This window comes from Lytechinus pictus, chromosome 9, assembly GCF_037042905.1.
Source record: "Lytechinus pictus isolate F3 Inbred chromosome 9, Lp3.0, whole genome shotgun sequence".
In the NCBI taxonomy this organism is placed as follows: Eukaryota; Metazoa; Echinodermata; class Echinoidea; order Temnopleuroida; family Toxopneustidae; genus Lytechinus; species Lytechinus pictus.
The window spans coordinates 4,124,562-4,196,650 of record NC_087253.1 but is presented as its reverse complement, the minus strand read 5'-3'; the positions used below and the strand labels follow the sequence as shown (position 1 = coordinate 4,196,650).

The 72,089-nt window shown below is 37.0% G+C and overlaps 1 protein-coding gene across 1 annotated transcript; it reads left to right on the top strand.

Moving 5' to 3' along the window:
* Positions 1 to 25,757: 25,757 nt before the first annotated feature.
* On the top strand, positions 25,758 to 53,771 carry LOC129268417 (glycogen [starch] synthase-like). Its single transcript, XM_064104517.1, has 14 exons — positions 25,758 to 26,206; positions 28,799 to 28,980; positions 29,457 to 29,648; positions 30,456 to 30,647; positions 32,645 to 32,789; positions 33,300 to 33,417; positions 34,212 to 34,332; positions 36,924 to 37,090; positions 40,547 to 40,739; positions 41,982 to 42,108; positions 43,095 to 43,252; positions 44,921 to 45,022; positions 45,810 to 45,893; positions 47,476 to 53,771. Exons 1-14 carry the CDS (start codon positions 25,936 to 25,938, stop codon positions 47,584 to 47,586), a joined length of 2,163 nt encoding a protein of 720 aa, XP_063960587.1. The 5' UTR covers positions 25,758 to 25,935; the 3' UTR covers positions 47,587 to 53,771.
* Positions 53,772 to 72,089: the final 18,318 nt, after the last annotated feature.

Genomic DNA, 72,089 nt, shown 5'->3' with positions numbered 1-72,089 from the left:
TAATAAAATCTGGGGGCCGTCTTACAAAGAGTTGCGATTGATCCGATCAATCGTAAATATGGAAAGCCAGCAAAGTCAACATATAAAATGCATGTTTATACCAAAAAAAATTCTAGATATGAATGCATATCCATAAATTCATTGATTTCTTGACAATTTGGTGTGTTTTCCTTTGTTTACAAGTTTCCTGTAAAAAAATTATGACACTGATGGATATCCATAGACTTACGGTTGATTGGATCAATCGTAACTATAAAAAGACAGGGCCCAGATATGCAGGGCTCTGTGCCTTCTGAAAAGACTACCTACAAATTATATTTGGGGCAAATAGTCACAGCTGAATGATATGCGCCGCATAAACTAAAACAAAGACAATTAATTTTTTAATGCATACTCAAAGCTGTTCTTGACAAAAAGAATATGGGTGACTGTTTGACTGCCATGAACTAAACTGAACAATGACAATTTTAGATTTCAAACAATAGTATATATAGTCCTTATAGTCCCTACAGTACATGTAATTTACAAGCCTGTCCTTTATTTTGTGTTCATGATCCATACTCATTGTACAGTAGGCCTACATGTACGTTGTCATTTGACAGTTTAACACTGTCATGTATAGGCCTACATGTATGCATGCATTCTGTGATGAGTGGACATAAACAATTGTTGCCCTGTTGTGTGTCTGCACGGTAGACTACACAGAATCAAGTAAGCTTGGTTTATGGGTCTTGTGGCTTAGACTACCACAGTACTGCCATGCGCAGTCTAGGGGGTCTGGTGAATTAGCCTACCACAGCACAGTCAGCAATCCACACAAAAAGTAAAAACAATAGGCATATATGTGCATGTACAGTATATATTTTGTATTGAGTAATTCAAACATGCTACACTGTACATAGGTCTGTATGAGCAGACTAGGATGTTTACAAATTACAATGTACCTGAAATAATGTACACAGGTATGATTTTATCATTATAAGGTCTGGCAAATGAGACTAATATTAATCAACAAACACTACATGAATACTAGGGTATCAATCTCCTTGTATGTAAATAATGTAGATTTAGTACGGGGTCTGTATGAGGAGACTACGATGTCTACCTGACACAATAGAGAGGATCCAGGGGTATGTACATATACAGAAGGAAAGGGCATTGTGTATGGGGAAGAACAATAGACATTCTAATCACTATTCACCATAACGGGAAGTAATTAAATAGTTTCCAAGGCTCTCTATACAATAAACATACTACATAGGCCTACAATACGCTTCACATAGTCCTACATGTAGAGACTCTGGGTCGACCATGAACTATGCCTTCTCATAAAATCTTGCGTGCAAGAAGGGTAGCACTTTTAAAATGCAACGCAACTGGATTGTCCACTGTTAGAACGAGACATCTGCTTGCAAATCTAATAATTATAATTATGATAAATAAGAATTATCATGAAATATAATTATATTCATAATGAATTATAATTATAATTGTAATAATAGTGGAGTAATAATTGTGGAGCGTTGTGGCCCAGTGGATTAGTCTTCTGACTTTGAAACAGAGGGTTGTGGGTTCGAATCCCAGCCATGGCGTAATATACTTCAGCAAGAAATATATCCACTTTGTGCTGCACTCAACCCAGATGAGGTGAATGGGTACCCGGCAGGATTAATTCCTTGAATGCATTAGCGCTGAAAGGCAGCTCGAGCTAAAGCCGGGCTAATAATAATAACAACGCGCCTCGGAATAGAATATTTCTAGATAGATGGTGCTATATAAATGCCTATTATTATTAATACAAGTTAGAATGAGACATCATAGTATACATGTAGGTGTTGTAACACTTTCTTTCAAGTTGCATTGTATTCTAAGGTTACATGTAAGCCGCAAGGTTTGAAAAACTGCCTCTATCTAGCTTTCTTCTAGTATATAACATTAGCTAGGCCTAGTGATTTATGAAAGCAGTCATTGAGCACGTAGGCCTGTAATTTTTCAAGAAAGTGTATTTAAATGTTTAGAGTTAAGTAAAGATTTGATAATGTAAACTACAGGAATATCAGTTCATAATTTTAATTTTTGATTTTTGTACACCATCAGTTGAACCTTAGTTTACAAATGTATTGATTGGATATCACTATATGAAAGTGACAAGTCCATACAAGGATAACATACATGTACATGTATGTAATTTCAGTTCAAGAAATAATTTACATCACATCAAAACAAATTGTCAGTCATTTTTATTTCGATCGTAACGTGGGGCCAAAATAAATCTTCATGAAATATATCATACCCTAATACATTCCACTAGAAAAAGTTTCAGGACATCCAACATAGAGCCTACATCTTATTGACCAACAATTTGGGGTGCCAATTTGAGAAAAGTTACCTTCAACTCTCCCCCCCCCCCCCCTTTTTGTGAAATAATTATTGCTTAACTGAAGTCTTAAGTGAACATTCAGGATTTCCATAGTTCGCAGCCTATGGCTATGCCTACATAGTACATGTAAATAACACCAAGTAGAATCAACTCTACATCTTTTGATATTTATGAATTTATTTATAACTTTAACATAACCAACATGACCACAATTCAACAATCGACAACATATTTCAGTCTCACTCTGGCCAAGGCAAGGCAAGAAAAGTTTGTAATTTAGACTGAATTTGAGATAACCAAACGAATGACATCTCATTTGTAATGCCAAACATCTGTCTAGCTGGTCTCACAAAAATATTATATGGGACTCCAGCCTAGGCACTCCCACACATAACTCCCAAACAATGGCCTTTATCATGCCAACATAATAATACACATACCCTCGCCACGTTCGAAGCGCCGGTCAAAGGCAAAAACAGCCGAGCGCTACCCGGTAGCGTTCGCACACCACTCCGTCAGCCCCGCTAAATATGGACATAAACATAACACATGCCACACAAGCACTCAACAGAGAGCTAGCTGCGCTACGCTCGTAACAATTCCCCGTGTGTGTCGGCTTACGTCTTATATGCGAAAATCAGACCCAGTTTTTACTTACCAAATTAATATTTTAGTCCTAATTTTGATCTTTCTCCCTCTGGAAGCGGCATTCCCGTGGTTTAGCTTTCTCGAAACAGACGGTGAATAACGCCCTTCGCCTCCGGGAATACACTCGAGGCGGGACAAAAGCGAGTTAACAATGCCCCGAAACAACAATGGGCTTTGTTCCTGCCGCCCAGCACACAGATTCAATGCACCATTCACAAAATGCATCAATGCAGTGCTAGCGGTGATGAATGAACTAGCAGCTGATGAATCCCTCTCAAAAACCCGTCGAATCTGGAAGAATAATTAACCATGGAAGACAATGACTTGCTGCTCTATTACTTGAAAACTACCCCCAGCCCGTTCTCTTTCTCCATCCAAAAGTCTTTCTCGTCTGAGATTGCGCCCCTCCGAGCCGGTTTATCCTTGCTACAACAATGTGATGTTGTTTCTCACTCCGCTCCGGCCATCTTGAAATTCCTCTAATGTCAAATTTGGAGTTGGTATGATTAGCATAAAATGCTCCGCTATTCTTTTTCGTTTAGCGGCGGGCCTTGCCCCATTCATAACAGTGCTAGCGAGGATGTATTATAATTTGGTTCGAAGACAACAGACGTTTGGGTGGATCCCTCCTTTTCCGTCCTGGTTTTCCGTCTCCGGTCTTCTTTAGGGGTAGATTTTTTTTCTTCCTCTTTTCTATTTCTCCATCTGTTTTACCTGTTTGACGATTGCTATTTGTTTTCTTCAAGGCCATGTATTCCGTATAACTTTTCATATACCCCGGTATATATATATCCCGGATATATATATATATATATATACCATTGTAGCAAGAAATTAAAACGTATAGGCCTGTAAATTGTAATTATGGTCATTGGTTTGTTGTTTTGATTGTTTGTTTCTCAATTCTTTCTCTTGTCTTATCGTTTTAGGTCCGGGTATTTTATCTCCTTTCTTAAATAGTGGTATGATTTCATATATTAATAAACTGTGAAAATAGTAACATGCATTCATCTGTAATAAAACATTTATTAATAAACGACAAGAAATGTTGACTTGTTTTGTTTTTTAACAGAAGCCAAGTGTGCAGTGGCATTACCTCCCACCCCCCCCCCCCCCCCTAACGGCCTAAGTCGGTGATGTGTTCCATTTTTTTCTTCATAGCCATTCACTTTTCAGATCGTAGAACTCAACTCGGTACACAGTAAAAACGCTGTTTAAGATTTTATACAACGCTATTTACTATATATATATGAACCTTACAGTATTTGTTTAACCATTTAAACAATCATGTTTAATTTTTTGAAAATTAGATATTGAAAATTAAACTTAGTTGCTTAAGATTTAAACAGTTGTTTAAACTGTTTAAACAATTGCTGTAAGGTTCATATAGTAAACAGCGTTGTATAATTTTTTTTTACTGTGTAGGGCCTATATCTTATATATTTTCACAACAGCGAGCCGCTTTATAATTTTCTTGCCTCCACCCCCCCCCCTCCACCAATGGTGCGCCTTGTATGAATATTTTTCATTAAAAAGAATATCATTATGGTTTTCTTTCTTTTCTTCCCTTCCCCCCCCCCTCCCTCTCTCTATCCCAGTGGCATTATGAGCCAAATATTTTGAGAGGGCCAAACTTGGCATGTCGGGCAAATTTTATGGAAGGTTGCGAGCGAGTGAAAGCGACATCCTGAAATCCAATTTTGTGATAGATTTCAACATAATAGTAAAATTATGTCGTAATTTACTATTCTCTCTTTCATTTTCTTTCCCTTTTTTTCTTGTTCGTAACAATCTTTTAGGCGGGGCAAGTGCCCCACAGCCCCCCCCCCCCCCCCCGAATCTGTATACGCCACTGTTCTATCTCTCCCTCTGTCCCTATTCTATCTTTCCTCCCTCTTATACCCTCAGGAATTGATAGCAAACGATTTCGTTGTGTTTGATATGTATTTCACACCTGTTCAAATAAGCAATATTTTTTGTTTAGACAGACTCCTCTGTTTTTAGCATGAAACTCATATTAGTCCTTCACTAAAAACAAACTTCCTTATGTACTATTTCTGAACGCCCCCCCCCCCCCCCCTCCGCCCCGAAGCCATGTTATTCCGAAGGTTCGATATTCCGATTCAGTCGCGGATCATTCGGAACATTGAAATTAAATCTGATGCACTTACCAATTCCTCACAAAATTAATTATATGTTATACAGTTGACAATTAGATGGAAATATTTGGGTTACACTTCGTAATTCCGAAGGTTCGTATTTCCGAAGGTTCTTTATTCCGAAGGTTCGTAATTCCGAAACACGTAAATTGCCTATACCTCGATGTTCGTTAATCCGAAAACGTAAAAGGGTTCGTTAATCCGAACATTTGTGGCGTTATTCCGAAGGTTCGTTATTCCGAAGGTTCGATAATCCGAAAACGAAATAAGGTTCGATGTTCCGAAGGTTCGTCAATCCGAAAACGAAGTAAGGTTCGTTGTTCCGAAGGTTCGTTGATCCGAAAACGAAATAAGGTTCGTTGTTCCGAAGGTTCGTAAGTCCGAAAACGAAATAAGGTTCGTTAATCATTAGTTTTAGGATCAACGAACCTTCGGAATTACGAACCTCATTTCGTTTTCGGATTAAAGAACCTTCGGAATGACGAACCTCACTTCGTTTTCGGACTAACGAACCTTCGGAATTACGAACCTCATTTCTTTTTCGGACTAACGAACCTTCGGAATTACGAACCTTCGGAAATACGAACCTTCGGAAATACGAACCTTCGGAATAACGAACCTTTGGAATATCCGAACCTTCGGAATAACGAACCTTTGGAATTACGAACCTTCGGAAATACGAACCTTCGGAATAACGAACCTTCAGAATATCCGAACCTTCGGAATAACGAACCTTCGGAATTACGAATGTATATATGCGAATATGGTACCTGATTATTATAATTATTTTATGAATAATTACTCCGTTTCAAATGACATTCAGTAGGTTTTGACGGCATGTAGTATTTTTTGTATTTATTTTGTTTCGTTTTGTTTAATTTACGATTTTGTTCATTGTTAAAAAACAAATGTTCTTTATCAATGTATCTCTTAATTCTCTGTTTGATCATTAAAGTTTGTTTAAAAAAATTTGATTTTCTTTGATTGTAATCTCTTATGTTTGGAACTTTGGATATGGAATTAATACAATACACTTGAAACTTAAAACTTGATGAATCCGCCTCACAACCCACCACCCCCAGGAGCAAACCTTCCTTGATGGGATCCGTATTATTATTTTATTTATTTATTTATTGTTTGTTTGTTTTTTGGGGGGGTTGTTTTTGTTTTCCTCCTTCTTTCCTTCTTTCTTCTGCGTATGCGTCATTTATGGGGCGGGGGCTGAGTGTGTGATTTTTTAATGTTTCATTTGTTTTTTGTGTTTTTTTTTCTTCCTATAACTTTCTCAAATTATTTTCATTTAATGACACTATAAATGAAAAAATAATGTAATTTTCAACTTGAGATTTATCTACATTTATAGTGTGTTTGCGTTTTTTTTTAAAATATAATTCATTTCATAGATATTTTTAGGAGATTCTCTTCTGTATTATTATACTCCCTTTGTGAATATTAACTGTCAAACAAATGTATATATATATTGACTCTAAGTTTACTTTTGGAATAATCAAGTTAAAGTGTTTATGTATGAATTATGGATAACTAAATTATGTTAATGATTTCATGTTAAACATTGTTTTCACATGTTGTATATGATGAGGAAGAAATAAAATATGATTTCAAAACTAAAAAATAAAACTGTCCGAAAACAATTATAAGGTTATATTGAATTCCGGAGGTTTCATTACTCTGAAAGCGAAATAAGATCCGGTATTCTAAAATGAGATAAAACGATCTTTAATTCATTATCGGACTATCAAACCTTCGAAATACAAACATAAATGTTCAGATTAGCGAACCCCTTTTAATTTTCTTCAGTTTGCGCGTTTCGGTAAAACGAGCGTATATTGTTCTGATGGAATTAATTGAAAAAAAGGCATCGATTGATATTATTAATCAATCAAGGCATTATATAACATTCCAGTCTTGTTCCCCATTTTCTTATATAAAAGTTGATTATTCGTGAAAATTTCAATTTTATATTTGAGGATATTTAGCGCACTCTCTTAGTAATGTTACATTTCCTTTTGAAAAAAGTTATTTTGAACACTTATCTTTTAGTGATTTCAAAGGAAAATATTTACAAACAAATACTATATATTGAAATTTTCAGCCCATTCCACGCTTACACACAAATAAAAAATACAAAGAGGAAGTTATTTTTATTATATCTGAACCCGGACCATTGATCATCATCATCATCATCATCATCATCGTCGTCATCATCATCATCATCCCCTTCATCATCATCATCATCATCATCATCATCGCCATCATCATCATCGTCGTCGTCATCATCATCATCATCATCACCACCATCATCATCGTCGTCGTCGTCATCATCATCATCATCACCACCACCACCATCATCATCGTCGTCGTCATCATCATCATCACCACCACCATCATCGTCGTCGTCATCATCATCATCATCATCACCACCGCCATCGTCGTCATCGTCATCATCATCACCACCACCATCATCGTCGTCGTCATCATCATCATCACCATCATCGTCGTCGTCATCGTCATCATCATCATCACCACCGCCATCGTCGTCATCGTCATCATCATCATCACCACCACCATCATCATCGTCGTCGTCATCATCATCACCACCACCATCATCGTCGTCGTCGTCATCATCATCATCACCACCACCGCCATCGTCGTCGTCATCATCATCATCATCATCATCAATCATCATCACCATCATCATCATCATCGCCATCATTATCGTGGTGCGCTAGTGCCCTTTGGTAAGGCATTTATCCTCATTACCAGGTCCCTCGGAGAGGACCTTAAGCCGTCGGTCCTCTGGTTGCTTGCTCACAGGCATTTGTGCTTTCTTAGCAGCCAGGTAAAAACCTCGGTATAACATCCTCATCATCATCAATCATCATCATCATCATCGCCATCATCAATCATCATCATCATCATCATCATCATCATCATTAGCATCATTATCATCATTATCATCATTATCATCATCATCACCACCACCACCATCATCGTCGTCGTCATCATCATCATCATCATCATCATCAATCATCATCATCATCATCATCACCACCACCACCATCATCGTCGTCGTCATCATCATCATCATCATCATCATCATCGTATGTTTTGTATTTTATTTCAATTTGTATATAATATGTACAATGTATAATTATTATGTTTGTTATATGTATATGAAGTAATGAAAATAAAAAAATCATTGAAAGAAAAAAAAAATCCTCATCATCATCATCACCACCATCACCACCATCATCATCATCATCATCACCATCATCATCTTCATCATCACTCTCATCACCATTCTACTCCTCCTCCTCCGCATCATCATCACCACCAACGCCAACATCACACCACCACCACCACCACCATCATCATCAATAAGTTCATTATCGTCACTAGCACAATCATCATCGTCGTCATCATCTTCATCATCATCATTATCATCATCATCATCATTTTCAGGATTTTCCACTTTTATAAAATCATAATTGTTTCATTTTATCATGAATGTGTAAATGATGTGCATGCATGTCTCCTTTATGATGAAATAAGTTGCAGCAAGAAATAACTAATGCACTTAATCAGTTGTCAATCCAATTGTTCTAGTTCTTGGTAGAAAATTTTTGAATAAACATAATTTCATATAAAATAACAAAATATCAAGTGGGGATATGACGTCATCAGCAACCTAATGAATATTCATGAAGACATGCCTAGAACTGTTTCACCAGAATAATGAAAATATTTAAAATTAAATAACTAACCCTTATCCGATTTTGATCAAATTTTCAGCATATTGCTCTGTGAATTTTAATCTATTAATTGAGATATCAATATCGACAGCCTGGAGCATCCCTTTAAAAGCGAATGTTGTGGGTATAATCGCGCAAGAGTAATAGTTTGAAAACCCATTTTACTTCGAATGATGGATGCCCGTCGTATAGCAACAAAGGGAGTCTATTGTGGTGAGAAAATCCAAATCTATTCTATTCTCTTCTCGTTTCCATGCAAACCAAGAACTATTATCATGTTCTGACGTCCCATAAAATACCATGCCCGCGTTCAGGATCCATGCTTCAGTCACATCAGCCCAACCCACTCCAAACCGATCGATTGTTTGTCATTGAAAACAACGTAATAGTTTTGATCGGTGTGTAATCGTGTCAGATTGTGTGACTGCCCCATCACTGAATCATATTGAAAATCTTCTCATGTTTCTCAGTGATACCGAAAGCGGATTTCAAGTCATGCATGATCTCACTTCATACCTCATTATAATTATGTCTATTGTAATACATGTCCCACATTGCGATGGCGCAGCCGGGAATTTTCAACAAGGGAGTCGTAATTTGGGGCGGCGCTAGGGGATTTGTTATAAGGGGCGACCCAAAAAATAATGACGGCATTTCCTTCTCTCAATTAAACACTTTTAATAACTGGATTGATATAGACTGCATAAAGCTCTCTTATGGTGCATACTTTTCTCTCTCTTTTTTTTAATTCCTTTTTCCTCCACATTTTCTTTCCGTTTCTCCTCGTTTTCCATGACTTGGAAAATCACAGCCCTGCAGCCCCGCCCCTGGTGGCATGTCGAGGGAGCGAAGCAAGTGACTGGTAAAGGAATGTATAGCTATAGCCTCCCTAACGTCAGATGAAGATATACCTTCCTTTTATCAGTCACTTGCTTCGCTCCCTCGACGATTCCAAGACATTTGCTCCGGCGACAATTGCTCCGCTCTAAATTCCACACACTGATCGAATGACCAACTTAAACCCTGGGTTCGGTTAAGCACTATACCCTGCCCTTAACCTAACATTAAACCTAACATAACTCTATTGCAACCCTATAACCCTATACATCTTAAGGCCATCGCACATGCACCTTACGACTGTTCGCGATCCGATTTTGGAACAAATCGCATTTTGCTCATTTTCTGAAAATGTGAATGGAACATATCATTTTATTCTAGGTTTAGATTAATTGAAAGAATACTAATATAACCATTTTGAAAGATTGCAAACTTTTATTTTTGAGTAAAGGCCAAATTAGTTTCAAATCGTAGTCAATCGTACTACTGCTATGACGTCATTACGATTAGATATTAAATTCGCTTTTATTCTAAGAAGGATGATAGCATAGTCACAGATTTGATCATAGGTATTCGTACGATGATTTAAGATATTCCAAGTCTCAATATTAGCATCAAATTCTACTACATTTTATTCTGAAATCGGGTCGCAGACCAGTCGTAAGGTGTGCGGTCGCCTAGCTTAGACGAAGTTAATCTCGTAGCAATTGTCGCCGGAGCAAATGACGTGTCACCTTCTGCACAGTGTAACCATGGTAAAGATTGTGTTGTAGTTTGGTCAAAGGGAGAAAAGAATAGGAACGGGGATAAGAATGGGGGCGTAAGCGAGGCGCGGCATCTCTGGAAACATGCGAGAGAGCGTAGTGACCGGGCCCCGTTGTACAAAGAGTTACGATTGATCCAATCAATCGCAACTATGGGAAGCCAGCAAAGTCAACATATGAAATGCATGTTTGTTAAAAAAAAATTCTAGATATGAATGCATATCCATAAATTGATTGATTTCTTGACAATTTGGGGTGTTCTCCTTTGATAACGAAGGACATTTTGCAAATTTTCCTGTAGAAAAAAATGTGACTCTGATGGATTTCCATAGAGTTACGATTGATCGGATCAATCGTAACTCTTTGTACAACGGGGCCCGGGTCAGAATTTGTTTTCTGTTTTAACCAGTAAAACCTCGGGTGGGGGCCCGGGGGGGGGGGTAACTTTAAACATGCATGCTACAATACATTGCAATGGATTTGTGCTCAAAGAAGCGTGCTGTGTTCAAGTAGGAAAGCTTGCTGCTTATATGTCAATAAAACTTAGCATTTTGAATACCGAACACATTTTATTTGAAAAAAAAATGAGAAGACATCCCAGCAATGTGGCACACTGCAAAAACTCTGGTGTTGATTTAACACCAGCCCGGAATCTATATATGTCCACACCAGAGAAGTGTTAAACAGCACCAGTTTCGGTCTAACACCAGACAGGTGTTTATACAACACCAATTATTATTAAAACAGCATCGGTTTGATTCCAAACTGGTGTTGTTTCAATACATCTCTGGTGTAGACATATATAGATTCCGGGCTGGTGTTAAATCAACACCGGAGTTTTTGCAGTGCACTTGCATGCAAGGGAGCGTAATACGACTGTAGCGACCGAGCGGGATTTTTTTAAGTGAAAGTTATCTTTTGAAACCTATGATGTGCATCGCATACAATATCAGATTTTAATGAAGAGGCAGTGATGAATGAAATAACGAATTGGACTGATGTTTTTTTTTAAGCTGTGTATACGGGAGGGGGTAGATATTAACTTTCCTCTTGATTTTCGGTAGTCGACCGCGCGATCGCGCCTAAAATAGCCATGTAGTTTATGACATGTCACGTTATTAACCAATTATTGGAATAGTTTTTTTTTCCACGGAGTTATTCATGAAGTCTTCCATAATACTGAATTGTGCGCAAATCAGAGTTTTCTTATAAATTCATAAATAAAGCTCTAAATATTTGTTATTTTTGTCCATACTCTTTCAAAGAGTATGGACAAAAATAAAAAATATGTTTATAATAATCAAGAAATGGACTGATCTTGGTTGTGAAGTAGTTAGAGCTATTTGTTATATCAAGGAGGTTTCAAATGAGATGGAGTAACAGCAAATAAAATCTCTTTGAACAAGGTTAAAAACCGCCAGCAGAAAGTATGTCAGGCATGCACTTTGCTCAACATCTCTTGCATGGGTGTCGATCACGGGGGGATGGGGGGGATATATCCCCCCAATATTTCAAGTGGGGGGATGGCCTGTATTATCATCCCCCCCCCCCAATAATTTAGGGTAGAAAATTTATAATAATGATGATGAAAAAATGAAAAGTTTGATCATGATTATTATAGTATGCCATCAATCAGTTTGTTTCCCTCGCAATTGTGTATATTGTTATCAAATAAAAACATTCTTTTCCAGGACTTTTGAACAGATGGGTGGAGGTTCAAGATGAAAAAGAATGAAATGTTTATGTATATGATATTTTTTAACACATGACATAAAAGGACCCCGACGAAAAACAACTTTTGTTGATAGGGTGTTCCATCCCACCAGTGGTAATATGATCATATTTTTACAACTTTTTAATAAGTGAAATCAATTAATGGTTTCAGAAAGAATAATCATTCATTTCTCTCTAAAGCGTATCTTCGGATATGAACATCGGATGTTTTTTTCCATGTTATTGTTGTTATTGCTATGGACTTGAATAACTAAACTTGATTGATTTTTTCTTATTTTGGCAAAAAGAAATCTCTTTTGAGTTTGGAAAGGGATGACAGTTTTGCATTCTATATGAGCACACTCATGCGGTACGTAAATTTCATTTTAACACATATATTAGCTGATATAACACATTGATGGTTCAAGAAAATGTTGGAGAAATATCATAACATGACAGTTGAGTTTTGATTGTTTTTATGTTTGTTTTTGTTTTATGCACTTAAAGCATTTAAAACATGTTAAAATCCAGGGTTAAAATCGTCTAAGGAATGACGGTAAGCCCGATGGCGCACGAGAAGCCACACGGTTTGTAATTTGTGCTACACTGTAAAAAAAAAACATTGAATCAGTAGTTAACACTTAATGTATTTAAGTAGAATTTACAATTTGTAATTATTTTTCGTTGTTTTTAAGTAGTTTCAACTTGTCTTTTAATTTACTTGATTTACTTGATTTATTTGGGTTTAATATACATTTAAGAAAATTCACGTATTGATAGCTTGCTTTGATTGAGTAAATCTAACTCAATTAGGCAAAGATGATTATTACTTATAAAATCATGTTGAATGTACTTATATTTTCAATTAACGCCATATTTAAATAATGCATGAATATTCATTAGAGCAAGTAAATGTTTTTTTTTTTTAATAACTGTCATTTCTATTTGTGTTTGAAATTGTTTTGGATAAGGGTGTGCTAACTATTGTATTCTTTTGTTGAATCAAAGAAAAGGCAACATTAAATAGTCATTTAGCAGAAAATTATTCTCACTGTTTTATTTGTAAGAATGAAACGATCGCGTATAAATATCAATGTCAGTACCTACACATGTACAGGTAAGTGACAATTCACAAAGTCTAATATTTGGATAAAACATGTATAAAATGAAAATGATGCCACCAAAAGTGGGACGATGGGGGAGCGGACTTTCGAATCACGAAAGTCCATCCACTCCCCCATTTGATATTTTCAAATATTTTAGTGATTGTATTACTTAATTGAATTAAGTTATTGTAACTTAATTTTCTTGAGTAAAATGGAAGCAAAGAAAATAAGTAAATTTTACTTAAAACTGCCAAAGTCATAAATACTTGAAAAAATTAAGGCAATTTTTTGCCACAATTTTATTAAGTAATTTCTACTAATTTTTTTTTACAGTGTAGTCTTCATTTGTCCGAATCTGCATTTTATCATCATGCATTAAGAAGAAAAAAAGATATTGCCAGTCGGGTTAGATTTAAGAGAGAAGTTCTATACATCATGTTCAATAAACAGATCACTTTGTACATGGTCCAGACAATTTTGTCATTTTTTCTTTCGTATGAGTTTAGAATAGGCTTACTTGTAACACAAATTGAATTTTCAAAAAAAATATATAAGTACAGTACACTGCAACAATGAAAGAATTTCCAAGAACACAGTGGCGTAACTACGGGGGGGGGGGGGGGGCATGGGGGCACGTGCCCCCCAATCGGCTGGCCAAAAAAAAAATACGGGGAAGAGGAGAAAGGAATAGAAACGTAGTGGGAATGAAGAAATTATTGTTCATTATAATGTTATATTATAATAATATTATGTTATAATACATAAGAAACATTTTTTTTCATAACTTTATTTTGCTCAGGCCTAAATGTCTTCATTGTTCCCGGTACTCGCATTGTCTGTTAAAAGTTTTTAAGTCAATATACACCACATATATTTCCTCGCACTTCGACTTATTATTGTTTTATGTAGTGACATATGGTTCTTTTTCATGACTACTTAAAGTGATTGCCCTATTTTAAGGTGTTAATATAAAACATTTCCTGTCCGTGCTTACGTTCGCACTAGTAGATTGGTGAGATATGTCTGCTCTTCATTAATTCCTAAAAATCAGTCCTTAAAATGTCCCTTTTTCTGATCTGAATATCAAAAATTTTCAGCTCGCGCTTCGCGCTCGCATCATTTGTTTAGTGAAATACGTATCGTATGGTCTTAGTGAATTCTTACAAACAGGCCTTAGAATGCCTCTCTTCAGGTCTGAATATCCTAAATTTTCAGCTCGTGCTTCGCGCTCGCAATATTTGATGAGTGAGATGCGTATTATCATGATTACAATGACTACAAAAAGTGCTTCATGTGTTTAGTTGTAGCAAAATCAGCAAGCGCTTTGCACTCGCATTAGATGACTATGGTGAGATATATACTCTTAATGGATTCCTAAAATATAGTCCTTAACATGTCCTTGTTTGGGGTCAATATTTACAAAAATTTCAGCTCGCACTTCGCGCTCGCATTGTTTGTTTAGCGAGACAGGTATGTATCATGATTACAACAATTTGCTTATAATGTCCTTTTTTGGTCTGCATATCAAAAATTTTCAGCTCGAGCTTCGCGTTCGCATTATTTGAGCAGTGAGATACATATCCGTTTAATGGCACTGTCCTTAAAATGTCCCTATTAGGTCAGTATACCTGGCAACTGAGCGCGCTTCGCGCGCTCACTAAGTGACTCAAAAATTTTGCTGGTGCCCCCCCCAATGCCGTGACTCACGGTACGCCACTGCAAGAACACCATGCATATCAACCACTCCCAAATGTCCTAACTTGTGATTTTAGTGGGGGTGATGTTGAAAGATCCCCATCCACAAGAACATTTGTGTCAATCATCCCCCAACCAAGAATACCGATCGACACCCCTGATCTCTTGCAATTGTGTAGACAAAATTAATGATTCCCGCATGACTCCGCATACATAAAGGGAAATATGCTTTTGTGATGATAATTACTTTTTCGCCGCATCTTGGTCTGGTTATATGTGTAGTACATAATTCGGAGGCATGCGAAAATAAACTATGCAATGTCCTGAAATATGACTCAAATTTGCTCGACTGGGCATGTGCGGGCACTCATCTGGCATATACAAATGAATAACAATATTCCACCGACCACATTTGAAATTTTCATTCGCCGCAAACGATCGGAATAGTGTTAAAATCTGGTTTCAGAAAAGGTCAAATTCTTTCTTTTTTCACTAATTAAAGGTTAAGTGATATAAAATGGGCAAATATCTCGCCGTAATAGTGCTTGGTTATTGATGTTTTGTCATGCATTCAAATTTCAGTTTGTTTATTAATATGAAACATAAAAAATTGATACAAATGAATATTCGTAAAATTTCACCCCTCGGATTTCTTCATTGAAACTGGCGGCTTCGAAGGCGGACATAAAAAATGTCCTTATTGCCGTTCTTTCTTTTGTGCTTCTTTAGAAATGAACAGCTGCTTGAATAAATTTGTTGCCTGTTGGAACTCCAGTCATAGAATCTTCTTGGTTATATTAGCTCCAAGGTTATAGAACAAGGTTTCATGACAGAAGGCATCGGGGTGCAACTCCTTTCAAACGGACGGCATTAGAATGATGATGAATCTTATCAACGAGTACTATACAAAAGTATACAAGAGCATAAGAAGGAAGCAAGTTTAATAAAAAAAATCTTGTGTATGTTGCCGTAAAAACACAACAGATGTATTTCACTGTTTCTATATTCTTTTTTGTGTGTTATCGGGATTTTATATTTAAATTCGTTGACATTACTGGATCATTCTCTAAATTCTTTAGATTAAAATAGATAGTGATCAAGGACCAATCCGAAGTTGGATTGAAGCTTTCAATCTAATAGATTTAAAAGTCAATCTTATTCGATTTAAACTTTCAATCCAATTTTTTATTAGTCCTTTACCATAGTCAATATAGATTGGCTCTCAAGCTACCGAAATTAGATAACCACTGCTTTTTTCATGCAGGTTTCCTCATATTTCACCATATTTTTTTCTCTAAATCGCTGTATTATTTAATTTAGATGAATGATACCATTTCTGATTTGTACACCATGTAAATTCTTCTGATGTTGTATTGTTTTTGTATTATTTTGATAATCATGTGAAATATACACAGTAAAAACGCTGTTTAAGATTTTATACAACGCTGTTTACTATTATGAACCTTACAGTATTTGTTTAACCGTTTAAACAATCATGTTTAATTTATTGAAGATTAGATATTGAAAATTAAACTTTGTTGCTTAAGATTTAAACACTTGTTTTAACTGGTTAAACAATTACTGTAAGGTCAATATAGTAAACAGCGTTGTATAATTTTTGTTTTACTGTGTACAAAATAAAGTCAATTATCAAATATAAAATATTAAAACTATATTGATGATTTTCACCATTACTATTGAACAATAGTCAACTTTTTTTTGGTGCCCAACATGTAAAAAGACAGGCCTATTTGAATTGTACATTTGTAAACGTTACTCGAAGTTCATGAACATATTATTCAGAAAATAGCCATAATCACAAACATTAATTTTATTGCATCCCATTCATGTCCCAATAGTCATCACATAATTAGGTGGTCTGTCTATGACAGATCACCTCTTAATTTCGTCAGAATTTTCTTTCTTTATTATTTATTTTTAGCACCTATGTTTGTCGCCAACTTTTCTCCGGATTGGCTGAATCATTTTGGCTGATTTTTCTGTCATATATAGAGTCTATCATAGAGACGGCATACTAAGCTTTTCAAGGTCATCTGGTCATGATGACGTCATCTACGCGCCATTTTGTAAAATTCTCAATTTGATCATATCAACATAACGGATCATCAATAATCAACCATATTTACATCACATAAACTTTAAATCAAAGGTCATCTGTCAATGTCATCAAAGGTCATGTAAAGGTCAAGACGCGCGCGTACACGCGCGTCAAAGCCAAAAAAATTCTCCAAATGGCTTATAAATTTTTTTGGGTACGTTTCAAGTCATTTTAAGCATTTCAAAAAAATTGCGCGCACGCACGTATGCGCGCGCGTTTCCGCGCGCAACGCCATAACGCAACGCAGAAACACAGTTTTTTTTACATCATTGCATTGATGATATAATTCTGAGCAATTTGATACCTTGATCAACCTTCTATGACCATTGATAACGAAATTAACACCCGTTAAAGTTTGCAGCACGTGTGCGCGCGAGCTCTCACTACAGGCCATATATGGGCGAAAACATGCCTATTGGAAATTCACTGTAGCTCTTTAAATAGTCCGTTGACCCCCAATTTTTTTTTCAAATGTCGATAGAATATGAGTTGTAGATTTGATTTCATGTCACCATTGTCTCTCAATTTGATCATGACGTCATCAAAACTGCGTTGGAAATCAAAATATCCATTTTGCTTGTTATGACGTCATAACCATTATGCAAATTAGGCTCTAACTCCGTGAATATTAGTCAATTTTCGCCCAATTTTCGATATGTTGTAGCTTAGGTCTTACTCTTTCTGAGTTATTGCCTTTATTTTTCATTTTAATGAACGAATCATCTTGAAAAATTGCAAATAATAAAGGCATGTCATTTTTACTCATTTTGCGTGTAATCTCTATGGGACATGACTTTTTCTCAAAACTAGATTCTACATTCCTCTATTTCGTGAGCTATATCTCCATTTTCTTTTGTCAGTTGTCTCTGAGCTTTGAATATGGTGTAGCTAAGATTCTCAGCTTTCGGAAGTGTGCCCTCCATTTTTTGATCAGATACCGGGATCATGCCCGTTTTTCGCTTGCAAAGTTGGATTTGCAATTCTCAAATTTGCTTACGTGTAATCTCTATGGGAACGTGTAATCTCTATGGGGAATATCGTGGCTCAATGGATAACGCACTTGACTTGAAATCTCGGGGGCGCAGGCTCGAGTCCTGGGGGTGAACAAGGTGATTTTTTTTTCATTTTTTTTTTCTTTTTACCACCTCGTACACGATCCTTTATGGTATTCAAAAGGTATGAAAGTTAAAAATTAGCAAGATTAAACAGATTATAATTACTATTTTCATATCACATGTATTTTCATATATCAAAGAGACCCTTTTCACAGTTCTTTATCATCTCCCGACTTTCGCAAGTATTCCATCCATAATGAACATTCCGTTGTCATCATGAAGATCATATTGATCTGCTTGAACATGGAAATAGTGATCATGATGGCGAGAATAAGGACAGACCACCTAATTCGTCCGCATGACGAATTAAAATCTAGTATTGTTTTTATTATAGTAATGATTATTTAATTATTTATTTCTCTCGCTAAACAATCAATAAACCTTAGACAATCAAAGATTCAAGGTTTCTACATGCCTTTATAAATTGATAACTTTATCAGTATACAGAGCGCTGGACTGGCAGAACGGAAAAAAAAATCAAACAACGTTTATCGCTTTAATATCGTCTACGCATGCGCATTCCCTTGCACCTGTCAGTCAAACATAGTTAGCCAATGAGAAAGCGTTGCGAGGTCCCGATGAGGGCGCTATTCACAATCAATGTTTGGGGATGCTAGTCTGATTCACGTTATCTGATTACGTTTCCGAATTAACTTCTCGATTGTTGGACTGTTATAAAGAATTTTTATTGAATTGGATTCTCTTTCATCCAATGATTACCAGATTTCTTACACTTTAAAACTGAGGTGTTGAATTGACACCAGCCGATGTCCATGGCCCTGGGAACGATTTTTTTAACAGGGGGTACTGGTTTAAATTTGACAAGCAAGCAAGCAACAACAAAAAAGAAAAAAAAAGCCCGGGCCATGCTGATGTCCCGAAAGGACCACAATGCCACACTGAGGGTTTTTTTAATTACACTCTATTGAACACAACACCAAAAGGGTGTAAAAGGAAGTTCCAAATAGGTGATGAACACCTTAACAACACCTTGTACCTCTGTTCCTGTGACGGAGGTGTTTTTCGATGAGAAAAAAAAGAAAATACGCAAGAGAGAATAAATTGTTTGAAATGAGCAATAGCCGACTACATCCCTGTTTGTATTTTATAAACGTGTTAGAAATATATATATATTTTTATATTTATGTTTCATTTTATAATCATCAAGAATCACAATATTTACAATAGATTCTGACTCTCGCCTTGTAAACAGAGGGTCGTGTTTTCCTGAATCCTACCGCGGTTTGGCGCCCGTTGGCAAGGCGTTAATCCACACTTTGCCACTCTCCACCCAGGTTTTAAATGGGTACCCGATAGGATGTGAAAGTCATTGTAGCTTGTCCAGCACTGGATACGCCTCACAGGCGACTGACTGGAATACTCCCCAGGGAGTGGAGGATGTGCACACATTGTGTGCGGGAATGACTGGTTGAATCCGATGACCCGGGTAATAATGTTTCTGTAATGCGCTTAGACACGTCGTTCCGATGTATTAAGCGCTATATATATATATATAACAAAAACACAGAGATTAACATGATAACAATATGAATAAAATAAAAAAACATAAAAAGAAAAAATGGCAGAATATTATGGACAACATATTGATTAAGAACAATCTCCGAGATTAACAAAAGATGATACATGGTTGACAGAGAATCCAATCAATCAAAATTTGCCTCACCACCTTGTGGCATTATACTGATAACTTAAGAAAAATAACATAAACGTGTTGCAAAATAATGATATATGAAAGGTGAATAAACATGTCAGTTTGAATTAGTTTTGTATAATATCTTCTTGAAGATGATTTAGAAAGTACTTCAACCCGTGCTTATAACCCCACGTGGGATATTTCTAATTTTAGACCCGATCTTCCTCATCTCGTTGAGAACTCTTTTTATCGTGACGCCGATCATGATACTTTTATAGGTCCTTTCCAAAATGCCTTAGCAAGTAACAGTTTAAAACTTTAAAAAGCTGTTAAAGGAGAAGGCCTGATGATAATTACATTTAAAAAAAAATCCCCAGGGACGGATCAGAAATGATGGACCCATGCAGAATTTACAAAATAGGGGTATTACATTAAAATGAGAGGTATTGTTTGCAGTTTGTAAATTTTGTGATTTGATATTTATTTCCTAATAAAACATTATAATTTAAAAAAAATGAGAGGTACTTCTGCAAAAAGAGGGGAAAACATCGTGTCCGTTTTGGGGGAAAGCGGGGGACATAATTCCCCATATATTTGCTTCATTGCTTGTTGCCCCCAAGTATCTCCAGCCCAATTGTGTGATACCAGGAGCCCGTAACACAAAGCTTAGCAATAATCGGAGAACAAATTTTCACGATTGATTGCATCGACTACAATGTACAATCAATCGTAAAAATCAAGCGCACGATCAATGGTTGTGCTTTGTGTTGCGGAGCCCTGGGGACCGTTTCATAAAGTTATTCGTAAGTTAAGAGCGAATTTAAGAACGACTGGGGCAGGGGCAGATCCAGGATTTTCCAAAGGTGGGGGGGGGGGGGCACATTTTTCCGAGGAAAAAAATGACAAGCAAAAAAAAATCTTCACTTTCAAGGGGGTGGCACACTTCTGTTTCATTGGTATTTTTACATTACAAATTTTTAATTTTGCTTCTCAAAGGGGGGGGGGGTGGGTACGGGCCGGCTGTGCCCCCCCCCCCTGGATCCGCCAGTGGGCTGGGGATCCTTTCTTGTGGTAAATGGTATAGGCCTACACCAAAATATTCATTGGCGATGGCTAAGCGCGTAAGAAAGTTTCGCTAGTCATTCCTAAAGTCGCTCTTTTAACTTACGAACAGCTTTATGAAACACCACACAAGAGAGTAAGAATAATGCTGCGGAGAGGAAATAGGTAGTCGGAGATTACACCTAAAATAAAAATCATAGTAATGAAATAAATCAATAAATGATAACACAATTTACTTAAAACCTGAATGAGTATTATGGGGGGGGGGGGGGTGGCTGGCTGAGCAATCGAAAACAAAGAGCGAATTAATGTACTTCTTGATATACACTATTACTTTGACAAAGCTTTTGTCTTGAGTAGGCAGGGGGTGGCATAGGCGGCGGAAACGGGGGGGGGGGGTCCTGTCTTCAGTAATTTTTTTTTTTTTTTTTTTTTGAACACCTTTTTTTTTTCCTTGTCAATTTTTTTACCTGCGTCCATCCCAAAATTTCAGGCGGACCCCCCTAACTTTTTTGGCTTCCGCCGCCAATGGGGGTGGGGTGCGGGGGCCCCGGAGGTGGTGGGGGGGGGGGGGCGCTGGCTATCGGAAACAAAGCGCGCATGTACTTTATGTCACACACTTATAGACTTTGATAAAAGTAGACGTCTTGTGCGCATTGAGTAAAGAAATTTCGTCTTGACAAGGGCCAATGTTCCTAGACTCGGCGATTCGACAAAAAAAAGTTTGTTTATGATAAAAGGTGGCTGCATCATTCATCGGGTTTCTTGGGGGAGCAGACCTTGAAGGAAGGGGGACCGGGAAGGAACGGGGATGAAAGGTGGTCGGAAACCCTCTCGGAAGCAAAGATGAGACGGTTGAACGTTAAGTGAAGATAGAGAGAACGGAAGTTAGCTAACACTAGCCACGTTTGATGCCCTTATCTCCCCCGCCCAGCTCCCCGGCTCCTATACTCACAATCACCCGACCTACTCTACCTCGGGTGAACTCGCAAAACTCATCGGTCATTTCACCTGAAAAAAAAAGAAGGGAGCCTTAAGAATCAAAGCTCACTAGAATCGCAGTTCTTATCCTTTTTTCTAATAGGCTTGAAGTCAAGGGAGGGCCGGTGGGGAGAGGGGCTGCAACCATCTCATGATATTCAAGTGAGAAAAATAGATAAAAAGAGAACAAATAAAAGAAAGGGGGTGGGTAGAAGTGATTATAATACCCCTTAACCCCTAATTTTATTAATGAAGAAAAGGGGTCTTCTTTTATATGTCATCAAAATACCCTGGCACCGATCTGGGTCCGTAACACTATGCCCCGGCACTATGCACAATTTTTCTATAACAAGTTTACTATCAGCCAATCAAATTGGCGTATTTCAGCAGTTATAATTATTGTTAGTGGAAGGTTGTTTGTTATAACAAGTTTTATGAAACACGTCCCTGCATTGCATTGAAGATAATTGACGGGGGAGGGAGGGAGAAGTATTACACAAAAAACAACAATATGAATTTGCTCGTTATGACGCACCTGCATGTTTAGCTTTGTACAAATATTGATAATGATCTATAGTCTCAACCAAGTATGTTTTCCGATCCTTTATATATCAGTGTTGATGAACATGCATGTAGGCTAATTGGGGATAATGGGGGTTTAACAATCATTCTTCAAATTCAAACTGGACTGAGAATAATTGTGCGTTTAAAAGGGCCCTTGGCTTTATGCTGTACCCCGTACTTTGATATATTAGCACCAATTGTTTCCCGTTTATGACCTATCGGAGTAAAATGCATAAGGGCGCTAACTAAATGGATTATTGTTTGGTACATAGGGTGTACTGCCTGAAAACAAAAATTCACAGAACTGTATGCACTCTTATAACAAATCAGTCAAATTGACTAGACCGGTAGTCAGCTGGGTGCAACTGACATGTCTAGTCACATTTCTGACATATATTCTTGTTAGAAATAACATGTTCTAGTAAAATACGACTAGAAAATAGTCCAATATGACTAGAATAACAGTTGCACCCAGCTGACTCTATTAAGTAGTCAATTTTGACTGAATTGAATTTAGATAGTGTAACCAAGGATTTTCTTGTGCGGGATTAAAAACTGATAGAATTCTTGAAATGCTACTGCTATCAACATAACATATGCTGTGACAGATTTTAATAAGAGTCAAAATAAGACCATATTTCCGCCATAACACGTACACTTTTAGATTCAATATAGGGGTACCATTCCGGTGTACTAAAACTGATATAGATAGAGGCATGACATATTTAAACATTACTTTTTGTTCAATTCAATTCAATTCAATTCAATTCTTTATTCCATTTCCATTCAAAACATCATACAAAGTAATATAAATCAGATACAATTTTACAGACGAGCATTCTTACTTCGTAAAAAAAAACAGTATAAAATTGAGCATAAATAGAAATAAGGGGGTCCACTAAAGCAAAGCTTGTAAAATGTGGATCCCCTTGGAAATGAAAAAAATATATATTGTCGACTTATTCATATATGCGTATATACAGGAAAGAAAAAAGAGAAGGAACAAAAAGGTCGAAATCGTGCAGATTGATGTAAATATAATTATTGACCAAATGCAAAGCTAGTACACAAAGATTATGTGTCATTAAAAACAAAAGGAGCCCCCCCCAAAAAAAAAAAAAGGGAAAGAAAAGAAAAAATACTCCCAAACCATGGAACTACTATACTACTATAATACTGCCAAAATATAGGCCTATATATATAAATCAGAAATAATCATGATCGAAGACTTGCATTGTCGCTTGAACCGATAGATGGCGCTAGTAAGAATTATGCGATGGACAGAGTAGATATTGACAGGACAGTGACCTGCAATCATTTTTTTTTAAATTGAGGATGCAAGTATAAGGGGGGGAAGGTCCAATGCAATGTGACTAATGTCTTTAATTAAACGCCAAGACCACCACAGAAAATGTTGATTTTGAATCCATAGAGATAAATTAAACGAGCATAAAGCTGAAAATGTCATCAAAATTGGTTGTAAAATAAGAAAGTTATGACTTTTTTAAATTTCGCGTAATTTTACAAAACAGTTCTATGCACATCCTGGTTGTTATGTGAAACAAAGTAAAACTTTAAAATGTCACTACTGTCTTATTTTACTCCCAATTTTGAGGAAATTTTCAGTGTTATGCCTGTTGAATTAACTTTGATAATATCCCGTCATGTATGATCTATAGAGAACGTAGATAGGATATTATGTTTTATTAAGTTCTAACAGGTCTACATAAAAGTTGTTTTTACATCAATTTCAAGCATTAATAAAAAAGCAAAAGAAAAGGACAAACAAATCGAATAAGTACAAAGGCGTGAATTTAAAACATTGCTTATCACATATCCAACCTTTATATTCATTATTGATTTATGTGAAAGAAAAAAAAGAAACATACAGACCTACTCTTGATGTTGTTTGAAGGTTTGCATGGTGGTATGTACAATCGCTGATGTGGTTTACGGTACACCATGTGAAGTTTGTAGAAACAGTGGATAGGAGAAGAGAAGAAATGGATAGGCGAGAAAGTGGAGATTTGAGAGTAGAGTATTCTTTCTTGAAAGTAGTCCTGAAAAGGACTGTAAACCAGGAAAGATTGATGAGTTGAGAACAGCTTGAGTAGTAGAGCTAGTGAGGAGATGCTGGCTTGAGCTGGCTTGAGTCTCTACTCGCCGACTCAAGCCAGCATCTCCCCCATCTCCTCACTAGCTCTACTACTCAAGCTGTTCTCAACTCATCAATCTTTCCTGGTTACAGTCCTTTTCAGGACTACTTTCAAGAAAGAATACTCTACTCTCAAATCTCCACTTTCTCGCCTATCCATTTCTTCTCTTCTCCTATCCACTGTTTCTACAACACTTCACATGGTGTACAGTAAACCACATCAGCGAGACCTACTCTTGAAAGTCAGAAATGAAAAGGTATATATTTGAAAAAGGAGATCCCGAAAACTATATAGGCCTAGACCTAATTCTAGCATTTGCATCTGAGTTAGTAAATAAATGTATCTGGATATTTTGATTTTTCAGGCATTTTCACAAATTTCTTGCACTTGTGACAATAGTCCCACATGGAGCCATTGTTACAGTAGGCCTATAGTATAAGTCTTCATAAAATAAAGATATAGTCATGAACTTGAAGAAAAAATAACAAAAATGAAATATTATTCAGAGTTTTGGAGCGAATTAATCTATAGTTGTCCTTATATAATTATACTTGATCTCATCTGAGGCCAAATTGGAGGCCCCCATGCCCATGGATCTTACAATAAATAATAAAGTTGCATTTTTTTTTAGTTTTAAAAATTCTACTAGTATTTGAAGGGGAAAAACGTTTAAAACGTTGCAAAAAAGTCACCATTATCACAATTTATAACACAGTATTTGATTTTTTTGTACATAGCCTGGGTAAAATATGCGATTTTTTTGTTATATGCTGTTTAAACCTAGGCCAATTACTATTAGTATAGGCCTACAATTAGTTCGAGTAATAAATACCATATTAGACAGATGAGTTTGTTAAACAAGTAGGCCTAATAAATCAATGGCACACTCACACACATGCAGCCAAAATCAGGAATTAATAGGTAGATGTCTTAAGTAGGCCTTAGTGGTATACAAATCACGACGACATTGCATGATCTATGAACTTTAAATGGGCCCCGCCCCCATATGATCCACAAGCACGCTTTATCGTCATGTGTAAACAACAAAGATAAAATAAATAACAAAGATAAAGCACCAAAGTCTGATCTAGTATTAGTGAGGCAAAATATTTGCTGGTAGGCGAAGATTCTCTTGAAACCAAAGAAATTTAATAAGATATTTTCTATCTAAACTTCTTTTTTTTGCGAAGGTCTTTGCCATTCACACCAATGCAAAACCTGACGAGCAAATCCGATCGTACGATTTTCTACGATGCCTCGAGAGGAGTTTTTCCGAGGGACGTGGAAAAGGGCGAAGCAAGCATGGCGACTTCAAGTTCAACTTTAAGAATGAGCCGACGAGGGAGTTCGAAAATGCTCCGGACGTTGGGCGGACTCGACGTCGATGAGATGCATTTTCTGGGCGACATGGACAGAGGGGCCTCAGCTAAAGAGGAAAACCGTTTCGTTTTCGAGATCGCCTGGGAGGTAGCCAATAAAGGTAACACTAACAGCCTAGCTCTGTCCCATATGTGCACATTTGTGTAAGCAATCATGTCAAAATAAAAATTAAAGGGGAATCCAGCCTTGGCCATAACATGTTGTGTTGGGAAGGAGAAAAATAAATGAAACAGAATGGTCAAAGTTTAAAAGAAATCCGTCAAGCAATAAGAAAGTTATAGCTGCTTTAAAATTGAGATCACTAATACTATGTAGATTTCAAATTGGCAACTGAGTACGGTAAGTAAATTATGACAAGGGGCAAGGACAACTTTCCCATAGGCCATGTACTTTATTATCAGGGATTAGTGGTTTTCTCCTAAGTACCCATTCCCCTGGGGCAGTAATCTAAATGTAACCCCGGTAGTATATTGTTTTATGTCCTCATGAAAGAAAAATATAATTTGAAATAAAACTTTTTGGAAAAATGACATTTTAGCCATATTATGTATTGGAGTACATGGAAGAGTAGTCCTTGCCTTACATCACTATGACATCACATATGCACATATGACAATGACGAGAAAATCAAAATATTTCATATTTCATATAATAAAATACAAAAGAAATAGTGAGTGAGTGATGTCATCAGTTCCCTCATTTGCATACCGACCGAGATGTGCATATATTATAACTGTTTTGTGAAATGAAGCAAAACTTCAAAATGTCATAACTTTCTTATTTTACATCCGATTTTGATGAAATTTTCAGTGTTATGCTTGTTGAATTTTTCTCTTTTTATTCAAATCAAGTTTTTGTTGGGGTGGACTTGTCCTTTAAGTACAGCATATATGGACATGATGGAGAAAAGGGTGCAGTTTTGCACCCTCCTCGAGCTCGATCACCGATTACTCCTAAATTTTGCTTTTTGTTGGGGGAAAAAGGAAGAAATAATTAATTCCACCTTTTCCCGAAAAATATGCTGGAAAATAGCCAAGTTTGATTTTTCCATTACAGCTATTCATCATATAACTTGGCTCTTAAATAAATTGAATTCTTTTAATTATTTTTTCTAAATTAGAAATAGAGATTGAAAAATGAAAATTTTCTTGCAATTTTACATTCCACCAATAGAGGGCGTACATAAAAATATGCCCAAGATTCAAGATTTTGAGCACTCTGGTGAATTAAAAAAAAGGATCCCCAGGTTACTAATGAAAAATAAATTGTGACTGTATGGAAATTAGTATTTTTGGTTACGAAAGTGATACTTTTATGAACTTTTGAAGTGTGTGCTGTGTACTGCATTGGCATACCATAGATCTACATGTACACTTCCCACAGGCAGGGTGGTTGCTGTGAACAAGTGTGTATATGAATGGTTCTTACCTAATGATCCCTCAGAAGCTCAGGAAGCAGCCGGTAGAGGCACTGGTCCAAAAATTGGCATTGTCCCAGAAAACAAGGATATCCTCATAAACCAAGACAAATCATGTCTTGATAAATTGAGACTGTCCTTTTTTATGGGGACGTTTTTTTTTCCACTTCGCCCTACGGGACAAAGACAGCAATTACGGGAATTGAGAGTGCTAAAAATAGATTCAGTGACATCAATTCCACCCAGTTCACAATCTATTTTTCATGACTTCCCATCTTCCAATATAATCTTGTTATGAAACCTGATATGTTTACATTGACTAGCACGCTTGATTGGTGTCGGCACTTGACAGGTGAATGAACTTTCCTAGATATCTTGTGTGAAGAAATCCTTAAAAACTGAGACAGTCCCTGTAAACTGGGACGATCCCAATTTTCTGACCAGCGCCTCTACTGGCAGCCAGGTAGGAAGAAACCCGGATTGTCGAGATAAAAGGGCGAAGAGGAGTAGTTTGCCTTTAGTAGGTTGAAAAACCTATCAATCACTTCAAAACAAAACTAGACAAGTTTTGGTCTGCATGGCATTATGTTCACGCATGGGAGTATTAGTCACTGCATTGGCACAGCAAAGCACAGATAGCACAGATAGCAATTTATCCAAGCTAGGAAGACAACGTACAGTACAAGAGAGACCTGGAAACTTGACTGCAGACACAACTGTATTTTTCCAGTAGATGCGGTATAAAGGTATAAAAAAAAAAATCCTCCGCGCAGTATATCTGACTCTCCAAGTAATGATGAGATCCCTTGGCTGGTCTGACTATGCAGCATTGCTGAGTTGTGCACCCAAGCATGGATGAATGCGCAGGACTTGAGGGTTTGGGTCTATTGTTGTGTGCACACAGCCTCTAACCCATAGTATACTCAATGCTGACTCTTTGCTCCAACCAAGGAGGTAGTTGCTCCAACCCATCCCACAGTACTACATATAGGGAGCAGTCACACATGCCCCAGGCTGTGGTTCATTTTACCACATGTGTTTAAGTTACTTTAACATTTTGGCATTATCATGAAGGAAACCACCATTCACTTTTTAAAGCAGCGCTTTATTCAGTCAAATGCATTGGTCCTCTATTTCCACCTCCATTGATTATTTACTGTTACACAAGTGCGTACATGTGTACAAATCAACGAATGGTTCCCTAAACTACGATTTGGCCCAACTTCTTTTTACACACCCTCGAATTTGAGCAACTCTTCTTTTTTTTCTCTCTAGTTGGTGGGATCTACACAGTGATTCGCTCTAAAGCTCCTTACACCGTTGACGAGCTGGGAGACCAGTATATCCTGTTAGGCCCGTACAACGAGAGCACGGTCCGCACCGAGGTCGAGATCATGGAACCGGAAAACCCACGCATCAAAGCCGTCTTGGACAAGATGAAAGAACAAAATGTCAAGGTAGGTACAGCGGCAGATCCTGGGAGGGGGGTGCGGGGTGGGGGGTTGCAAGGGATGTGTACCCCTTCTATGTTTTGAGAATTAACAAATCCGAGGGTGTTAATTTGTCTTTGTAATTAATCTACTTGGTGTTTAATTGACATGTTTCATTCCTTAGGCCCCCATTCCACAGAGGGCAGGCCTTTGAAGGACCTTTGAAAGACCAAAAATTGGCAAGGTCAAGATAACTGAAATATGTCATCTCTGTGGAATGGCTCAGAAAGACCCCTCAAAGAACCCAGAAAGTCTGATTGATATTTCTTGTCTTACTGGTCTTAGACTAGTCCTATAGAGATCTTTCAATTGTCTTTTAGAGATCTTTAATGCAACAAGTGATCTTTCAGAATTCTTTCCATGGACTTTCCCTGGTCTTTCAATGATCATTCACTGATGATACTAATGTCCACTTTTGCGTTTTACTTCACAATTTTCTTTAGGCTGTGTTTGGACGCTGGTTGATAGATGGTTCACCCAACGTCGTACTCTTCGACATCGGGACTGCAGCTAAATTCCTGGAAACCTGGAAGAACGAGCTCTTTGATCTCTCGCACATTGGGGTACCATGGCATGACAAGGAAGGCAATGATGCCATCATCTTTGGCAATATGTGCACCTGGTTTTTGGCTGATGTAAGTATTGGGGGTCAAAGGTCACTCAAGTTCAAAGGTCATATATTTTTCTCATGGAATTTAATGAGGTATTTGATCTCTCATGTATTGGAGTACCTTGGCATGACAAGGAAGGCAATTATGCCATCATCTTTGGCAACATGTGCACCTGGTTCTTGGCTGATGTAAGTATTGGGGGTCAAAGGTCAGTCAAGTTCAAAGGTCATATATTTTTCTCATTGCATTTAATGCATTTTATGGGGTATTATTATTATTTTCTCACATATTGGTGGACACTACCTTGGCATGACAAGGAAGTTAATGATGCCATCTTTGGCAACGTGTTCACTTGGTTCGTGGCTGATGTAAGTATTGAGGGTCAAAGGTCATTACAGTTCAAAGGTCATAGAATTTCTCATTTGCCATGCAGACATTAGAGAAGCTTGAATAGAATGTCATTGGCTGGGATGGCAGCTTTTATTGTTGGTTCTCATTGATATCACATCTGATAATGCTTGGCATTTTCAGCATATCGGTCGAAGGTATGCCCTGGAATGGAAAATTGACGGGGTTCCCTCAAAGACACATGCCCACTGACCAAAATAAACAGAGATTTAAGTATGAGTTAGAGCTGTATTTAAATGCCTAGTTGCGTGCAGTATAAAAGACATCACCGCATTGGTCAGAGCTAGCTCCCCCCCCTGGATAAAGATATACATATATCTTACCATAAAATACTAAATCATTGTAAAATAAGCACTTATCATCACGTTGAAATCATGATAAAGATAAAAGATATGCACTCACCTTTGCCTTTTAATCCCATAGTACCGTGCGCAGTTTGAGGAGTGGGAGCGCCCTCTATTGATAGCCCAGTTCCATGAATGGATGTCGGGAGTTGGTCTTCTGCTGTGTCGTCTCAAGCACGTAGATGTCTCGACGATCTTTACCACCCATGCCACGCTGCTTGGACGCTATCTCTGCGCTGGCAATGTTGACTTCTACAACAATCTTGATAAGGTAGGTGGTAAACGGCTAAATTTTTTTTTTTTTTTTTTTTTTAAGGGTCTACTTTTCATGACTAGGGACAGTGATTTTCCGTTTCTAAAAATTGCCTTTTCCGTTTCAGAAAATCTCAAATTCTGTTTCAGCATGTCTTAAAACGGAAATTCCGTTTCCCCATAGACTTTGTGTACATCAAAAATTGACAATTCTCTTTACATAGAAAACCAATACGCAATGAGTAGCGATGTTAAAATGCTAGCGCTGCTCAAAATTTGCATCTACCAATGTACTAACATCGCTTTAAAATCCATTTTAATCGAGGAGATTCGAGCTAAAAAAACTATTTAGAGAAACATAATCAACATGAATACATTATCACCTTTCATATTATTAGCATTATTTTATTGTTAAATGGGATTTTATCGCTAATTTGCGGACTTTTCGGACATGTTTTGAGCAGTCGACGACTTCCGCCTATCCGCCATTTTGGATTTTTTTAATCACCGTGATCATTATATTATGACCGAACGCAGAGGGCAGCAACACACAGCCATATTATGCCTTATATGCGGACGTAAGTGTAAACTAATTTAGATACGATCGAGTGATAGAGAGGCTCGAGTGTAGTTGGGATGTGTTGATTGTCATGATTGTTGTTGCAAAGTGAGATCGTGTTTTTTTCAGTTGATATTCGTATTTTGGATTAATTTCTGTTGCTATTTTGTGCATTTTGAGAAAAAACATGTTTTCCGTGATTTTCCGTTTGAAAAGCCACTTTCCGTTTCAAACCGCCGATTCCGTGAATTCCGTCCGTTTTCCGCGAGAGCGGAAAATCACTGTCCCTACATGACCGACTGCCTATATCTGCAATATTGGATAAGCATTAACATTGCAGTGAACGGGGGAAATTTGGGGGCTTTTTTTATTTTCCACGGCTCTTTTGAGCATTTCGGGGATGAAATTGCCCCGAGCCCCCGCATATTTTTTTCCCCTGGTAGGTGGTTAGAAGAGTATTTTTGAAAATGTCTTTCTTCCTTAACATCTGGGTCCCGTAACGCAAAGGTTAGCGATTGATCGTATGCTTGATTTTCACGATTGACTGTACATTGTTGTCTATGCAATCAATTGTATAAAAATGTACTACGATCATTGCTAAGTTTTGTGTTACGGACCCCTGGTCTTGAGAAACTGCTGGGCCCCATTTTTATTAAAGACACTCTTGACCTTTTATGGGGAATGAATTCAATAAAAAAAAAAAATTCTGACATCAGAATTTGTGAATTTGTTCATGAAGTATTGTCTTTAGCTATAGCAGATGAAAGAAGAGACTAAGCTTTTCAATGATAGGTCTTATTATTTTTGTGATTAAACTCTGGTTAGGCATTAATAATTCTCTTTTTTTTTCTCTTGGATGCACTGTATATAGAATGTCAACCCTTATATGTTGAATTCCCAATTTGCAGAATGAAGAACACATCCCCTTAGGATTTATCTTATAGATAATCAATTATTACCCATGTAATACCAGAAAAGTACCAGCTCCAAGCATAAAGGCACCTTTATGAAATGGAAAAAAGTTATATTTTTGTTCCTCATAATTTTTCTTCTTCTTTTTTTTCAGTTTAATCTAGATAAGGAAGCAGGAGATCGGGGTGAATTTGTTCATGAAGTATTGTCTTTAGCTATAGCAGATGAAAGAAGAGACTCTAAGCTTTTCAGTGATAGGTCAATTGTGTTTAATATTATGTTTGTGATTAAACTCTGGTAAAGCATAAATGAGTTTCAGATTTATTTTCTAGGACGTGCTGAATATACTAGGTCAACCCTTTATGTGTTGAAACTTTGAAGTTACAAAGTGAATAAAATTTCCCATTTTTTCAGGATATAATCGTATGGAGATTATCTACTTTGTAATCCCAGTATTAAAAGTTCTAGCTCCAAGCAAGACGGCACTTTTGCAGAAAGGATTAAACAAAGGTATTTTTTTTGTTTCTCTCAATCTTTTTTTTCAGTTTAATCTAGATAAGGAAGCAGGAGATAGGGGTATCTATCATCGATACTGCATGGAGAGAGCTGCAGCCCAGACCTCTCATGTCTTCACTACCGTATCAAAGATCACGGCTGACGAAGCGGAACATCTACTCAAACGAAGACCGGGTGAGAAAATGAGGTTGATGATGATGGCGGAGTTGGTGGTAGTGATGGTGGTAATGATGATGATTATATTGAAGGAGGATCAAGATGATGATGATGTTGGTGATGATGATAATGATGATGATGGTGATGATGATGATGATGGTGATGGTGTTGATGATGGTTATGATGATGATGATAATGAAGATGATGATGATTATGATGATGGTGATGATGATGATGATAATGATGATAGTGATGATGATGATGGTGGTAACAATGGATGATGATGATGATGGATGATAATGATGATGATGATTATGAAGATGTTGGTGGTGATAATGATGTTGATGAAACCATAAGCCACCATACATGGTGGTTCTTTTGGTTCCGTTATATTGTTGTTCTAGTGGGGTGTTCATGTGATTTTACTCTGATGAGTGTATATCAAGAAGCTTTAGTATATCCTTGTTTTATGTTTTTTTCTGATTGTGTAGTACCAATAATTGATTCATGATATTGTTTTAATTTCAGATGTGATCCTTCCAAATGGGTTGAATGTGGTCAAGTTTCAGGCCATTCATGAATTTCAGAATCTCCACGCCAAAGCAAAAAACAAAATTAGTGACTTTGTCAGAGGTCATTTTCATGGGTAAGTTCACATTACGTCAAACCCTCGTTGCAGAATTCGCCACCGCAGCTAATGGTTTTGCTACGGTCCTATCTATACCCCGATAACAAAATCCTCGTTGGAGGAACCAAGATGTTTCATTCCCAGCGCTATCAACCCTGAATCGCCCGATAATCCCTCTTACGTAACGTTTCTCCTCCGCAGGAGCAAGCCCGGGGTTAAACTATAAACAACAGCTGTGATATTACGTAAGAGCAGCTCTGCCCGTAGACAGATTAGTGGGCCTTTTGGAATCAAGTTATTGTATTTGATATCTAATCAACTTTTCAAAAGCATATTGTATTAAGAAATCCAACGTTAATTTGTTTTCAATTTCAAGTTTGGTGTTAAAGTTGTAATCTTGATGTCGGGCTGAATATTACAAACTCGTCATCACCACTAATGTCGTTAAGAACCTTAATCACTACCACCACCAAAACCATCATCACCATCATCATCACCATCATCATCACCATCATTATCATCGTCATTGTCATTACCATTATCATCGTCATCATCATCGTCATCATCATCGTCATCATTGTCATCATCATCGTCATCATTGTCATCATCATCATCATTGTCATCATCACCAGCATTATCGCCACCATCATCATCATTATCATCATCATCACCATCATCACCATCATCGTCATTGTTTTTATCATCTTCATTGTCATCAGCCTTTTAATTCCCTATAACCACCACCACTAATATGATGATAATGATCATTACCATCACCATCATCACAATTAACACTGACTTTTTCCTTGCAGGCATTATGACTTTGATCTTGACAAGACCTTATATTTCTTCATAGCTGGTCGATATGAGTACAGTAATAAGGGAGCAGATCTCTTCTTAGAAGCTCTTGCCAGACTGAATCACTACCTCAAGGTAATCAACAAAATTACAATCAAATCATATCAGTGTAAATCTATTGAAATCTATGCACAAAAAAATACAATTGATTGCAGATATTAGTTGTATTACCAGGGCCCCGTCTTACAAAGAACTGCAATTGATGTTATCAACCACAATTATTGAAAGCCGGCAGCGTCAACATCTAAAATGCATAATTGTTCAAAATATTTTCTAGATATAATGTATATTCATACATTAATCATTTCCTTGAAAATTAAGTGGACTTCTCTTTGCTTACAAAGGACATTGTGCAAATTTCCTGTTGAAAAAATTATGACAGTGATGGATTTCCATATCATTGCGATTGATTGGATCAATCGTAAGTATGGAAAGCCAGCAATGTCAACATCTAAAATACAAGTTTGTTCGAAATATTTTATAGAATTTATGTACATTCATACAGTCACTGTTTTCTTGACAATTCCATATGCTTCTCTTTGATTTCAAAGGACATTGTGCAAATTTCCTGTAGAAAAAATTATGACACTGATGGATTTCCATAGAGTTAAATTTGATTAGATCAGTCGTAACTCTTTGTAAGACAAGGCCCAGGTTTTACAGGGTTCTGTGGTAGTTTGCTGTGCAAACCCTTCACTCAAGGTAAATGGTCTGAATATGCAACCTGAAGCTCCTGCCCATGACTTGTGTACACAATGTCCCTCGCGTTCAGAAATTGAAACGGCAAGTTGTATTTCTGCTAGTCTTGTATGAAGACCCACGTATTGATAACAGTTTCAGTCAGGGTCTGAATCTGCAGACTTTCTGTGGGGGTGTTTCAGGGAAATTTTTATGAAGAAAAGTTACACATTACCTTTTGAAGGACTTTGTTATGAAGCGACATATGAGATTTACCAAGAAAACTATGGGAGATCGTGCTTTCGCCTATTTGGAATGGTTTGCCATATGTAATTAGATCCTCTCCATCAGTAGAAACGTTCAAACTTAAAGAGAAATTCCAGTAGTTGCAGTAAACACTGATTTCATGAGAAAGTCTGTAAAACCAGGCTTAATTGTCAGTATATCATCGAGGATCTAGATCTGGTACAGTTACATAAACTGAACTTTGTGAAATCTTGAAATCTACGCTGAAAAATGTTCAGACTGAACTTGCCCAACACAGATAAGCGCACGTGGGACTGTGTATAATTATCGCTTTGAGCGTCGGGCCCGACGCTCTACCCGAATCCTGTGCTTATTTGCTGATTTCTCAGCAATTACACAATTTCTTCCAGAATCCTTTGGCACATGCGTTTTATTTATACAAACAGACACTTTGGTGGTCATTTCATTGGATTCTGTATGAACTCATTTTGATATCGTTACCAAAACTAGCATTTACCTTTAAGCTGAAGCTTATCTTTTCAACTAATCCCCTTATATTCTCTTTTTCCTTTTCTAAATATGTTTTCAAGCATTTCATAAGCTCTTAATTACAGCGCAGTAGAATATATACACATCGTTTACGAATAAGTATATTGTTATTATTATATGAGATTGTGAAATTGATTTTTTTTTGTAAAGAAACTGAATGGTTTCCAATAATGAGAATAAGATTGCTGCTAAAAGTAATATTTGCTCTGAATTTGCTTTTTAGAAATTGGAGTAACCCATGATCGTTCCCCAAGTAAGAAAATACCCCCTATGTCTCATGGTCTCATGTACATTGTAGCAATTTTTACCCCCCTTTTTATACATGAAAATGGGTACAAATTCACCTTAAAAAACAACATTTATTGCATTTTAAGTACACTTTTACAAATCGCCCCTTTTGTTTAAATTTGAATAACACAAATAAAAAAACAATTTTGTGTTTAAAAAAAATTTACGCTATTAAAGAAAATATTGAGTACATCATCAACAAAAAGGACCATTAAAAAAAAAAGCATGTACATTTATGATTGCCAACCCTCATTCAAATGACAACGTTTTTTCGAAAAAGGAAACGATCATGCATACACATGAAATCTACATCATGAAATTGGAAACTGAAGCCTTGATTAAATTATTTTGTTCTTTTGTCCAAAACATAATTGCTATTAGGGGTGATTTCTGAGTACTTAAAATATCAACCGGTAACACTTTGAAGTAATATATTCGCAATATTTTTTACACAATGAGTTTACATGTAATGCCATTCTTCTCATTCTTCCTCTCTTTCCCGCTCTCTCCATTTTCGAACTTCTTTCCTCTTTATTACCCTTTCCTCTCTCACTTTCTTTATGTTTTCTTTATCTTTTCTTGGATATCAGTCTCTTTATTCATTGTCAAAATATCTATCCGAATGATTCCTATGTTTATTGTGTATATTTGTATATAATTTATAAGTTGTTTCTTTTTATTTCTTTTTTTTTTCTTTTTGACGAAATACTATTTTGTTTTTGTTTATTTGCTTATATTCCTTGCATTGTATATTTGTCTTGTATCATTTTGTACTTCTTGTTATGAACAAAATATTGGCAATTGCCAGTGAAGTTCTAATAAATTCAATTCAATTCAATTCACATGGTCAGTATGAATGACACCACTGGGATTGATGACGGAATGTGATATTTTCTATTTGGTAGGCTTCAAAGAGCGACAAGACGGTTGTTGCCTTTCTCATCATGCCAACGAAGACCAACAACTTCAACGTTGAATCGTTGAGAGGGCAGGCTACATGTAAACAACTCAAAGAAACGTCGGCTGAGCTTCAAACCAAGATGGGTCAGAGACTATTTGAAACAGCCCTAAGGTAAGGCGTTCAGACGCTCCACACAGTGCGATTAAAAACGATATTTAGCCCTATTTTGTAAACTCAAAGAAAGGTCATTTCAACTGTAAACTAGGATGTGTCAAAGACTCTTTGAAACGGCCCTCAGGTAAGGCGTTCAGACGTTTCACAAAGTACGATTTTTAAACGATAATCAACTCTAATGTGTAAACCAAGATGGGTCAGAGACTCTTTGAAACGGCCCTTAGGTAAGTCCTTCAGACACTTCACTCAGAACAATTTAAGAATGATATTCAACCCTATTATATAAACAACTAAAAGGAACAGCTGAACTACAAACCAGCCTGAAGGCGAGTTGTTCAGGTGCCTCACGAAATACGACTTTCCTAATTCCTCTAGAGATTATTTTTCTAAGCAAAACAAGGTTTCTACCTCAGTGTCATAATTATAAAACTAAGTCTTTTTCTGAGTTGTCTCCATTTTGTAAAGTTGTTTTAAATAAACCTTTTTGCTGACACTAAGCATAAACATTATGAGATGAATTGATTTCAACCAGTAAAAGATAAATAGTGATATATTTCCTTCAGCAAGAAACTCATCCACATTGTGCTGCACTCAACCCAGGTGAGGTGAATGGGTACCCGGTAGGAAGAAATTCCTTGAATGCTTGAGTGCCTAGGCAGCTCGGCTAAAGCTGGGGTAATAATAGCAGGGCCCGCTGGGAGAACAGTTTTCGGAACTGAAGTGGCTACCCTGGCTAAATATACCTATATTATTATTATTATATCAATTTGCATTAGATTTGTACATGAAACCACTATTTTGAGCAATTTGGGGTCTGATGCACACATACACAATATGACATAACTCAGAACTGAACTTTTTGGTTTTTTTAAGATAATTTTTTGAAAAGAATGTTTTAATGCATTGCTGTAGCCGAACCGCCGAACCGCCGAACCAAACGGTAGTTCACCGAACATGGCACTTCCGAACCGAACAGAACCGAACCGAACACTAAGACTTGGTTCGGAAGTTCGGCCAAAAAAAAAAAAAACGGCTTTCAGCTAATAAATTTATAAGTTTACACCCTTTCTAATCATTATATTTGCGCATTCTCTATTTAATCTTCTTTGCAATTGTATGTTGGAAGTATGCGCTTATTTTGCGGTTACTAGATTTTGTTTTCATTTTCATGTTGACATTGTGGTTTTTACGGCCCTGATTAAAGGGATGGTCCGGGCTGACAGTATTTATAGTTTAATAAATAGAGTAGAATTCACTGAGCAAAATGCTGAAAATTTCATCAAAATCGGATAACAAATAACAAAGTTATTGAATTTTAAAGTTTAGCAATACTTTGTGAAAACAGTCGTCATGAATATTCATTAGGTGGGCTGATGATGTCACATCTCCACTTGTTCTTTTGTATTTTATTATATGAAATTAGGTTTATTCAAATTTCTTCCTCCAAGAACTAGAAAAATTGGATTGACATCTGATTTAGTGCATTAGATATTTATTGCTGCAACTTATTTCATTATAAGGGAGACAGATTATTCACACAAGTATGAAATAATGAAAAAAATATGATTATATGTAATAACATAAGAAAACGGAAAGTGGGGATGTGACATCATCAGCCCACCTAATGAATATTCATGACGTCTGTTTTCACAAAATATTGCTAAATTCTAAACTTCAATAACTTTATTATTTGTTATCCGATTTTGATGAAATTTTCAGTATTTTGCTCAGTGAATTCTACTCTATGTATTAAGATATATATATTTTCAGCCCGGACCATCCCTTTAAGAAAGGAGATCCGATGAATGTTGCGCGAGCTTGCGCTATAATCATTTTACTGGCTTTCATCATCTCTCGCTCTGTGGCCGAATCGCCGAAGCATGGTAAAGAAAACCAAAACTGTATGAGTGTTCATTGGTTAAATCTAATTATCTAAAATATTGTTGTTTTTAGGTGGCAAACAAGATTCTTGTTTGAAAATCTTCAAAGTATTTTGAATGAACGAGCTCAATAAACTGAAAGTGAAAGATGAAGTACCATTAATATTACGAATTACGATACGATGTGATTAAGATCGTAACTCGTGTATTGTTGCGGCGGAGAATAAAGATCTGATTGAGGTGATTGACATTATTATTGAGGTGTCGGCTCGCTACTGTCTAGTTTTCATGATTTTAGAGAGAAGTAAAGAGTTTTGAAAACGAGAGATCCAGTGAAAGTGGGAAATAAAGTGAGTGACTGTTAGAGATGGAAAGGAAAGACGCAAAACAAATAATATAGAAATGAGATGAGGTGAAGTTATCTTTTGTATTATTAACAATCAGATGAAAATAAAAATCAAACACTCATGAATGATTACGGTATAGCATATAGCAAGATCCCCTTCCCCTCGTTGACAAGTTGAATGAAGATAAAGCCATGCGGAAACATTCATCTCTTGGGGGAAAATGACCCCCAATCTTTACTTTTTTTTTTCCTTTCTTATCAACTTCTCAAATTAACCACAAACAATTCGATGATCACTCTACTCCCCCTGTCCCATTACAGTCGTAAAACTTTGCATCCCCACTTGGTCTGTACGTTCATGGCCAAATGAAATCTGACCAATGAAATCATAGAAATCTCGGGTCAGTGAGCTGAGTTTCGCGAGCAGACAAAGCACGTGGCTGTATGTACCGATGCGACAATCAGCGACATGCGATTGGTGGTTTAGTTCACCCATCGAGCCAATTAGCGAAAGGCACATTACATAAGCACGCTTTCTTTGACACGCCCCTGGCCCTACTATGCCTACAGTTCAGTGCACTGGCGCTGGCCGCCTTGTATGTGATGCAATTGCCAATCACGTTTGGCCGGACTGTATATATAAATATTCATGAGCTCAGAGTCCCGCTAGGACTGCATGCGCTGGCCTAGCTGGTACGAGTCGAGTGCGAGCGTAGTTAATTTGGCAAGTATCCAAAGTGTGGTCCAGGTATGGACGACTAGGAAGAGTCGCCATTTTAGAACTGTGAGTTACCCAATAAATCTGTCATCAGATAATCAAATTCGAGATAACAGTAGATTCGTTGAGCGCTATAACTTTCATAGTTTCATGTCAACAAGATAGAGATAAAATGGTTTGATGTGACAGAGGTACACGCGAGCACATGCAGTCAATCAAGTACAAATTGTCTACCGGTACGCTACGTATACCTGAATGAACTATAGCTTTATCAGTCTATCATTACCGAACCCCGAACCGAACCAATGTTCGGCAAATTTCTGCCGAACCTTGCCGAACCGAACCGAACCCGAACATGGCGCCTGACTTGCAGCACTATTTTAATGGCCCAAGGTCGGTGTTCTTTATGTATGTAGGTGTAAATGCGTTAGTGTGCAAATACTGCTTGGTGAACACAGGCTTGCACAGCAAATACTCTCATGATGATATTTTGTCTTTCCAATACTTAGAGGTGAGATCATCAAACCTGAGGACCTACTGCTCTCTGAAGACCTCGTGAAGCTAAAACGTTGCATCTACGCGAGCCAGCGTCCTAACCTACCGCCCATCTGCACGCACAACGTCATCGACGACCATCAGGATCCTGTCCTGTGTAATCTTCGCCGTCTAAAGATGTTCAATGAACGTCATGATCGTGTTAAGGTATGATGGATTCTCCATAAAAATTACACGAAGGGTGATTTCTCTTCAAATTCTAAAAAAAAAGCCCGTACAGCTGCAAAAGTTCCCTTGTAATTTTCGACACAAAAGGTCATTTGTCTTTAAAATCTAAAAAAAAATTGCAGCTGCAAATGTTCCCCTGTAAATTTCCACACAAAGGGTAATTTGTCTCTGTAAAAAAAAAATAGCCCCTACAGCTGCAAAAGTGCCCTTCTAATTTTCCAAACAAAGAGCAATTCGTCTTCAAAATCTAAGAAATAGCCCCTATATTTGCAAAAGTGCCCCTGAAATTTTCCAAAGTCTTCAAAATCCAAAAAGTAGCCCCTACATTGGCAAAACTTCCCCTTGTATACTTGTATTTACCACAAATGGTAATTTGTTTTCAAAATCTAAAAAAAATAGCCCCTTATATTTGCAGATGTCTCCCAGTTAATTTTCACATAAAGGGTTATTTTTCTTCAAAATCTTTTAAAAAAAAGTGTTCCAGTAAAAATATGTCTGTTTTGTCGTAACAAAATATCATGTAGTATGAACATATGGAAAGGTGATAGCCCCTCTATGCAAAGTGTCCCCCCCCCTCCCCTGTGCAATTATCTTATTGGCCCGTATTGTGAAGTCAGGTTTAACTTAGACCATGGTCTAACTCTGTGCTAAACTTATGGGAAGCCAAAAGCGTCAAAATTTATATTAAGTTGTATGTTTCTTGTGTTTACTGTGCTCTTTCCTGATTCTTCAATGGTGAAGACAATCATCTATTTATACTTCCTAGATAATTATGAAAGATTTGAGAGCCAAATGAGCTGAAATATGATTTCTCTACTGTTAGTGATTTATGTAACAATTGGCTATCCATACTTAAACCACAACTTTAAACCTGACATCAGAATACGGGCCAATCGTGTGTAGAAATCATGAAATGACAATTGCTTGGGTCTTTGGATGAGGGTGATCTTAACCAGATCAATTGTCTCTTAAAAAGTCAGTGGGTTATAATGATACCACAGAACTATTTCATTAATTGCACTTCTCAAAGATATCTTGCTTGCAATATCATTCATTTTGAAACATTTATATTCTTAGATCTCTCCACATCAGAACATTATTTTATGCTGTGGAAGGAAGAATGTGACAAAATAATCATTCAACTTTGAGCACAGTTAACTTTGAGCACAGTTATCAACAATGTATAAGAATCAAATGTTTTGATTGATTTTGTTTTTTCAGGTGATCTTCCATCCTGAGTTCCTTTCGTCAACAAATCCACTGTTTGCCTGTGATTACGAGGAGTTTGTTCGTGGATGCCATCTTGGCGTCTTCCCTTCTTATTATGAGCCGTGGGGGTATACACCAGGTAATACAGACCATTCTTAAGTCTAAATGGTGGTGATGAGGAAGAGGAGGATGATTTTGGTAGTGGTGATGATAATGATGATCGCGATGATGATGATGATGGTGATGATGGTGATGATGGTGATGGTGATGATGGTGATGATGATGATGATGATGATGATGATGATGATGATGATGATGATGATGATGATGATGAGGATGAGGATGAGGATGATGATGATGATGATGATGATGATGATGATGATGATGATGATGATGGTGATAATGATGTTGATGATGATAATGATGATGATGATGATGATGAGGATGATGATGATGATGATGATGATGATGAGGAGGAATTGAGGATGATGATGATGATGATGATGGTAATGGTGACTGAAGTGATGATGATGATGGAGGTTTCGCTGGTGGGGGTGATTAAGGTTTCAATGATGGTATTGTGGATGATGAGTTTGTAACAATCAGCCTGACATTAACACTACAATGTTAACACCAAATGCTAAATCACCAAATATTATTTGGTTGCTGTGACAGCTGTGCTGATATGAAATTGGCCAACACCAACATAAAAAGCTTAACACTGAGCTTCAAATATCTGAATGTTTAGTCACCTTTTTATTTTGGTACTGTGCTGGTATAAAAATCTGCCCATCATTAACACCTAAACACCAAACTTGAAATCCCCCACTGTCATGTTATCTTTAAAGTTTGGTGCTGTGCTGGTGGAAAAGTCAGGACCGCACCAACAGCTAAATGTTAGCACCAAATTAAATCAACACTTAAAGGTGAACACTGAATATAAACACCAAATTGTTAACACTGAAATTGAACAACACCTAAAGGTTAACACTGAACTTAACACTAAATGTTTAACACTGAACTTAACAGACACCATAATGTTAACACTGAACTTTACACCAAAAGTTTAACACTGAACTTAACCAACACCGAAATGTTATCACCAGTGTGTTATTTATTTTTCAGCTGAGTGTACTGTGATGGGTATACCCAGTGTTACTACCAATCTCTCCGGGTTTGGCCTGTTCATGGGGGAGCACGTAGCAGACCCGACGTCCTACGGGATCTACATCGTTGATAGACGCTTTAAGAGCGGCGAAGAATCGATTCAGCAGCTAGCCGGGGTAAGCTTGCAAATATAAGGAATGAGATATAATGGCGATAATAGGATGGTGGTGATGTTGATAATGATTGAGATGATGATAAGGATGATCTATGGGAGAAGAAATAGCAGACCCAATGTTCTACCGGATCTACATCGTTGATAGATGCTTTAAGAGTAGGGAAGAATCAATTCAGCAGCTAGCCGGGGTAAGCTTGCAAATATAAGGAATGAGATATAATGGTGATAATGATTGAGATGATGATAAGGATGATCTATGGGAGAAGAAATAGCAGACCCAATGTTCTACCGGATCTACATCGTTGATAGATGCTTTAAGAGTAGGGAAGAATCAATTCAGCAGCTAGCCGGGGTAAGCTTGCAAATATAAGGAATGAGATATAATGGTGATAATGATGGTGGTGATATTGAATGAGATGATGTTATGGATCATGATGTTAATGATGGAGCACATAGCGGACCCGATGTTCTACGGGATCTACATCGTCGATAGACGCTTTAAGAGTGGCGAAGAATCGATTCAGCAGCTGGCCGGGGTAAGCTTTACCAAAATGAGGAACGAGATATGATGATGATAATAATCAGAGATGTAATTGAGGTCATTGGCTCCGATTTACAAGGCCGCTGGAGACGACCTCCCATAGATTTTGTACACGTGGCCGGGTCGATGACGATGACAATGATGATGATGATGATGATAATGATGATAATGATTGTGATGATGATGGTGATGATGGGGATGATGATGATGATGATGGTGATGGTGATGATGATGATGATGGGATGATGATGATGGTGAAGATGATGATGTTGATGGTGGTGATGATGATGATAATGATGATGATGACGACATCGACGCTGACGGCGATGATGATGATAGTAATAATAATACTGAGGACAATGACAATCATGATAATCATGATGGTGATGATGTATATGATAATGATATTAGTACCAATAGGAATAATAAAAAATAATAATGATTTACTTAAACCAGCTTTTATTCGAGGTGGACTCAACCTTTAAAGGAGAATGAAACCTTTGGAACAAGATAGCTTGTGTAAAAACAGAAAAATCAAAGAAACAGATCAACGAATGTTTGAGAAAAATCTGATAAATAATGAGAAAGTTATGAGCATTTGAATATTGCGATCACTAATGCAATGGAGATCCTCATATTGGCAATGCGACAAAGATGTGTGATGTCACTTGTGAACAACTCTCCCCATTTCTTAAGTATATATTTTACTTAAAATGCCTCTTTTATCACATCTATCAGTAGATCATGTGATCTTTCTATAGGAAGGCATGTAATACAGATTTTTAAAGAATACATCATGGTTAAAGAGTTTGTATCACCATAAGAAAAAGCAAAAGAGACATTTTGGGGGTATTTCATAGTCCATCAAAGGGAAAGTTGTTCACATGTGACATCACACATCCTTGTCGCATTGCCAAACGGAGGATCTCCATGGCATTAATGATTGCAATATTCAAATGCTCATAACTTTCTCATTATTTGTCCGATTTTCTCAAACTTTCTTTGTTCTTATTCTTTGATTTTTCTGTTTTGACACAAGCCTACTTGTTCCAAAGGTTTCATTCCCCTTTAATGTAAAAATTATGATATATATACCATAGCATTAATAATTTTCTGTTTGTTTTACAGTATATGTTTGATTTCACACGGCTAAACCGAAGACAACGCATCCTGCAAAGGAATCGAACAGAGAGACTGAGCGAACTTTTAGATTGGAAGAATTTAGGAGTGGTAAGACAATGCTCTCTATGTAATATTAAAGTGTTGTGGCTCATTGGATAAGTCTCCGGACTTTGAACCACAAGGTCTGGGTTCAAATCCCACTGCAGCACTCACACTCATTTGGCAAGGCGTTTATCTACATTTGCCACTCTTCACCCAGGTGTAGTAAATAGGTACCTGGTAGGAAGGAATTCCTTGAATGCTCGAGTGTCCGATCAGGGTAGCCGTGCTTAAGTCGGGGTATTAGCATGCAGCACTTTGAATTATTGTATTAAGTGCTATATATAAATGTTTAATTGAATATATTCAGAATAAAATAGGTTTGAACAATGTTGAACAGAGATGCTGGATGAACTATTTCTTGGAAGAATTTATTAGTGGTAAGACAATACTCTTCATGTAATTGAATATATTCAGAATAAAATATGGTTGAATTATTTTGAACAGAGACGTTTTCGTCCATTATTCAAATTCACAACCAGGGCCCCATCTAAAAAAGAATTACGGTTGATCCAATCAATCTTAACTCTCTGGAAATCCATCAGTGTCATAATTTTTTCAACAGGAAATTTGCAAAATGTCCTTTGTAAACAAAGGAGAACACATCAAATTGTCAAAAAATCTATGAATTTATGGATATACATTCATATCTAAATTTTTTTTAAACAAACATGCATTGTAGATGTTGGCTTTGCTGGCTTTCCATAGTTGCGATTGATTGGATTAATCGCAACTATTTGTAAGACGGGGCACAGAACTATACTTTATCTTTTATCCATGTATATTGTTTTAACAGTATTATCGTAAGGCTCGCTATGTAGCACTCAACAAGACGCATCCTGAATTATTTGAAGGACCAGAGAATGGAGAGGAAAGAACGGTAAGTTATCTTTTCTTGTTCTTCCTCTTTTTCTTTTCCTTCATTTTGTCTTCTTTGTTTTATTTTTGTTTACCTATCCTCCTCCTCCTCCTCTTTCTTCTTATTCCTCTCCTTCTCCTTCTCTTTCTTCTTCTTCTTCTCCTCCTCCTCCTTCTTCTCCTCATTCTTATTATTATTATTCTCCTCCTCCTTCTTCTTCTTCTCCTCCTCCTTTATTTTCTTGTTCTTGTTCTTCCTCTTTCTCCCTTCTCCTCCTTCTTTTTCACCTTCTTCTTTACTTCTCCTCCTCCTATTTTTTTTCTTGTTCTTGTTCTTCTCCTCCATCATCTTTGTCCTCTTCTCTGTATTGTTCTTCTTGTTATTGTTGTTTCAGTGTTTCTTCCTCTTCATTATGTTCTTGTTCTCCTACTTCTTCTTCTTCTTTTTCATCTTCTTCATCATTGGTCCATTGTAAATATCAATCGTATCCCTCTATTTTGAACCCCCAGATGTTCCGTTATCCAAGAGCAGCCTTTATGTTCTTGTTCTCCTACTTCTTCTTCTTCTTTTTCATCTTCTTCATCATTTGTCCATTAATAATAATAATAATAATAATAGCCAATTTTTATAAAGCGCTTTTCCCTGAATGGCTCAAAGCGCGTTACAGCATATTATTACCCCGGTCATTGGATTCATTTCAATCCCGCACGAAAAGTGCACAATATCCACTCCCTGGGGAGCATTCCTTGCATTCATCGCAGCCTCATTATGGCGCTGGCAAAATCAAACATACAATATCTTTCGCATCCTACCGGGTACCCATTTAGCACCTGGGTCGAGAGTGGCAAAGTGTGGATTAACGCCTTGCCAAAGGACGCTAGACCGCGGTGGGATTCGAACACACGACCCTCTGTTTACAAGGCGAGAGTCAGAACCACTACACCACGGCTCTTCCACTGTAAATATCAATCGTATCCCTCTATTTTAAACCCCCAGATGTTCCGTTATCCAAGAGCAGCCTTTATGTTCTTGTTCTCCTACTTCTTCTTCTTTTTCATCTTCTTCATCATTGGTCCATTGTAAATATCAATCGTATCCCTCTATTTTAAACCCCCAGATGTTTCGTTATCCAAGAGTAGCCTTTAAGTTCTTGTTCTCTTTCTGCTTCTTCTTCTTTTTCATCTTCTTCATCATTGGTCCATTGTAAATATCAATCGTATCCCTCTATTTAAACCCCCAGATGTTCCGTTATCCAAGAGCAGCCTTTATGTTCTTGTTCTACTACTTCTTCTTTTTCATCTTCTTCATCATTGGTCCATTGTAAATATCAATCGTATCCCTCTATTTTGAACCCCCAGATGTTCCGTTATCCAAGAGCAGCCTTTATGTTCTTGTTCTCCTACTTCTTCTTCTTCTTTTTCATCTTCTTCATCATTGGTCCATTGTAAATATCAATCGTATCCCTCTATTTTGAACCCCCAGATGTTCCGTTATCCAAGAGCAGCCTTTATGTTCTTGTTCTCCTACTTCTTCTTGTTTTTCATCTTCTTCATCATTGGTCCATTGTAAATATCAATTGTATCCCTCTATTTTGAACCCCCAGATGTTCCGTTATCCAAGAGCAGCCTCGGCTCCGCCATCACCAAACAGCTCTCGTGCATCCACACCAATCCCCGACGATGACGACGACGATGAAGAGGAGGATGAGCATTAACTGTCAGGCAGTCCACTGCAGAAAAACCAAAACTCTTTCATACAGTGGACCAGATAGCACCCCAAAGAAAACTATTAAGGATTGGGTACAAACCAACATGAAAAAGCATATATGGGACTCATCATTCTTAGCAAGCGTAGGTACTGCCGTGAAATGATCTGACCAATGCGGTGATGCATTATAGGATTTTATGTGTCATTTTGAATCAAACTTTAATCTCTATAAAACACCCACCAGGCCACCTAGCTTGATGTACTCTTGAATTTACTTTAAGGATCGATTGGTCTCTAATAATTACTATAATAAAACCCTACATGAAATTCTATGTGTGGGTCTGATTCGGTTAAAGGTATGTAGTGTGTAATGCATACATTTCTGTGTTTACTTGATATGAATATTTGTCAAACTGAAATGATATTTCTATGTTATCAAGTCAAATTCTATGAATTGATGAGAAATAGATAATATGTATATTGAAATTGTCCTGCTGTCTTTATCTTCCATTTCACTTCATCTGCATCATGGGTCAACTTTCATTCATAAGCACTGCCATTGGCACTTAATCTTCTTTCCAAAATACATTTAGGAATGCTTTAAACATAATCTAAACGCTTTGGCTGTTTGCTCTGAGCCAATCAGATTCAAGGATTTTAGTAGCTTATAACAATTAGTGATTTTTTTTTTTTCTCTGACAGTTTAGTTCTGAGCCAATCAGATGCAAGGATTTTAGTAGCTTATAACAAATATTGAAAGTCTCTGACTATTGTTTCATGAAATGCTCCTTTATCTTCTTTTCCTCGGACAATTTACACAACTTTAGTATAAATCCTGACACTAAAGATATTTTTGAATCTGAATTACTCAAATATTGCTCTTATTTCATCCATCATGATGTATAAGAACTAGGAAATTTTCTTGCCTTGAGGAAATCAGGGACCCATTGCAGAATGAATTTCGTCTGAATGCAACAACAACAAAAATCAAGCGCAAGTCCCTGGTACATGTATTTCATTGGGTTTAAAATCAAGTTACGTTTGAATTTCTAAGTTGCATTTGATCACAACTCTTTCTGCCAAGGGCTCCCAGATCCATTGTTGTGATATCAAAACTTATCTGAAATTAGCTGTGGTATTCAGTGAGAAAAGATTGAAATCATCTGGGCCTCCCCTACTTTGTAGTGGAGTGGTCCAGGAAGTGTATTCAGATGTTATGGTAGGAATATGGTGATTCGGACTGTTCCATTATTATCAGGGTAGGCTATTAGAACTTAGGAGCTTATGACCCCCCTCCCCCCTGCCACTGCATCTGCAAAGTTCAGCAGGAGAGCGCTACCAAACAGGGAGTTCCACAAGGTTGTGCTTTGTCACCAGATCTGTTCAATTAGCATATTGAAATCATTTCAATGCATCAATTGTACAATGTCAAATTGCTAGGTTGTCTCTACGAAGAGCATTTTCAAACAGCAGTGGTTCTCAGACCGGTAGAAGTTGGTTCCTAGATCATCGGTTTTTGTTTCTTTATAACTTTGATTTAATAAAATCTGAATGTATATTACCATATTCCTCAGATCAGGGAAGCTTTGGTAGTATAACCACGCTCAGGGGATGCATGCAACTGTCTGTAGTCGTCTCTGAGATTTATTGCTCGTTTAATCCCCCTTATTGTACAAAGAAGATGCAATAGCTATGGGTGAATTTCTTTGATAAGAATTATTTGTCGTGTCTGAAGAATGCGCAATCCATGTACATTTCAGAAATCTTGGATATTGTGAAATATCTGACATCTTTACAAGGCCAAGAACCCTGTTTCATAAAACATGCTAACGCTCACAGAACTAGCAGCAAACATGCTCTGAGCCAGTCAGATTTGCTTGATTTGAGTCACTTATAACAAAAGGCTTTACTTTGCCATCGATAGCAAGTCTTATGAAACAAGGTCCTGACTAATTTCTGAAATCATGATACAGGTTTATGAATAGAGTATAGATATTTGTGTGAGTTTACTATGGTTGTTCATGAAGAAGAATGTTTTTGCAGTTGATGTAAGATAAATACGCAATTTTGCATGTGTATTAATAGAAAGAATTGCATGCAATAATTATGTACTATAACATATGTGAAATGCTGCAGAAAACTGCAGGTTAGGTTCAGTGTATGCTCGTGTAATGTACAAATATGTTGGTGTTGAAATGTTTATATTTTGTTATCTAGAATAAACTTGTATATTATAGTTTCATCAATTCTTTCACTGAAAGTGAGAACTGTGTTTTGTAACATGAATAATGCAATCGATCATACAATTGACATCGATCATTATCCATGGCAAACTCTAAGGCGGAAGAGTTGCAATTGATTATAAATTGGATTGTACTCGTTTGTCTTATCTTGTTACCAAAAAGATTAAATGATACAATTGATTTCAATTGTAGTTAATCATGTACTCGTAGGTTATGGTGGTATTTGTGATTTATTGCAATTTTCTGTGTTACAGTGCAGTGGTTTGTGTTTTCTTCGTGTTTTCCCGTCCATGAAATGGGATTATATAGGTGAAGTTTGTAGTTAGACTTCAGATGTACAATGTACTTTGTAGGTGAGTGGTTGAATGGCTTGATTTGAGATGTCTATGTCCTTGAGGAATTGGTGTCATTCATTATCGTTAAGAGCATTAACGTTATTATCCTAGAAGGAAGTAAGAAGAGTACCGAAGTGGTGACGTCACAATTTTTTTTTTAGCATTTCAGCGTATTTTGGTAGAGCATGATGCAAACCCCCACTACCAAAATTTGGTGGGAATCGGTCCAAAGGGGCCTTAGATACGACCTCATGAATATATAATTAGCCCCCATTGAAGTCAGTGAATTATTGGCCTGGTTCTAAATGTTAGGAACCAGGGCAATAATACATTAATTCGATGGGGCTAATTATGTATTCATGAGGTCATATCTTGGGGCCCCATGGACCGATTCCCACCAAATTTTGGTAGTGGGGTTTGCATCATGCTCTACCAAAATATGGTATCGAAAATGCTGATATGCTAAAAGTGGAAATTGATGACATCACACTTCGGTACTCTATTGCTTCAATTTGAGATGTTCATTATTCTCCTCTTTCTCCTTCTTCCTCCTCTATTTCTCCTCCTCCTTCCCCACCACCAATAGAGAGTGTTTCCAATCACCATGGGGATGGATTCTAAAACGTGGCAAATCTATTGACATTGCCTGCCCACATAACAATGAAAAGCTGAGAGGTCCTTGTCGAAAATTGGTGAACCGGGACAGCCGACTGTCGTAAAATTCTGAGCCGACAAAAAATTGTAAATATGCCGCTTGTCCAGAGTCATGGACGACACTGTTTTTTTTATTCACCGATTTTCGACAAAGACTGCTTTGCTCTGAAGGGCTTTTGACTATAGATTCGCTTTGTTCCAGAAAGCGTCTGCATAGTGGTAGCAAAAACTTTATATCATCTCCATCACTATCACCACCACTATTCTCCCCTCCTCATATTCACCTCCCAAAAAATGATAAAAAGCAGACTTAGCCAATTCTTATCCCTTCTTCTTTTTACCATATTAGGGACAAGCAGCTTCTATTTTTATAGCTTATAACTATATATACATTGTATTTGAAACAGCATTACACTATTCATATTAAGCACAAATTATTTTGCCCATTGAGATATGTTATTTGTATTTGTGTGACTATGGTTGGACTATTTTAAAGTTTCTAATTTTTGGAGTAAATCTATTTTAATGATTTTAACAATGTGATTTAGAGTTCAATAATGTTTTCAAACTTTATTTTGTGTTTTACATATCCGTTTATTTTGTAAATTAGATTTAAGTACATTAATTGCAATGTTCATTCAGTTTTAAAAAGTGTTTCCTGTTTTATTTCTCTTATTCTTAACATCCTTAAAGCAGCTTTAAAAGAGGCAGTGAAATTAATCAATTTTAATTATTCAGGATTTTGTAGTCTTATGCAAGGTAGTATGTAAGAGGGTAGTTTTATTAATTCATTCATCGTGTCATCATTACTACTTTTATTGATTTGAATATTATATTGTATAAATATATTTTGAAAAACAGGTTTGCTTTTGAAATAGAATGAGTGGTAAAAATTGTATTGAAACTTGAGTGTGTTAAACTGAATTCATGACAACTTGTACTTTAAAATGTATCAAATTATTGTTTTGTTTTTTTTATTACTGATTTGTAACTTTTTCAGAAGCACATTCATCAAACAGTGTATAAGTTTTGTCATTGTTATTTTCACAATTTTATCTTTATTATAATGATAGTGACAAAGACGATGATGATGATAATTACTATTGTAATTGTTATTTTAAACTGCTATAACCATTAACATCATTACTTATTTCAAATACTATAAGTATTATTTTAGTCTTTATTATAAGGTTCTGAAATTCATAATGGTTACCATTCATGAAATGACACAGAAAACCAATGGTTATGGCCGAAATCAAAGATAAAAGATTCATATTTCTTAAATATTTTTGTGAACATGTTTTGAATTTATTTCATTATCTGAAAAAAAAATCTTCTTTTTCATTGTATTGGTGCTCTGTTTTAACTCTGAATTTGTATGAAGGATTATGTAGTACTTATGCCCATTGTCAAGATGTTCATCTGCTTGTGCTGAAAGCCTGAAACCAAACCTGTGGGGTGTTTCACAAAGATATAAGTATGACTTAAGAGTCGCACTTAAATGCCTAGTTGCGAGCGGTATGAAAGGCGTGACCGCATTGGTCAGATCATGATAAGAGGACGCGCACTACTGCGTATTGATCAATAACATTGCCCGTTGCATATCACGTAGGCATCAGCATTTAAGTGTAACTTAAGTCATACTTAAATCTTTGTGAAACACCCCCCTGGTGTATGTTATTAGAAGGAATTCATCGAGTGCTGTGCACACTTAACTGTAATTATCAAGCACATCCAAGGCTCCATTGCCTAAAAGTTACTATTATGGTAAATTTGCAAGCCAATGGTAACCACCATGGTAATGCTGATCAATAGCCAATCAGAATTACGGATTCCATACAAGTTTACCATTGGATGGCAAAATTAGCATAATGGTAAGTTTGATGCAAGAGGGCCCAGGATTTATTTAGCTTATTGGTATGCTTTTTTGTAGATGAAGAATATTAATTGAAATTTAAAGAAATGTTAGAATATTATGACATTTGATCTATTAACAATATTTGTTTCACTATGTATGTAACCTCTTATGATAGTGCAAAGGGATGGAAAATTTTTGATCGTAACAAGGAAATCAACCAATAATAAAAGGGTTTAATAAACATTGATAAATGAGAGAAAAAAAAATTATGAAGGTTTTGATAAAAATCCATCAAAGAATGATTAGAGTTGTGGATTTTTAAAGTTTTGATTTTGTTACATCATAGATGAGCAACTCCTCATGCTGTGCGATATAAATTCCGCAAAAATTCGATTTTCTATTTAAAAAAAATGAAAATGATTTTATTTTTGAGGGGGATATATCATTAGACGCATTTCGAAACCCCTTCTATAAGATTTTTATAATTTCAAAAATGTGAATTTATGGAATTCAAATTACTCTACATTATGTATGGGGGAGTTGCTTGCATATGAGGTCATAACTTAAAATTTCAAGAAGTATAACTTTCTTATTCTTTAATGGATTTTCATCAAATCTTCACCAACATGATTATCAGGGTAAACCAACCCCCCCCCCCCTCTTATCAACTTTTCTTTCCCAAATCATCACACCAGATGTTTGTTAAAGAATAGGTGACACGACATTTACTCCTGTGACATTTGCTCCGGTCTTAATATCTCAGAGGGCATAGGGTTAGGATTGTAAGTTTTTCGGTTCAGATGAATGTAAAGATTAGGATTAGGGTTTATTTAGTTTTGGAGGTTAGGTTATATGTTTGGCTTAAAGATGCAGATTTTTCATCGGAGCAATTGTCGCCGGAGCAAATGTCATGGAACCGTTATAAAATATATAGAAACTAAACATATGAAGCTGAATAACCTACATGTATGTTCACTTATATTGACATGCAACATTATATAATGCATGTCTGCTCATGTTGATATACTTTATTTGCTGTGTGGGTAAAAGGTGAGATGATGGATATTAAAGATATATTATATTAAACATAGAATGTGCTTTATTATGATTTTGTTGGGTATTTTCTTTGGCTATTTTGTTTATATTTATCCATTGGGATACATAATTGTCTGTATTCGTAAGTCAAGTTTAATTTAAACTCTTGTCTTAAGTTGTTATTATTAATATTATTATTTGTTTGGCATCACCCGTGCCTGGTTTAACTATGGAAAGCCAATTGTGACGGATATCTCTAATAGTACAAGTTCACTTTGTAAACTCATTTAACACTCGAATCATTCTTAATTGACTAGGAATGATTACCGAAATGGTTTTCTTCATCATTAAAACAAAACATGACGAAAGAACCAAGTTAAGATAGGAAACATAAATTACATCAATGCAATTTTGAAATTCTGGGCTTACCATAATTTTAACCGAGACCATGCAAAACAAATTATTTACATGATTTGAGGTCAAATTTTGCTTTAGCTGAACAGATTTCTTTTCCCAAGAGATCCAACTTAGGCGGATTGTAGTCTGCAGGCACAGACCCTTGGCTTTCCCAATTTGCTTAGTGCATACTGCAGTGTCTGAAGTGGTGAGACTAGATTCACTATGTACTGTGACTGGCTCTTATTTGACAAAAACAGAGATTCTAGAGTCTAGTCTTCATTCTAGACATGGTATAATTGGTTAAAGTGTCAAATGTGAGTCTGTGCTTGCAGACTATGCAGATTCTACTCTATTTTACTATGGTTAGATGGTAAATTGCCAATTTGTCTACTGCCAACTCGTTCACTCACCACACGGTCTACTTTCATTTCATCTAATGCCATTCCGTCCATCAACATTTGGTCTAACAACCATTTGGTCCAATCATCACTTGGCCTAATCACCATTTTGTCTCTTAACCAGTTGGTCTAATATTCATTTCATTTTCATTCACTTTGCACAATTAACACTCCAATTAGACCAAATGGTATATGGACTAAATGGCTATTGGACCAACTGGTTATTAGACGAAATGGTGAGTGGACGAATTTGCAATTACATGTAGACCATATGGATTATAGACGAACTGATGGTAGACCAAATGATAGTAGACGAGTTGACATTAGACGAATTAGAAATAAACCTTTTGCTATCCGGGGGACGCGGAACCGAGGGGGGGGGGCGGGCTTCAGCCTCTCCACTTTTTTACAAAACCGTGTATAAAAAGGTCAGCCCCACATAGCAAAGTGTTTATTTCCAATTTGTCTAATGTCAATTCGTCCAATTGCCAACTCGTCTCGGGGCCCCAGCTTACTACTGTGCATTGACGCATTACACACTAAAACTCAAGCTAACGTTGTTTTGGTTGTATTTCAAAGAATACATTTGGTACATTTATTTCTCATTAATTTCAAAATCTATACACTTGCAATACGCAATATGTTCAGAGTATGAACTGTGGTATGCTTGACGTTTCATAAAATAAAATGATATAAATTTGATAATTTCAGTTTTAAAAAAATGAGGGGAGGGAAGACAGAGAGAGAAAGGGGGGGGGGGGGTAAAGACAAGTGACTCCTGGCATGAGAGATGTCAAAATTATTTAGAGATTAAGAATGAAAATTCAGTACATCCCTGCCTGCCAGTTACAGAGAGAGAGAGAGAGAGAGAGAGAAGGGTTACATTCCACAAGTAAAGAAATACAAATACTGAATACTAAATCTCTGACATTTTCAAGTCAATTTCAAAATGAAAATGTAAACTGATAATAGACACATAATAAATATGTGGAGATGTTTGCACAGAAAATGTCACACTTTAGGAAAATTGAAGCAAATTATACAAAACAATTACATTTACTAGTTTTGTCAAGCCCCAATACTGATCCGTGAGCACAATAGAGAATCCTCTTTGCACTATATACAAGCAACTTGAGAAAACCACATGTTATAACCAACAACCCACATTTATGTATAGTTGGAAAATTGATGTACTGGTAATCATTAATTTCAAGCAGTTGTCCTTAATATGTGAGGTAATTGTACATTGATGGACATGGTTTTATATCACATCACGATCATACAACATGTAAACAATACACATTTCTGTAACTGATACACAGAGATCAGGCTCTCATTTTATCTATTACATGCAGTGAACTGGTATTGACATAAATAGTATTAAAACTACACCATCAGTGTTAACACTACACCATTAGTGTTACAAGAGGACCACACCAAGCACATGCAGTAAACTGGTATTGACATAAATAGTATTAAAACTACACCATCAGTGTTAACACTACACCATTAGTGTTACAAGAGGACCACACCAAGCACTTTACACCAGCATTATCAAAATTCAGTGTTGAACACCAATTGGTGTAATTATAACATTTATTCTAATACTTTGGTGTTAGGTTCAATTCCCAAGGTGTATTTTAAACGCCGGAAATTTTGTCCTTTTGAAACACTTTCTGAAGTAGTTCTTAACACCTTACTGTGGCTTTTACATAAAACATGCCTCACAAAGGTTTAGTTAGCCCCCTGGTCTGAAATTAAGGTTTAAAACTTGGTGCATTTCACGAACAATGGTCTAAACCAGACTAGTCCAGGGTTTAAATTTCAGTCTGATATTTGTGATGTATTCCAGTTTATATAGCCTGCAGGCACTATAGCTGATCACACAAATTAACTAGAGCACTTTGATTTCATGCTATTGCAATTATTTCCATTTGCACCACCAGGGGCCTGTCTTACAAAAAGTTGCAATTGATCTGATCTATCGCAACTATTGAAAGCCAGCAACGTCAACATCTAAAATATGTTTGTTTAAAATAATTACTAGAAATGATGTATATCCATACATTACCTGTTTTCTTGACAATTCTGTATGCTTATGGATTGTTGGATTTCCATAGAGTTACGATTGATCAGATCAATTGTAATTCTTTGTGAGACGGGACCCAGATAACACCATTTGAAGTGGGCTTAACACAATGAAATACATGTACACATATAATCAAAAAGTTTCATCACGTCAGACACAGTGGCCTCATCTTTGGTGATAAAAGCCAAAACACTACCAATACAATCTTATTATTGCTTGAATATGCAAATAAAGTATGTCTTCAGGAAATAAACATCAACAATTATGTATTATTCTAAGATCCAATAACTGCCAATTCCAATTGAAACAAAAATAGAGTCTAGTCCATGTACACATGTCATTAAAAGCTTTATCCCTTACCTTCATATAGAAATGTCTTACAGAGTAGCTCCATAAAATCTTGTGTCCCAATTTTCTGCCTTTTTCTGTTCATGCATGTACTTACATGCGTTTGTGATGCATTGATAAACTGCTTTCAAATTATAATTTTAACCACAAAGATGTGGATGGTTGTTGTAGCATAGTGAATAATAATGTACCTATAAGATATCCCTGAGGAACAGAACTTATAAGAGGTTTTTGACTGGGTTGTGCCCCGGAAAATTCTGCTTTATTACTTGTATTACATATTTTACATAAAAATAAAATTCATGTTCACATATATACTATATATCTGACTAAAAATTGTAATGATGGCAAAATATTTTTATATTAAATAATTATAAATTCCATTACATATTACAAAATTTCAGGATTTAACCCTTTCAACCCTGAATTATTTGGGACAGTCGTGACCCTTGCCCCAAATTATTTGCAGATATCAAGATAAGAGGTAAAATGAAGAAATACATGACATTTGAAATACCTAAATAAACTCCTATTCTCATGATTCGAGCCCAGCCATGTCAGCGGCACCTTACTCTGCTGGTACCCAGCCTGGCCGGCTGATGTTGCATGGCTTGCCATACTAACGTAATCTCAAATTTTATCTCAAAATCACTGCTTTGACAGAAGTAAACTTCATCAATAGCTTCTAAGGCATAGTCCGTATACGACTCGCCGTGTACTCCTTGGTACATGTAGGTATAATTTTGGTAATTTTTTATGCTGAAACCTTACAAATGAAGGCCAATCATAGATGAAATCGTAAACTGAAGTTATCGACTGAATATCTCTAAAGTGACGTTATTTTCAAAGGTCACCTGACATCTAAAACCGTTGCTTTTCAAGTCACATGACTTGAAGCCGGTTTTGCAACTTTTTGGGTTCAAAGGGTTAAATGAAAGGAGAAAAAAATGAAAATAAAAATATTACTCAACATATTAACAAGCATTGTCTGAAAACACATTTTGGAAACTAATTGGCATTTAAAGTTACTTTTGACTGTGGAGGCACCAATGGTGTTGCGGTTCTGACTCTCGCCTTGTAATCAGAGAGTCGTGTGGTCGAATCCTACCACGGCCTACCGTCCTTTGGCAACGCATCAATCAACACTTCGCCACTCTCAACCAGGTGCTAATTGGGTGCTGGTAGGAAACAATCTTCAACCGTCAAAGGCTGCTAAAAAGCTATGAATCCAGTGACCGGGTAAAAATAACTGTGAAGCGCTTTGAGCAGTCATAGATTGATATCGCGCTATATAAAAGCCAATTATTATCATTATTATTATTTATTAAACTCTGGTCTAAAGGCATGGTGTTAACTATGGATAGCCAATTGTGATACAAATCTTTAACCATACAATTCATTACCTAAATTGACACTCCAATCATTCCTAATTGTCTGAGGAATAATGAGTAAATATTATACAGATATTGCCTACCTAGAGTTTGAATATAACATTTCCTCTCCACGACGGAGTTATACATGTATTCTCCCGAGGGGAAAATATAGCTTTGGAGGGGAGTTGAAATGTTATTTATTAAAAAGATAGACCAGGCAATATCTCTTATATTATATAGACTTTGTAGAATCGCCATCGGAGATTGCATTCATCATCTGGCTCTCTGATTAACCCGAAATTCTTGCTGCAGTTCACTGAGGTGACGCCAAAACCTAGAATATAGCAAATGCGATCCTCGCAGCTATGGTCATGTAATGGCGTATTGACCTACATAATGTAACATTTAAAAATATACAATGTAAACAAAAAGATGCAATTTTGGCTTTCCATATGTTTAAGCCGAGAGTTAGACCATGGCCTTTAATAGTTAAAATAGACTCAGAATACGAACAATTGAGTTTATTGCTGAGTATAGAGTCTTATGACATAAGAAATGGTAAATAAATCTTTGATCTGTGACCCTGTAAAATGGCATATCATATTAAATCACTGACCGATTGGCGATTTATAAAAAAACATGATATATACCACGATACGAATGTCCTTTTGTGCTAGTTGTCATTCTCTCAGTGACGAGTTCTTTCAGTCAACGGTCATTGATCGTAATACCTCTTTTTGAGAGCCCTGTATTTACGGAGCATGTAGAGGGCTTCTATTTCTTTGAGGACGTACTCTCCTTTCGCAATGAGTTCCTTTATTTTTTCTGGATCTTGCACATCTTTATTGGCCATGAAAGCTCTGTGGCATCGATGGCGGAAGTATTCCGAGCCCTTGGGGTACTCCCTGCCCATGAAAATCAGCTGCAAAATTTTGTATTAAAGATGAAAAAAAATGAACAGACACATTGTTTTATAAAGTGAACGACAGACAAATCACTAAAGTTGCACAGACTGTTACAGTAGTACATGTATGACTGTTATCCATTGGATTTTCAGTTTCAACATTTTATTTATGAAGTTCGAGGCCACTTTTCTGGAGAAGAACAAGAAATCTCCAAGGCCAAAAAAGGTCATTCTAATCTACAGATTCCTGGTGGAAATTTCACAAAGCTTCGCCATTGATCATGCAGCTGAATTAAAAAATTAATCATACACAATATTCCAGGACCATAGCCATGGAGGGGGGATCCCGTGAGCTCTGCAGAACCCTGCTGCTTGCCAACAGCAAAAAAATATATACAGGTATATCATAGAGAGAGAAAGGAGAATAAAAGAGGAAAGTCGTTCATTTTAGCTTGGTACATTGTAGCTGGAAAGTTCAGGGTTTTCAATGACCCACCCCACCCCCCTACCCCCATCCAGATCGAGTCGAGTCGTGTATTGAAAAAGGTTTGCTTTTTTTTCATTTAGAACCTCCCCCCCACAAGAATTCAGGGCTACGGCCCTATAATATTCAATGCAATTAATTTGTGCAAATTGACTCCAAAATCAATTCGGTGGATTCACAATACGGTGAGCCATCTACCAGTTGCAGCGGACAGGCCGAAATTTGCAATGCCCCATGGGAAAAAAAATCTACATATGTTGCGCGTGCTAGTACTAAAGTGCAGGCATTAATGCGATTATCTCTAGCGCTGGCCGACGCGGCCCGACCGGACATGCTGTTTACTAGGGTCCAGGAGGTGGGAGAGAAATTTGCTAATATTTCTTTACAAAATTTAAACCGTTCTCTGTAAATTCTTCCTCCGCTTTTGTCATGTGGTTTTCATTTTTGAAGCATCACAGTCACATTACAGTACACTAGCACTGCACGCTGCCTGCGCCTGCATACTGACCCCAAAGTTAGCAATTGGCCTGTTCGCTGCAACCGACAGATGGCGCACCATATTGTGAATCCACCAAATTGATGGCATACAACCGTAATTCCGAAGCTTCGTTATTCCGAAGGTTCGGATATTCCGAAGGTTGGTTATTCCGAAGGTTCGTATTTCCGAAGGTTCGTTAGTCCGAATACGAAATGAGGTTTGTTATTCCGAAGGTTCGTTAATCCGAAAAAGAAATGAGGTTCGTAAATCCGAAGGTTCGTTAGTCCGAAAACTAAATGATTAACTAACCTTATTTCGTTTTCGGACTAACGAACCTTCGGAACAACGAACCTTATTTCGTTTTCGGATTAATGAACCTTCGGAACATCGAACCTTATTTCGTTTTCGGATTATCGAACCTTCGGAATAACGAACCTTCGGAATAACGCCACAAATGTTCGGATTAACGAACCCTTTTACGTTTTCGGATTAACGAACATCGAGGTATAGGCAATTTACGTGTTTCGGAATTACGAACCTTCGGAATAAAGAACCTTCGGAATTACGAAGTGTAACCAAATTGATAAGATTGATGTCACATGACCCTGATCTACATTATTGTTAGAAATTTTAATTTATCAATGAAACTTTTATTTTGATAATTTGTAAAAATTGTTAATTTCATGTAGCGGCACAGCTTTGCAAGACAGCCGGTGGCCGCCCACCGTCTTGCGCTGCCCACGTACAAAGAAAGACTGAGTCAAGAAATGACAAGTTCGAACGAAGAGATGAAGTAAAGTTGTGCATAATGTGTTTATTTCAAATCAATGTCAAATCAACAAGCTGGTATAGTATAATTACATCGCATCTCTGGCCTGGACGACCGACAATAGGGTATAACTAAACCGACATGGCCTACGGCAGCAAAACAAATTGTGAACGAAAAGAACTACCCCGCCCGACTTAGCACATGCCCTTTTTATCCTTCTTGGCTCAAACACCACGTGGCGAGAAAACCCTTCCCAAATCGGTCCCATCACTTTTGATGCAATGTGCCAAATTAATCCGACTGTAATATTAGTGTATAAAATGGAACTATTTAATATGCGTACTCTGATTCCAAATTCAAGTTCTTCTGCTTTTCATTATGGAGAGGCAAACAAACTTTTTACCAAAACAAACAAATCTCTATTTTCCACCCCGCTATATTCATTTGATTGTAATCCTTTATGTTTGGATTTGAAATCAATAAAACAAACTTGTACTTACATTTTTATAAAGCTGCTTAACAACAAACCGAAGCTCATTGGCATTAGACATGGTGACTTGTTCTTCTTTTCTTAGCTACGACTATTCGATGGACCAAGGTACATGTATCTGTGTAACAAGAAGAGAATCATATCTGCATTAAATCAATAGTTTTATTAATCAGTCCAACCTCTCTTATCCGGACATGTTGGGACTAGCACCAATCTGGATAAGGGATTTATCCGGATCTGGGATACCAAATTTAAATACACGAAGCTGCCCCCACATGGTAGCTACATGTAATCAATTGTAGTGGGCGTACACAGACTGTATTGACTGCAGTGTCAGTGCAAATTATAGGCGTTTATTACGGAAATGAAATCGATTGGTTACCAAAACTCTTGGATAATTTACCTGCTAAAATGATTAGGGTATACATCAAGCTAGACCAAAAGCTTCGGTCTCTGTTATGTTGGTTGTTCAGCTGAACTCCGTTGGCTTCACTCACCAAATACAGAGACCGAAGTTCTAGCGCGATCTGTACAGGGGACTCAATGGCCATATGTTTATGTACTTAAGATCGGATAAAACGGGGAAGTGAATTTGCGCGACAGCCGAGGTAAGTCACTGTTTTTGTTCCTTTTAACTCGATTTTTCTCCGTTTCTTGGCAATTAATGCCAAGAGGGAATATCAATTTGCATTTTGGTCGCATTAATTTTCAAAATTTTTATTGATTAAAGACAAAAATTGAAGAGCCCCGACGGGGGGATTTTGCATTGCAAGTCCCCTAATGGTGGCTGCACGCTAGCGAGCCGTCTGTGTATGAGGAGAACTTTAAAAAAAAAATGTTAAAAAACTCCTCAAAACAGACGGCTGCCAGCTGTCTAACATCAAGCATACCTCGAAAGAAAGAGAATGACTCAATGAAGGCCAAGTTTTAAAATTGGATCATCACGCACGGCGAGCATCGCAGCTTCGCAAAGTCAGCCATTGTTATGACTGTAGGCTCAAACCAGTGGCGTACCTAGGATTTTCCACAGGGGGGGCAAAATCGGCCGCCAAAAAAATTGACAAGCAAAAAAAAAAAAAAAAAAAAAGGTCTTCAAGCTCGTCAGGGGGGGGGGGGGGCAGTAAAGGTCTTCAAGCTCGTCAGGGGGGGCAAAAAAGGTCTTTTAAGCTCGTCAGGGGGGGCAGGTATATGTCTTTTGTATGGGTTGTGGCTCGTCAGGGGGGGGCAGAGTGCCCCCCCCCCCCCCCCCCGTAGGTACTCTAGTGGCTCAAACATAATAGATGGCGCTGTCCATCGAGGCACAGCACTAGCTAGCAAGACATGTGTGGAGGTTTTTTCCCAGAAAAAAGACAATGTGATAAAATGGTTGCGCTGTGCCCTGATTTGACTGGAAAATTACCGTCTAAGTTCTTTCAGTGATTTGGGTGAGATATTTTCAAAACAATAATGTGGTTGTAGGTAGACTATATTGGAAAATGTATGTAATCAAAATAATCAAAGGAATTTTGAGTTTAAATTGAAATCTCATTTCCCCCACATACTAGATTAAACCAACATAAAAATATTGTCAAGTGTGTGTCCGGATAAGGGAAGGCCAGACAAGAGAGGTCAGACTGTATTTTAAATAAAAACTTGTGGCGGATAAAAGCATGTCATTAAAACATGATATTAAATCATTATGACATTTATCATTCTGTCATTTTAATGAGACAATATGCCATTATTATAAACAATATATTATGTCTTTATAATGAGATATATCATATTGGTTCTGTTCGGGGTTCAGCAATGCGCCTAAATAAATTATAAAAATGAAAGATAAAAGATCGCCAACCCTGAGCCAACTTAGCATTCGCTGTATCAAGGTCTGTCGTAATCTTTATACTGAAAACAATTTTTTTTTTAAAATGGTTAATGAAACTTGTTGCATAACTTTCTTTTATTTATTTTCTTCTTTAACAACAATATAAGTCATTTCTATTTTCATTTTCATATGAAAGTAGTGGTGAAATGTGAGTGTGGAGGAACAAGGTTGGCAATATCAGTCAGACTGCAGGTCCCAAGAAAGTGGCTTCTTTCATCCAAGTGATATTCATGACTTGAGATGTTTTGCATATTTAATGAGCTTGATGCGGACCAAAACACCTCTTTTCATTCGGTCATTGCTGCTCTAATTGTGCATCGAATTTCATGAATTTGGTACCATTGTAAAGAGGAAGAATCATTCTTTCAGGTCATGTGTTTGGATTTATTCAAAGATTTTGTAATATAGGTTAAAATTTTGATCTAAAATATGCTACAAAATAAATATTTTCACCTGACAAAAGCTGCTATTTTCACACTTTATTTTTGTTTGAGCCCAAATGATTTTTATATCATGATAAAGGCTAAATATGTATGCTTTAAAATGATATAGGTTTCAAAATAAGAATTGGTTTAATCGGGTCAAGATCACACTTTTCATTTGCCAAGTACATAAAGCAGTTTGAAAACAAGAATACTGCACTCTGATTGGTCAAAGAGACCACACAATGGCAAATTCCAACGGTCCCAGTGCCTGGGTTCGTGGGAAGGTCACACTTCCCATGTGGTAATCCCCTCAAATACCCCGCACCTGTAGTTCTGTGAACCTTATCCAGCCAATCAGAACTCTGGATTTCATGCAAGTACAAAATTTCAGAAATCTCGTCTTGTACCTTGGTGGGAAAAGTGTGATCTTGACCCGATTAAAAGGTGCCGCATATCAAGAGTGGCATTGTGAGAAAGTACAGAAATTCAGCTTTATGGTGATAGAGATATCATTGAGGCTCAAAATAAAAAGTTTTGCACAATTTGCAAAAGAAAACAGGGGAAGAAAATTCAGTTTTGAGGCACATTTTCGGGCCAGAAATTTACTTATTTATACAAAATAAATGACCAATATGAAAGAGTAACTTTTACTCTATCTGATGGTGCAATAATATTTCATTTAACTTGAGGTTAAAACAGGTAAATTCTTAGAGAAAGAAAATCTCACGAATCACGAGATTTTGCAAGGAGGATTCAGCCACGAGATGATTTGGATGAATCTGGCCTTTTTGCTCATTAGCATAGGGACCTGCGGTCTGAATGATATTTGGCTTATTTTCTCCTGTTTTGGGATAGACTATGATTTCCATTTCAGCTATTCATCATATAACTTGGCTCTGAAGTAAATTGATGTCTTTAAATTATTTTTTCTAAAATTATCCCACACGCTAGACCAGTTGAAGCGGGATTTAGCATCGAGGTGAGATTCGAGATAATTATCGGCAAATGCACACAATTTTTTATCTTGCACCGCTCATGATTTTGGCGCGCTCTCTATACGCGTCTGGTAGCTAGGCTACATAACAAAGACAAGATGGCGACAATACAGACTGTGAGTAAACGCTTGTGCTCTTCTTATTTTTTAAATATTTTTACACTTTATTTGAATAAATACACGCACCATTACGTGCGTGCGGTAAATATACTTCAATTTACCTGTAGCCCATTTACATAAGTTACTTTGGGCTCAAAACCATAAAGAAAAGTTATAATTTTTTTAATCGTGGGAAAATATACGGTGCGTGTAGACGTGCAATGGCATCCCGTCCCTGGCTCCATTGAGATTAAGCACATCATCAGTGGTATGACTTCAATCTCAAGCTCAATTATTTATGAATGAACGTGGCCTTGGTTTGGTCTTTGGACTTTGTCCTCTTTGACTTTTGAGCTCAAAGTTTGAGGCTGCCTTGGCATGGCTTGGGCTTGGGCGTTAACAATAACAGAAAGACAAGGCATTAGAGAGTGATATGATGAAATGATTTTGATTGACGCATATATTATTTTCTTTTATGAGAGCGCCGTTAAAAACCAACCAACAACAACAACAACATGCATGGGCTGGAGCACTGGCACAGCTCAGCTGACCCCGACGATCGTACCGACCCCGTGGCGTCACCTCCGGCACAAGTACGGGGGCACAAGTGGCCAAGGTTACGTCCAATCTCGAAGATCAAGCGGTTGGTGGTGCGATTAACTGCAAAATTTGCACACCAAAGATTCCTTTTAAATCATCAACAAAACATCGCTCATGGTTATGAACTATTCATATTAAGAGGCTAGAATAATCATATACTCACAACAACACACTGGAAGCTCTCAAATGACGAAAGTAGACCTTAAAATTAGCATTTCTGAAAAGACTTCGAGTCTTCGTCTCGAAATTCTGCAGTCTGCTAATCTTTCACCAACAAACTTAGAGGGCGTTAACAATTTTGCAAACAAAATTTTGACGCCCTTAGAAGTGTGTGTTTGGGGGGGGATCTCCAATTTCCTTTCATTTTGTTATATGTTATACCGAGGTTGTTTTACCTGACTGCTAAGAAAGCACGAATGCCTGTGAGCAAGCAACCAGGGGACCAACGGCTTAAGGTCCTCTCCGAGGGACCTGGTAATGAGGATAAATATGCCTTACCAAAGGGCACTATAGCGCACCACTTGGGAATCGAACCCGGGTCACCGGAATCCGAAACCCCCGCTCTACCGACTGAGCTATCGCGCTTGATACAAAATATAGGCCCCCAAAAAAAATTGGTGTACATTTCAGGAGACATTTCAGGAGAAGGAAGGGTTGGAGGCGCTGGCCCCTCCCCTCCAAAAAAAGTTTCACGACCAAGAAAGAAAGAATAAGGGGGGGGGGTGAAAATGGAGAAAAGGAAAGGTAATACAATATGGTATTATTTGTTGAATATTACATCAAAATCTACACTAGGCCTATTCATTTCAAAAGGGTGTTTCGCTTAATTGCTCACTTCACAATTGCGACTTAAAAAAAAATCACACTATATGGGGCCCATATACATCAAAGTAGTGCCTCTTGGCTCTTCATATCACAAACTGATTTTTAAAATCAGTTATTATTCCTTTCTCTCTCTTAACAAAAATAGTACAAGTACAAGAACAAACTCATAGCAATCTCAATGACAAATACAACAAAGTAATATAGAGCGGCGCGTGGAACAGAACTGCAGAGCATGAGAAAAATAAGTTACACAATTAAATTACCATCGGATGGTGACAGAAAAGTTCATTTTATTCCCTATACCAAACCACCCACCATCCCTTATCTGCTGGACGACACACGACAGGCTCTGCGTGCATGGTTCCCATTTCTGGTCTGATATTCAAGTTTTCCCATTCATAAAAAAAATGGATATTGCCATTTTTGTCTCTTCGTTGATCTCCTATAATATTACACTAAAAAAAAGGTTTACCCGATATTGGGTATATAAAATGGGAACATGCATGTTGGTTGGGTAAAAAGATACCCAATATTTTGTAAATGTTATACAATGTTGCGTTGAAATAGCCCAATATGGGGGGAAATTGCCCAGCAAACATGCATGTTCCCTTTCTATTGGGTAAAATGTTCAAATGTGTAAAAAAAAAAATGAAATATTGTATATTTGAAACAACAAAAAAATATTGAGTTAGGGACATCATCGACTCTCTCATTTGCATGTTGCCGAATTGTGCATAATTTTTAGAACTGTTTTACTAAAAATAAGCAAAACATTAAAATGTCGTAACTTACTTATTTTACATCCGATTTCGGCATTTTTAACGTTATTCTTGCTTTATTTTTCTCTAATGATTTAAATAAATATTTTTCTGGGGTGCACTTGACTTTAAATTATTTCCAGTTTATCTATAAAGTATTAACATTATTACGTTATTTCAATAATTCCCTAAACACTGTATATAAATCTGCCTTTATCATGTTTATTGTTCTTCCTTTTATCAGCATGTTTTCGAAAAAATGTGTGCACAGCTTCGAATATTCATCTTTAGAAAATCCAATAACAAGCTTTTCATTTCTCAGTTCACGATATAAAAAAAATCTCTAACCTATATATAAACTAATCTTCATTTTCATTCTGCATGGCTGATATTAAATTTCATAGGCCTATGCATGTGTCGATTGGTTGCCCGGGGGGGGGGGGGGGTGACTGACACAATATTGTTTTCCGTGAGGGATTTTTCTTTTAGTTTATGGGGGGGGGGAACGGGTGTGTGCCAGTGGCTTTAAGAGTCTAAAGTTTGGGGCCAGACATTTGTGTAAGAGGAAAAAAAATTATGCGAGCGAATCGAGGGAGCACAATTTTGACATTGTTAATATGAAATTTAATTTTTTGATTTATTTTGGCATATTTGAAAATACGCATAATGGACTGTTATTGCTTAAAGCACTTTTGTGCTAAAAATAGCTGGCCCCTGTACTTACAATATCACTTGCTTTATATATAATTTAATTATCAGTCTTTGTCAGTATTATTTCATTATTCGATTGTCACATTTAAAATGTATTCATTTCAATCTTTGTTATTATGGGAACATGTTAATTTATTATTGATTTATGAATTAAAATGCAGAAACCCCTGCAACCCCCCCCCAAAAAAAAATAACCCTCTTTTGTTTTCCTTTCTTCCTTAGTCGTGAAGCTTTTTGGTATTTCATGGCCACCAACCCCCATGCCTGTGCACAAGGGGGGGGGGGGGGGTCATCCGTCATGACTAAAGTATAATGTTATAATAAGAATGGGTACATGTACTTTGTATGTAATAGATAAATAATGCAAGCGCGAACGCGAGCTTAAATTTTTGAATAATTAATTGACTTTAAAATTAGCCCTTTTGAGGAATCTTATCGCTTTTCATGGTTATTTTCCTTTTATACACTCTTTAGAATTTTGATTTTCATTCATAATGTAAGTTCTTCACTTAATTATGTGAACCTTATTAAAGAAAACTAACAAAACGAAGTGATATTAAAAAGGATGGTAAAATAAATGGGGCACATCCGTTTGCAGTGGCGTATAGCTACGGGGGACCTGGGGGGGGGCACGTGCCCCCCTGAAATTTGGTGTGCCCCACCTGAAAACAATTGGCGGAGCAAAAAAAAAAGGAGAAAGAGGGGGGAAAAAAAGGAAAAGAAGGAGAAAGACAGAAGGAAAAATAGAAGAGGAAAATATAGGAGGAAGACGAGTGAATAAAATAATGTGAGGGGAAAACTTGCACACAAAAAAACAAAACTTTCATGTTACTATATAAAATTTTCGCTTGCGCTTCGCGCCAGAATTGTCTGTTCGATGAAATTCATATCTCGCTCAATAGGCTGATATGGAGCTTAAAATATCAAGTTTTGAAGTCAATATACAAAACATATTTCAGCTCGGACATCGAGCTTTCATTATTTTGTTTTTCATTTACAAATTTAAGTGCTCTGTAAAATGTCTCTTTTATGGTCTACATATCATCATTTTAAGCTCACGCTGCGTGGTCGCATTGTTTCTATTGTTCCTGTTGTCTTCGTGTATTCCATAAAGTTATCAAAATATCAATTTTTAGATGTGATCGTCAAACGTAGGCCTAAAAATAACAAAAAATATCAGCTCGCTCTTCGCGCTCGCATCATTCATTAAGTGTGATCCACATCCTTTTCACAATTTTCCTACACAGTGCTTGAAATAGTGTTTAAATTGACCTTTTCAGATCGGTATATCAAATGTTTTCAGCTCGTGCTTGCATTATACTGATCTGCATGATTAAGCAAATGTAATTAGAATGCCCAGATTCCATAGGTCTAAATCTAAAACATGCGCGATAGCCTGCATGTTCTTTAATAGTTAAAATGTGCTTACATTATCCAGTTTCAGATCAGAATATCAATAATTGTCTGCTCACGCTTCACGATCGCATTATTAATGATACCCAATTAACCATATCCTATTCATGATTTACAAAATATGAATAGAGTGTCCCGCTTTTAGGTCTAAAATCTCAATTTTCTTCTTCTCGCGCTTCGCACTGGCATCAATTATTTACTTATATAGTTACCTATCCCATTTGTGATTACAAAAACTGCTTAGAATGACCATTTTTTAGGTCGGAATGTCAAAAAAAATTAGCTCGCGCTTCGCGCTTCCATTATTAAAATATGTACTGTCTTCATGGGTAACTGTAAACAGTCCTTAACAGGTCCCTTTTCGATCATGCTATATACAATTATCAAAAATTTCTGCTCGCGCTTGGCGTTCGCAGCAATATTTAGTTACATACGCATCTTGTTCAAGATCACAAATTACATTGCCCAGAATATTAAATTTCCAGGACAAAATACATGAAAGTAAAAAAATTAATCGCTCGCGCTCGCACTTTTTATATAGGGCTTATGACATTATTTCATATTTATATTGTTTTATAAGAATAAAGCTAAGAAGTGACTGATCGGGGGAAAATATAGGTGAAGATAATTTCGGGCCCCACCCCCTATTAACAAAAGTCGGATCCGCCCTTGTGACTGGCATACACACACACACAGAAAAAAAAATGTTGCCCCCCCTGAAAAAGCAAGGACCCCCCAGTGCCCCCAGGAATAAAATCCTAGCTACGCCACTGCCCGTTTGGTTGCGGGGAGGGGTAAATAAAAAAAATGTAATGTCATGTATAAAAATTATGAACATGTTATTCTAGTTTGTCCTGGAATTTTTCTTTCTCCATCCATCTGTTTGTAACCGGGCGCGGTTCTATAGTCTAAAAGTTGAGGGGGCTTTTGGAGGCTTGAGAAATGTTCGACGTTGGTTCAATACAATGGAAGTGGCCTATCGTGGATAGCTTGGGAGGTTATATCTGACCAAGCAGTTAGTCTCCCGCCCTTGGCCCTGAATATTATGCGAGGGAGCGTAGCGACTGCCTGCCGAGCCAAAGCAAATCACATATTCAATATGCTTGCCAACATATCGATTTGCTGCTTCAATAATTTTGACAGCTGAAAATTTTTATAATATTCAATGCAAAATTATGGTTTAAAAGCATCAGGCATTGGAAAGCACCATAAAACCATTATACTTGACATTAAAATAAACTTGTTAAAACATGCAAATTGATCGACATTCCCGACTCTACAATATTTTTTTTTATAACTTTGTCCTTGCTGAGGGAGAATATATCAACGAAATTATTTTCTTAAAGGAGTATGCTTACCCTAAAAGAAAAAAAAGACCCCTCCCCCCAAAAAAAAAAAAGAACGCAAGCATATCGGCAGACCTTACTGTATAGAAGTTGAGTTAATGAGTGTGGTAAATATCAAGTCTGCAGGGATTGAAAAATAGGCAGGTTACTGTGAATTGACAGGTTTAAGGGGACTTGCAACTTAAAGATGAAGTGCAAGGTAGCCTTTATAGGATCAGGGCATTTAGAGGGTGAGGGAGGGAAGCATCATAGGGTAGTAGGATGGCTGCTGTGAGTTGGCAGGGATTGCTGGCATTGGAGGAGGTTGCTGAGACATCCAGGAGACTGTTGCGCACACTATAAAAAAATATTGGGTAAGAATGCCCCATGAGGGTAATTATGTGTCCAACCAACATACGGCATTTCTTTTGGGCATTTTTATTCATCAATGTGATGAAAATTTTGCCCATTCTAAAGTAATTGCTGCTTATGTTGTAACCTTACTGGACAATGTGCTTCCCGCATGGGGTAAAATGCTGCCCCAAAGTGGTTGGACACATAATTACCCTCGTGCTGGTTAAAATTTTACCCAATATATTTTACAGTGTATAGGTGGAGGGTACGTGGTCATTTGGCAAGGATACTCAGTAGGACTATAGTCTCCTCTTCAAGATTACACATGGCACAAGTTGGGTCTGTTCTCTCTTCCCATGCAATTTTGCAGAGCCTGGACTGCCTAACAGATTCAGAAGGGAATACTGGCATTTAATAGAGCAATAAACATATGAAATTATGAGAAATTACGGGTCGTGTGGTCCAGTGGGTAGGCTAGAGCATTGGACTCATAATCGCAAGGTTGTGAGTTCGAATCCCAACTCTGCCATTGTCTCCACTTTGATAAAAAGGCCCGAGAGTGATATCTGTCGTCTATAACGTCCGCCACTATGACTGATTAACCTAGACGTAAAATGTTTCATAGGTAATTGGTTATATACCAGCTTGGCGTTTACCAGCAAAAATGCTGTCCTGCCGAGTTCCTACGGGAGTTACCATAAACAGAAACAGAAACAGAAAACAGTGTCATCATGCGTAAATATAACAATCACTCCATCATCATGGTAATCTTTCCAGTTTTTACTATTATTATTATTATTATTATTATCATCATTATCATGATGATGATCATGATGATGATCATGATGATGATCATGATGATGATAATGATCATGATCATGATCATCATCATCGCCATTGTTATTATTTTATGATCATTATATATATTTGGGGGATGATAAGACAGGCCATCCCTAGGGCCATCTCCCACCTGATACATTGGGGAAATGGATATATCCCACCCCCCACCGGATCGCGACCTATATGGGCCAAAGACATGTTGCCAATGACCCCTTTCTTCAATTTAATCTATTTTTTGTTTTGTCAGATATAAATTTAAGTGAAAAAAAAACAATTGAATGAAGTATCATGGAGTCTCATGCAGGCCCGGGGCAACAAATCAGTTATCACAATTTATAACCAGGGGCGGATCCAGGATTTTACAAAAGGGGGGGGGGGCAAAAAAAAAAGGTTTTCAACCACAAATTAAGGATATTTCGTACCCGAAAAAATTTGACAAGCAAAA

Coding starts and splice junctions, on each gene's coding strand:
- LOC129268417 (XM_064104517.1), top strand. CDS start 25,936: ATGCAAAACCTGACGAGCAAATCCGATCGTACGATTTTCTACGATGCC. Junction 33,418..34,211: donor GTCAGAGGTCATTTTCATGG/GTAAGTTCACAT, acceptor TTTTCCTTGCAG/GCATTATGACTTTGATCTTG. Junction 43,253..44,920: donor CGATTCAGCAGCTAGCCGGG/GTAAGCTTGCAA, acceptor TTTGTTTTACAG/TATATGTTTGATTTCACACG.